Genomic DNA, 72,089 nt, shown 5'->3' with positions numbered 1-72,089 from the left:
CATATCAAATAAGAACAGTGTGCTTTGATAATATTTATGACTTTTGATTTGTAAATTGCATTGAATTCGTGAGCAATGATAGCTCCTTCAAATACAGGTAGTAAATCATTTACCATAAGAATTCATGCGGCCAAGAATGGAAACTGTTGTGAACTTCTGAAAGTTGTTTAGTATGTTCTTACAAGTGAAGCCAGCCCCTAACGTGCAAGTTCAGTCTGTATCATGAGGTCAGGTGTTTATCTCAAATGGTTTAAAGAGCCAATGGTGGCAAATCTTAGAAACCTTAACAAACACTTTGATGTGGCTGAGTTGGCCAGGCACCTCTTCTACGTTCCAAACAGAAGGCCCCGATGACAAGAGCTCCTGCTCAATCTTTCCCTTCCAAAATCTAGCAAAACAAGACGGTCATTACAACAGCCGTGCAGGGATTGATCGATATTGCAGAACATAAAATATATAGCAATCACTTCTACTGACCAAAAGCACAACTGGTTTTGGAAAAATTACAACGGCCTAAAACCGTAAACCCATTGAAACAGATCATTATACATGGGGGGAAAGGTAGATAACGTGAGGGACCAAGAGCATTAACGGCAAACCAATACTATAGAAACATATCATTCTTTTTTCCTTTTTCCTTCCTTGTTCTGTACAATCATATCTTCTTTTCATTTTAAAACTTTGTATGCCTCTTTGATTGCTGAGCATCTGATGTCAAGTTGTCACCAATGTCACAAGCTGTCCGCTCTGATTCCCCCATTCCAGCTACTGAAGCAAGATCAGGTGATATATCCCAACTGCCACTTTTTCTCCCCAAACTTGATCGTCTGGAATGCATGACGCTACGCCCTTCCATACCTTGTGGCGGAAGGATCCTGCTTAAATCCGGTGAGACATCAGTCAATCCACGATCCTCATGTAGACTGCCATCATTTCTTATTGTTGCATCATAATCATCCGCATCTCCTGCGGCCTCATCCCAGACTGGCTTCCTCCCCATCTCTACATCACCAGCAGATTTTCCCACCCCTGAACTGACAAAACTACTAGCTACCATTCTAGGTGGAATGGTGTTTTCCTTTAGAACTTTTGCCCTGAAATTGTTCTTAGATGGATGAATGCTAGAGCAAAATATCTCCATGAAGTTCTCAATCAAACCTTTGTCAAATGGGTTGGCTAGCCCATCATACCGGTATCTAAAGTTCTCATAAGTAGACTGCCAGCGCCAAAAAAAAAGCAATAAATATGAGTAAACTAGAATATGACATTAAACATGAAGAATGAAACAGTTTTTTTCGCAAATATATATCTATTATAGAAGCAGAGTGCAAAGCAAGTGCGCGCAATGGAAGGGATGCAACAAGAAATAACTGAAGGTGATAAGAGTTTACACATGAGGATATAAAACTAAAAGTGAGACACATTATTGATTTCAATGGACCTTGACAAGGAGAGTTTCTTACCTGGTTTTTACTGATGAGATATGAATGGAACACAGTAAGACCACCAACAAACCAAACTGAAATAAAGGTGTAAACTACCAGTGCAATAGAAGCAGGAGCTTTGGACATTGCTTTCCAAATTGATGTCTCCTCACTATTCATGATCTTTGTAATGCAGACCCAGCAAAATGCATGTACATATATGCAAAGAATTGTTGCGGTGAAAACAAACATGAAGAAGAACCGGTAGTTCCGCTGCACCCAAAACCAGAAAGACAAACCCCAGCTCAGAGAATGATCATCATCACATAAACAAATTTAAGTGATGGCAAAGGTCAATATTTTGCCAGTGCAAGTACTATCTCGATAGCAAACTGAAAGATAATGAGTTAAGCTACAAAAGATGCTCCAACAGTATATTGGGCAGCCTAGGCTAGGCAAATATGGACATATTTAAGAACATCATCAATGAACGCACACAAATTTTACTAATTCTGGCACACTTCCTAAAATTCAATATAACTGAAAAGAATATCCACTTGCTATTTTTGGCATTTTAAGGACCTTCTGCAACTGGTTCAGTTATGCTTTAAAAAAGAAAAAAAAAAGGGCATGCACTGCTTGGATGTCAAAGGATTTTTCCTAATATTAACACAGTCTCTTGTGATCTCGGATTTTGATCACTTTGAAGTTTGAAGCTACGTAGCAGGAAGGTTATCTTCAAATATTTAGTAACAAAACACCGGCTAACCCCACAAATAATTAGTGTCATTCCACCATACAACAATGATGCCACATATTTTCCCTTGTTGAACATGCATTTCATTAACAACTTAGTTTGTATATTTCTCTTTCTTCTGATGGGGAGCCTACATCCAAATATGGTTGAAAATGACAATTCAAACAATCGGAATTGAGTAAACACCATGCTCAATGCACGACAGAAAATTTCATGTTTTCCTAAAACAGAGTTCTGGAGATGGCACTAGCTAGTTAAGATCTAACAGGTAAAGAAATGTCACGATGAAGAATGATCATTACCAATCCAATGCACTGACCAACCCAAGGGCAGTGATGATCAAATCTTTCCACTCAGTTATTGCATATGGAACAGTGAGAGCAGCGCGGCGGCCTATAAAGCATGCAGGTATCACAGTACTTGGTCTTCAAGGTCATCCCATTGATGATAACATCCTTTGTGCGTGGCAAACGAAAAGGTGGGGTTTGGCCAGGAGTAAGTGGAGTTTGCCAGTCATAACCTTCTGGTTCTGGAGGATGAGCATTACGAGGTATTATACCAGGATCTCTTGCTGACGTTAGTAGAAGAAGGGTTAAATCCTGGAAGAACAAATACATTCATCAGTTAACATCACAGAACCATGTTGGAACTTTCTGCCAACCTAACCTCTATAATTATTATTTCAAGCAACTCCTTCCGCTACACTTTAATGATCAAATAAAAGCGTTTGTGAAAACAAGGTGGCAACCTCAAACTAGTTTGGGTTGGTTGTATGAACCTTTTTCTTAATTTGTTGCTTAGGGTCAAATTTTCACTAATATGCTGTGAGATAAATGACCTTTTTTATCACTTCAAACCCAAATGATTCTGATCCAGCTCTCTCTTTTAATTCTGCTACTTAAATTGAATCACTCTTCTGCATTGGTGCATCCAAAGAGCATTGCTGTAACCATCATCACAAACGATCCTCCAAACTTATCCTCAATGGAAACTGCATCCACTTTCCTATTATATACAAGTGTCACATTTAGTCCCTTTTTATATTTCCATGTATGCATCCTAAATTTTAATCTCATATCTGCACATTTTCAGAAAACACTGCTTATTCAGCCCTAGAACTCTTTTCAGGTTTGAAATTAAGAGATCAGTCTAACTTGTTAAGAATCCAGAGAAGAACACATGACAAAGGGAAATCCCACACCCCTTCCCACCAAAAGTAAGGAAACCCCAATGAGGACACATTGTTGACACTTTTAACATGCGCCAAAAGGTCTATTGCAACAAGAGCAGAATGGTCGTTTCCTGGATAAAGCACTCATGTTCTGTTAGGATGATCAACTAAGGTCTCAACATAATCCACATCCATATAGCAGAAATTCAGGTATTCCATTTGGGGCACGCTTGAACACATACAAGTTTTCAAACTTGCAAAAATTCATTTCTTTATCAGCCAATAGATGAGTAAATATGCTAAAGTAACAGAAGCAACAAACTAAAGCCATAGTTATATGCTGTCATTGATATATGCATGTGCCGCCTTATAACCTTTATTTATGCACTAAACTTGATTGTTACAGAATAGCCCGTATACTAGGACCTCAAAAACAGAATAGTTAATCGACTGTTTAAAGGAAAATACTAAATGAAGGCTCTGTGATTGTCAGAAGATGGGAACTGCTATCTATTTAAGCTTTGTAAAAACTCATCGTAACAATTAGCTCGGTTCATTGTTAAGCATATGGTGCTTCAGCAAGCAGAAGGACAAAAATTGAAGGAAAAAAAAAATTACAGAACTTAAGAAAGGAAGACTACTCACTAGTAATGTCAGAACGATAGCAACGACTAATATTGATATTCCCAAGTGATGAGAAAAATCATCTTTCAGCTTTCTTGCTACAAAGACACAGAAAATAGCAGCAGGAACCACAATAAGAAATATGGTTAACAGAAGAGATCTCGCATCTGGTCCAAAAATAAGCCTCCCGTGAAGCAAGAAAGTCTGCATACAAAACAACCAACTGTGGCATTATGCAATTATCAACTATTGTCAACATGAAAGAATAAGAGAAAAAACCCTCGCAATGGTATAATAATATTTTAAAAAAAATGTTGAAAAATAGTAGCAATATCTACATTATGCTTTTCCCATCTTTGAATCACGAAACAGAAAAGGCCATGATATGTTGGAAAGTGATTTTTTTCATTAACCTCACTAAATCAAAAAATTGATTCACGGCAGTAACAACAGCTGCAAGAAATCCAAATTCAGTTACTCATTAAACAAACAAACCCCTACCCATTTCACAATAAGCCAACTACTTGCAAAATAATTTACTCAAGTGAGCCATAAACAGAAGTTGCGAGCATAAATAGCTCAAATTGACAGCTAATTAAGCCTCCCCCAAAAAAAAATCCATTTTTAACTCCTTTATACCATTCTTAAACACCCCAAAATCCACTCTGTATCCTCAATCTCGAAAAATCTCACACTTTCCTCGACTAAAACCCAGAATCCAAAACTAGAAATTAGCTTACATTACTGCCTTTCCATGCCTGGTAAGTCATGAGCTGATCCTCCCCATCGTCACCAGTAACAGCAGCGTCCACCGTGGCTCCGGCAGTCGGATCAGGAGGTGGTGGGACCACATACATGTCTCTCATCCCTCTTTTCTGTTCTCTCTTTGTAAGGTCAATTCTGGATAGCTGCAACGCTTTGCAAAGTGAAAACGAAAAAGGAAAAGAAACACCAAAAAATATAAAGCAAATAAAGGCAGCTCTTAATAGCACCGCACGATAAAAAGCAGAGACTATTTGACTTTTACTTTATTTTTGTTAACAAGACAAATTGGGTTGGTGGGGTGAGGTTCAAGCTATGATATTATGGTATATGAGGTAGAAACCACCACCAACGACGGCGTGAACGGTCGCAGTCGAGCTGTTCATCTAAGTAAATGGCAGAGTACAAAAATATTATTCTATACAATCATTCAGGAAAGGTATAATTCTCAGTGTCTTCCTAATGTCAAATGTGCCCAAAGAACTCTTTTTCTTCTTTTTTTTCTTTTTTTTGTCTTGTTAATGATAATGAGGTGGAACATGTTGTATTCTTAAACCAAATAAATATCGTTAGAAAGATAATCAAATTGATTGGTGTGGTAAGTTGCGTTTGTTGTCATTAAACTTGATTCAACTATGAAGTTGGTTTAGACTGTAAGACTTTATTAAGTTCGAGGTTTAATGTTTGAGTTTCCATAAGTTTAGCAGATCCTTTCGAATGGACCTCATAATTCATTTGCTGTTCGTATATTTGTACAGCCTTTTTTACTCTTTTTTAGGTTTGTCCATATTTTACTCTTTTTTTTTCTTTTTTTTCTTTTTTTTATCTATGCCCGATACATAATTTTTATAAAACAAAGAATAAAACATGATTACTTCATAAAATTATAAATATTTTTAAATTTATTTTCTTTTTTATTTTTTAAATTTAAACTCTATTTTTTATTGTTATTCGTTTTGTTTTACATCATTTTTTAAATTGTTATTTTTAAAAAAAATCATCTTTCATATGTTTTTTTATCAAATTTGATCCATTATTTTTTTTATTACTATCTTTTTTTCTTTAACAGGTTTTTAAAATTGATATTTTTTTATAATTTTATTCTTTAAAATTAAATTAGTTAAGAATTAAATTTTATAATTTAATCAAGTTCAGAATTTCACATGTTATAAATTTTAAACTTTAAACCAAGTTTAGGAGGTTTACTCAAGTTTAAATGAGTGTATTTATCATATTATTATTTAGAGCGTGAATCTAAAAGAAAAAATATATTTTTTTTATTTTAATAATAATATAGATATAGGTAACTTTTTTAAACCTCCACCAAAAAGAAAAACTTGATATGAAAAAACTAATTAGATATGTCGAGTAACTTGTATATTAGGTTTTTTCATATCTATACCTTATTGATACCCGCACATCGGGTTTTTTCTTTCACATTTGATTATTATTATTTTTATTGTTATTTTTTTTTGCAAATTTTTTAAATTAATATTTTTTCAAGATTTTATCATTTAAAATTAAATAGTTATAAATTAAGTTTTTTGATTTAAATCAGATCCAAGATTTCATGAATTACAAGTTTGGAGATTATATTAGGTTTAAAAGGTTTGTTTAGGTTTGCTTGGTTTTTTTCACTATTTTTAGAGTTTTGCTTTGTTATTTTTTGTTGTATTTCTTTTATAGGTTTTGTCTTGGGTTCATAACCAAAGTTATTGATTTCAATGGTTAACCCAGGTTGATCTTCTTCTTTTTTGTTCTTGTTCTTAAATTGTTTTATTTTAATTTCTTCAATTAACATTTGATGTGTTGTAAATTGATCTTCATGCTTTCCTTTCTTTTCCTTTCAAGTGGTTTTTTTTTCCTTTCTATAAGTTTATATCAATCTCATATTTACAGTTATGAAGTTTGTGAATTAATACGGTTTAATTATGATTTTTTGTTGTTTTTTTTTATATTTTTTTAATTTTACCTTTAAATATCAGGATTTTTGATATTCTTAATAAGTTCAGGTTGGTTCTTTTTATTTCTTGTTGTTGTTATTTGTTTATTAATTTATTGATTCTTATTACATTTTTTTATTCATAATATTTAATTGGTAATAATATTTAAATTACCAATTAGACTACTGACTCAAATCTTGAATTTTTTTCATAGCATTTTCTCATGTTAAAAAAAAAATTAAACAACTCCTAGCAAAGCATCAACCACAAATCTATTACAAAATAAATAATCTTGAATTTCAAGCTTTTTTCTATCCAATTGCATTGAAAGTTTTAAAAAAATATTTTAATTCAAAAACATAATTAACCAATAGGTAATGGTATATTAAATGAAAATTTAAAAATCATGTCATTGTTACATAATTTGACCATTATTAGATATTGTAATCAATTTCTTATAAACATATCAAGGCCAACTAGTTAAATTACCATATAAAACACTTAAACTTGTTCGTGTGCACTTATAGCAGGTATTATTTCCTTTTATCATACAAATGAAACCAATCATGAATGAGAATTTCTTAAAAGAAATTATAATAGATAATTATCTCTTTTATTTTGTATTTATGTTGAAAAATCAATTTATATCATGTATTTTTTTTTAGTCAATTGCATTCGATATTACTAAAATATGATAAATTTTATTCTAATTCATCGCACAAATTAACTTTGTAACATAAACAACTTCTTTAGTGAAACAGGTTCAAATTCTTTAGAATTCAAGATAGTTTATTTTATTTTTATTTTATTACGTGCATTCGGTTCAAATAGATTTGACTATATATTGACAAAATACGATGCAGCTAACCAAAACAAAATAAAAGAGTATAATTTGATTTTCAATGTGGATTTAAGAGTTAAAATTATATTTTTCTTCTTACAATAATCGATTATAAATCCTATTTTTTTAATTATGAATCATTAATTGTGTTTATTAACATATTAAACAAGAATATACTCATGAGATTTTGTTTAATTTAAATACAAAATTGCAGAATTGATTTAGTTAAAAGTATAGCGCTCTGATTTCACCGAATATTATAGGTTGACTTGGGTTAAGCCCAATCAATCTAGCCAATGTAATAAACATAGGATATCACAACAAAAAAAAAATTAGTTTTTTCTTAAATCTCTATTTAAAATATAGGATATCACAAAAAAAATAAAAATAAAAATATTAGTTTTTTCTTAAATCTCTATTTAAAAAGTAAAGAATCACATTTGTCGGTCGATGTTTACAACTCTATGATAAACCTGACAGCTCAATGACCTAAATATTTAGTTATGTCATGTTCTAAATTGGATTTTAGATTAATTATCCATAAATGACTGATACAATTTAGAAGAGATCAACTCTTAATATGGTATTTAATAAGAAAATTTCAAGAGAATAGCAAGGATTAAAAAAAAAGTTATAAATTTTATCTAATTGTAAGGTGGAAAGGAAAACCAATGGAATGGAGAACAAATAATTTTTTGTGTTGTTATCCTTGTGAGATCTTTTTAGGTGTATACTAGAAATCATTAAGCTCTATACTAACTAACACAGTTAAAAACAACATACTAGAAACCAACAAGCTAGAAAAATAAAATTGAAGTTGAATAGGGTTTTTATAAATAATCTTAATTTGTATTTTTAATATTGAATAAATCGTTGGGTTTCCCAAAACATATACACACAACAAGAATGATGAATTTAATATTTTTTTTTGAAGTGTCAATAATCCTATTAAACAAACCAAGATTTGTTTAGTTCATATGAAGACTACCTAAAGATTACATGTTCTTTTTAATTTTGAGTAATTGCTTCAAGGTGGGGTTATCGCAGACCACAAGTTGTTCAAATATCCGATCTCTAACAGTAATCTATAAGAACTACCAGTGAAAAATTTCTTAAACCTTTTTGGGAGAGAGAGATTGTTATACATTTGAGTGCTAATTCTTTTATTTTATGTTTATATGCTTTTGTATTGTATTGTTGTACTGTGATATCCTGCATTGACGGGTGAGAACTTAAGGAAATACCTTATTAAGCATGCTCACCTTGTCTAGTAAAATGTATTTTAGAGTCATACGTGATTGTCAAGAATAAATATATGAGGCCTATAGGCCAAGGTGGACAATATTTTTCTATTGGGGTAGGGTGTGACATGTACTATCATGTAATCCAAAGAAAATAAGAGGCACAACATTTTATTTATATAAAAATCTAAAAACCCTATAAATGATAAAATATTAATTTACCCCTTAAATAATATTACATATATTTTTTAGGATAATTTTATAAATTTATTCAATCAAGTCTCTACTTGGATTTTTTCTAGGTCTATAATTGTAATCCCTTGTATTAATTATATTATATTCCTTGATTTTTAAAATTTATTTATAATCAAGTCACACTTGATTAATTATTCCATTTTAATTTTTGATTATTGGTTCTTATGTGTGCGACCCATTAAATTATCTAATAAGTTAGTTCAAATATAAATCACAATCCTAAATAAAATTGGATTAAATATATTAAATAATTTAATTTATTATCAATTTAATAATTGATTGATTTATATTTGAAAATTAAGTACAATATCTAGTAACTTGTCATGTTCTTTCAAATATTAAAAAAAGTCATAAATAGTTTGATTTAACTTTTTAGTGACCAACATCTTAGTGTAATTATTATCCATTCATCAAGAATATTTTGATTTAGACATTATAATCATTGATTTTTTGAATAACATTTCAATTTTTTTCAATTCTCGTTCCACCTCGGCTAAGAATTTCACAATCAATACTATTTGAGAATAGATATAATATTTTTTCTAATTCACATAGGGTAATGAATCATTTCTTGATTGCTCAAATGCCTTCATATAATTTATATTATCTGTAATATATACTCGTTTGTTACATTTGATTAAGATAACATATGGTTAGAATTAAAGCATAACACTTTCTATATAAAACAACTTAGTGATCTCAAGTCTAATGATTACATACATAACCATCACGTAACCTTTTTCATAAACATAAATGATCTACCCATATGAAAGTCTCTTGCAGGTCAGTTTAATGTACATATTATCATAACCCAATTCTGGGTTATTCCCCTAAAATTACCTTTTTTCAAAATAAAAAAATAAAAATAAAATAAAAGCTGGCAACATGGAGAATGCAGGCCAGGGGATCAAGTTATTAGAGGCTAAATTGAAGAAATCCGAGACCAGGGATGATATCGCAATAGACATGTAACTTTAGGGTTCCAATTAAAGTTCATCAGGGCCTCAATTGAAAAATTTTAAGGTCAATTAGGGGTTCAATTAAAAGCAATTGAAAGAGGAAGGACTAAAATAAATTTTGACCAAAAAAGGATTTTGGCACTATTCATCTTCTTCTTTAAATTCCTAAAATGGTTGGTCCGGTTACCTACTTTGCAGCTGCATTTAATGCACATAACGTCCACCAAATTTGTCAAAACTTACAAGAAACTGATCACCAGACATCCCTCTACATCAGGGTATGGTCGGCACCGACTCACTGGCAAATAAACGGACGTGGAACCATCCCAAAAAGGCCAACTCAGGCAGCCTGCAGCTATAAATTTAACAATTTGACAGTACATCATGCCTACTTTGAACCAATAGTTGGGATTCTTTTTATCTGAATCAAGGGCTGAAATTTTCTGAGACCAGGGATGATATCGCAATAGACATGTAACTTTAGGGTTCCAATTAAAGTTCATCAGGGCCTCAATTGAAAAATTTTAAGGTCAATTAGGGGTTCAATTAAAAGCAATTGAAAGAGGAAGGACTAAAATAAATTTTGACCAAAAAAGGATTTTGGCACTATTCATCTTCTTCTTTAAATCCCTGAAATGGTTGGTCCGGTTACCTACTTTGCAGCTGCATTTAATGCACATAACGTCCACCAAATTTGTCAAAACTTACAAGAAACTGATCACCAGACATCCCTCTACATCAGGGTATGGTCGGCACCGACTCACTGGCAAATAAACGGACGTGGAACCATCCCAAAAAGGCCAACTCAGGCAGCCTGCAGCTATAAATTTAACAATTTGACAGTACATCATGCCTACTTTGAACCAATAGTTGGGATTCTTTTTATCTGAATCAAGGGCTGAAATTTTTTTCCAGAGTAAACAAGATTGCCCTCTTCAACCACTTATAAATAGAGGTGGATTTGATGGCCTAAGAAAGGAAAAATCGAGTCCAAATTTGACAAAAAACCAGCCTCCTCAGTTTTTTTCCTTTTTCTGCAACAAGTCTCTCTCTCTCTACACTCTCTCTCCACTGTGCTCTCAGCGACTCCAAGCCACCAGCTCGTTTTCCACCACACTTATTCCTCTCTACTAAAAGCACCTCCTTTTTCCTCCACAATGGCAGCAGCCCATCAACGCTGTCATTTCCATTTTCTTTCTTCTCCAGTAATGGCAACAACAGCATTGACTCCTCCACAGATGCCGCCACTAGCTTCAAGGCAACTACCCGGACCACCTCCAACCTCACTCCAGGCCGGTGATAACAATTGCTTCTCCTCCCGCAAGGTTGCTTCCTATTCCACTCTGCCAGCTGCAACTGAAAAGTTGCATGCAGAACATGAACTTATTGTTCACGTTCTGCACATAATTAAGTTCACTTAGGCCGGACCAATTTTGGCCCAGACAAAATGTGTGGGTCGAGTTCAGCCCAAAAAAATATTTTTAGGGCCGATGTTGGCTCTCCTCTTCTAGGGCTGAGCTCGACCCAGTCAGCTGGATTGGCCCAGCCTACATGTTTTAATAATATTTATTTATATATATAATATTATATCATATATTTCTTTTTAAAAAAACAAAAAAAATTCAAAAATCCTTTTAAAAAAATTTGTGATGTTCTTAAATATTTTTCAATTAATTTTGCATAATATCGGTTTGTATATTTACACTGTAAAATATAAATTCAGTATTAAAATACCTGGTTTTTCTCTAAAATATTTCAAAAAAATTAAAAACAATTATTTTAAATCAATTTCTATTTTTAAAAATTATTATTTTAAATCAATTTCTATTTTTAAAAAGTATTTTCATACATACAGCCAAATCTTAAAATTTTTCCAAGCATATTTTTCATTAAAAAAATGATAATAAAATTTCATCTTTTTCATGTTTTAAAAAAAATGGATATCGTAACCAGTTTATGATTATCCATTGGGATTTGGCCAACATATCAAAAATCTTTTTTCAATATTTTTTAGGATCTAGATGTAGACTTTAATATTTGTGGGGTGTAAAATTACATAATAAAGTACACCCTTAGGTATTAAAGATACAAAGTGTAGAAATATGATGCTAAAATTCAGACTTTTAAACGGTTAAGACTTAATCCAATAAGGTAAAGACTTTCTCATGAAGAGATATTTGTCTTGAATCTTAGAAAAGACCAACAAATAGAACCCGATTTTTAAAAAAAAAAAAACAATCAAACAACAATGCAGCTTACATTAGGTAGGATGCACTGAGGGTGAAGCGTCTTCCCCTTACACAACCAGTCCCTTACTCAGACTCGCTCTGACTACAGGCTTCTAGTGACTATAATACTAGGGGGCGACTCCTGAACATTAATCATAATTTTATGATTAAATCCAAAACCTTTCCCAACACACCCCTCATAAGGAGGCACGATAAGAGTCTCCGTCGTAGCTAAACAATGCTTGCGCATCCCACGACACATATCATCTGACAAACACATATATATTAGTTTTAAGTATCCTTCATACCTTAATTTATAAGAACAACTACTTCTTTTTATAAAGAAATAAATATAATATACACCCATTTTAATAACTCTAATTAATATTAAGTCTTAATAGAATATTGACCATGAGTATTTAAGAATGAAGCTTTGATATAATAAAAATCTCATTATTATAATAACGTTATAATTTTATATGTGAAACATTTTTGTTCTATGGACTTTATCTTTATAATAGAAGTATTAATCAAATATTAGATTTATTAATTAGATATAATTAAATATTAAAGATAAAGAAAAATTTTATTATTAGTAAACATGTTTAATATAAATAAAACCAGTTTTACCTATAACTAGCCAATTAATTAAGAAAGTGTTTGTTTACATTTGTTTGATAACAATAAAATTTAATATTTAATTAATGAATTTACAATAAAATTAAAGTTCGTGTAACAAAAAAATATATACTTCTGTTTAAAACAAACCATAATGAATATTTGTAAGGTAACAAAATCAAGTTTTGAAATGGTAGGAACTACGTGCTTTTTGCATTTACAACACAGGTTGATATAAGAAGCATAACCAACGTACTTTTTAATATATAAAAAAGCCAAAAACCTTACCTATCATAAAATATATTCACTATAAAGACCCGTTAATTTTTACACTCTCCAAAGTACTCCCATCCTCTCCAGCTATACCTTTCTTCTCTGGACCTTGCAGATCCAAAATGTTCCCTAATTCTAGTCCAAGCCTTGGACAAAAGACAAAAGCTTTATATACACACCCCACTTAAAAGGTGTTTGTTTATATGATAGTTTCTGCTTTTAAAATTTATTATGTAAATAAAGTGTTTGGTAATATAAAAAAAACAGGTTTTTATTTAGAGACCTCATAAATTTTTCCATTAAATCGAGATTTTGCAAAAACAGCTGGGTGTTGCTTTTCTCCACCTGCTTCTATTTATTTATATGGGCACTGTTCATAACAGTGCCTATGCCATGCTAAGTGAATTAAATTTATCTAGGCATTATTCACTCAAGAAGTGAACAGTTTTCTAAGTGAATTATTATAATTCACCAGCAATGCGAGAAGTATTAACTTGGTACTGTTCATGTGAACATTTTCAGGTGAAATTGTTTTAGCACTATTCATGTGAGTAAAATTTATTAGGCTGCGTCCGACCTCGTAAAAAAAAATTAATTTTTTAAAATTATATTTTACTAAAAAACTAATGTTTAATATTATTTAATATCACTATATAAATTAAAAGAATATCGCATGATGACGTAGCATTTGTGGAAGTTGATCACAATTCTAATTTTATTTCTGATAATATTTTATCTGATTTTATTGCGCACTCAAAAAACCATGGAACCTATAGTCTTTATCGGATGAATTTTATACGTAATGGAATTAAAATTGTTTAATAGAATAATAAATAATATTTTATATAAAGTATTATTTATTTCATGATGTAATAGGAGTAATTAATTCTACAATATTTAAATTTAAAATCAACAATAGTAATATATATTTTTTAAAATTATTTTATAACCTCAAATTCAAAAGTATTCTTAACCAAATACATTAAACTACTTTTTTTTGAACCTCAATTTCAACCACAATTTTAACCAAACACCTGTGTTTTCAAACCAACCTCAACTAAAAATACTTTTTATAAAATAACTTTTTTCAAACCACGACCACAATAGCTACCGCAATATCAAACACACTCTTAACAAATCCTAAAACTATTTAACTGAAGTTTGTTTAAGATTAACATTTTAAAATTTAAAGAATTGTAATATAACGGTTCAACACATTTTATTTTACATTGCAAAATATATCTTAACCTTTTTAAATTAATGACATCTTATTTTTAGTTTATCTTACGACAATGTATATTTAAATATAATAAAGAATAAGTTTCATTCTTTTAAAATTATCTTATATAAATGCATGTTTAAATACAATGCAAATTAATACATAAAATTAATTGTTCTTTATGGTAATTTAACATGTATCATCAACTTCAACCACATCTTTAAACAAACATTTATAATTTATTATTTTTTTAGAAGTATTTTTAACTATAATTTTAACAAAACATCTATTTAAATCAAATATTCCATAGTAAAAAGTGATTTTTAAAAATTATTTTTTTAATTTTACTCATAAAAGCTATCACAAAAATATACACACTCCAAATGACATATTCACTAACATAAATGACTCTAATGTAGCCTACTTCTCTAAAAAGTTTATAATTCTTTAAATAAACTTAAAAAACAATCTAAATAAAGTAGAAAACTTGAAGATAAAGAAAAAACAATACAAATTCTAAGTAAACAAGAAAAAATAAATTTATTAATTTTAATATTTTATTTTCTAAACTAAATAGATAAAAAACACGTAAAAATAAATATCTTTCTAAATTAAATAAGAAATAATGATAAACTAAAAAAAAATCTTTCATGTATTAATTTGTGTGTGTGTGTGTGTTAATGGAGGAGGTAATTTTCCAATATATATATGTTTTCTCAATTTTTTTTTATTATAATTTATGCTTTACAAGAGTATTATTTTAAGATATAAAAAATCCCTACAATCTGGTATCAGAACTAAGTTTAATTACACGTACACTTTATTATCAACATTTACACGAGAGGAGCAAAATCTCTCCTTCAGAGCACTTTACTTTGCATCAAATTATGGTACAAAATATCATACTATAAGAGAATAAAACTAGCAGATACCATGCAACAAGTACAACGAGAAAGAGGTCCTACCGGGAGTCGAACCCAGGTCGCTGGATTCAAAGTCCAGAGTGCTACCCACTACACCATAGAACCACTTTGTCAGACTGTTTGAATTTTATTACTATATTCCAACAAGGCATATGGCATCCTCACATTTCTTCAATTATAACGGTGATGAGGCTAGTTTAGACCATTCTCTGGCTCGATTTTTATTTCTTTTAGTTTGTTTAAATCTCAAATGGTAATTAACTGATTTTTTGCTTTGCAAAGCCAAAACACAGGGTCGCACAATGGTTTAAGACTCATTTAATAAAAAAATTTAAAAATAATAAAATATATCTATCATAAAATAAAAAATGCTCGTACTTAACAAAAAAATCTCAAGTACAAAAAAAATATCATCCAAGACCCCAGTTATCAAAATATTTATAAAAAATAATAAAATATATTTCTTAAATAATTTTTAAAATTCTATTTATAATTGTTCTCAAGATGTCATTTACCTTTAACCCCTCTCATCATCACATGTGGAGGCATGTGGTAACTGGCATGCACAAAAATAACTGGTCTGCACAAAACTATTTTATGTGTGCAAAAAAAAAAAAAGAAGCATTATGAGCATGCCAGGTCAGTGTCGGCCTGTCGGGTTTTCGGGCATTTTGGGCTTAAATTGTAGTAGTTTAGATATGGCGGGACGACTCGAACGGCCCATCTCTTTGGAGCTGCACCTCTGGCCCACTGAAACCGCCGAGTAATATTTTTCAAGATGTCAACGAGTTTATATCGGCGTGCTACAGTCGCTCATTCTCTCTCCTCTCTCCACTCTCATGCCATGTCATCCTTGGCAATAAATGCATGCAGGATTTTTCAAGCCATATCATCCTTGGCAATAAATGCATGCAGGATTTTTCAATATCATAACCGTTTGAAAATGCATGGGAGGGAAGAGTTTGCATGGAAAAACATAGGTATCCAACCTGGTCTGAGGATTTACCCGGATAAGTGATCGGGTTTTAAATTTTATAGGTTAATATAAAAAAATTAAATTTTAATGTTTTATATAAAAAAATATTTTAAATTTTTTTATTCTATATTAAAAATATATTATATTATTTTTTTAAATTAAAATATTTAAATTAAATTATTTTTCTCACACTAAAAAAACATATTTTGTATGCTAACATAAAATATATATACTAGGAATTTTAAATTTTACATTGAAAACATAACTTATATCTTGTGAGCTTAGAATATATATATTAAAGATATTCAAATTTCATATTAAAAAAATATTATATTATTTTTTTAAGTTGAAATACTTAAATTAAAATTTTTTTTATCATATATTGAAAAAATATAATTTTTTTTCTTGTAAAGGTAGAATATATATACAAAAAGTTTCAAATTCTATATTAAAAAAATTATATTTTTTTAATTTATATTCTTAAAAAAATATTTTTTTTTTAATATGTATATAATACACCTTAAAAAGTGTTAACAATCAACTAATAAAAAATATATAAAAAAGAATATAATAAAAAACTCATGTTTAAAAAGAAACACCTGCTGTTATCCGAGTTTCCCTAATTAACCCGATGAGTTGATTGAATTTTGCCAGATCATTCTATCAGCTGGTTTTTTAATAAACTTGGACTGATCGAATTATCTGGATTCCAAGTTAACCTACTGACCAACCCAGATTTAATAACTACGAGTGTACGTTGAACAAGATTTGTACAGGCTAAGAAATTGGCATGGCTGCGGCTAGGATCCTACCCGTTTAGGCTGGGTCCAAATGGCCTGGACTTCCTAATTTTCCAGCTATTTGGGCCTGGCCCAAATGACAGTTTTTTCAAAAACTACTTGTTTCCAATTTTCTTGAGAAGCAATTTTTTTTTTCGAAGAGTAATTAACGTTAGCGTGCTCCCTCTGTCTTAAAAAAATTTCAACAAATAAACAAAAGCTTGACATGGCCTCTCTTTTGATTTTGGAAAATTCACAGCTCCCAAAACGTTTTGGGAATCGTCTTTGGGACATTTCGAATGATACTTAAACTTCACTCCAGTTGACAAGGGCACCATGAAAGTTGCAGAGAGAAGAAACTGAGAAGACTACGAAGCCAAGTCCAATCAGCACTTCTGAGCTATGTGTGATTTCCTCGCTGCAGGCGCATTTGCGATGACATTCAACTTTGGGAGAGAAGAAAATCTAGTGGACCGCAAAAGGTACAAATCAGCCTCAGAAGATAATTTGATTTTTTTATGGTTTTTATTATAATTTTAAAATTTAGTTTGATCTGGTGGGTAATCTGAGACCTGGTTGATCTGGAATCCAAACTAGATTGGATTTGTATATATAGGATTTAATGTTTTGTAATGGTAATTGAAGTAGCTGCCAGCCTAATGACACACCTTAATACCGAAATTATATCTGGATAATATTTGATGATAATCAATAAAGAGGTTATTGATGTGTTCTTAAAAGCGATTGTTGGTATATGAGAAATTAATTACATATTTTTTTTCTTGAGAAAGGAGGCTCATGGCATTCTTGCCTGGACTCCACTTTTGTACTGGAATACAAAAAAAGAGGTTATTGATGTGTTCTTAAAAGAGAGTGTTGGTACATGAGAAATTAATTACATATTTTATTTTCTTGAGAAAGGAGGCTTATGGCATTCTTGTCTGGACTCCACTTTTGTACTGGAATACAAGGGGAAAATGCAAAAATTATCCGTTGGTGATCTGTTGGACCTTGAGAGGTATAGGGCATATTATTACATAATAACTAAATAAATTGTAGTTTTAAGAAGTTAAAATCTATTTCACTAAAGAAAGCTACCAGATATATAGTCACTGGACTATCATTACTTGAGTAAATTCAAGTTTCGTTAGATCATGAATTATTTCATGCCAAGCGTTTTACGCCATTGATATTGACTTTAACTTGTGTTACATCCAAGTCTTGCATGTGGTATGCTTGCTAGAAGCAAAAACATGTCTCGTGGATTACATGCACAGAAACAAGTCTCCATTTATCTCTAATTACTTGATTTTATGGCCTTTTCTTCTTTCATGGAAAGTTCGGGGGCTTGGAGGCTCATAAGAAGAGACTTGTAAAGGGATGGACCAATAAACTGCACCTGCATGTGGTATGCTTTCCATGGAAAGTTCGGGGGCTTGGAGGCTCATAAGAAGAGACTTGTAAAGGGATTGACCAATAAACTGCACCTGCATGTGGTATGCTTTCTGGAAACGAAAACAAGTCTTGTGGATGAAAGGAACATTCAAAGACTGGGATTCTGATAATATCAAATGAAAATTTGTTGATGGTCTTGGGAATTCATGGGTGCTAGCTATCATCGTGGGTTGGGTCAGACCTTGTGTGGATCAATGTAGCTTAAGAAGGGGTTCTTGTTCAGTCTAATTTAATATGTTTCTTTATCTCTGTTTATGCACGCTCCACTGATCTTGAATGGACATTTTATATGTTCACCATGGATTGAGATTGGTGACTTTAATGAGACCTTGTTGCCTGCAGAAAGAAAGGGCTCCGAGCCTTTTCACAGTCGATACAGCTGGTGGCTTCAAATATGAACTTTGTAACCTGTGGCATGATGTTTGTGTCAAGGTATCTGTGTGTGTGTGCTGTGGTGCTGGTGTTCATTCGTTTATATATAATATCATGTGGAAACGACAAACTGCTTATTTGGGACAAACAGGATTGCCAAAAGGAAATGGATTTCAAGAGCTCTTGGTCATGTTACATGGCGCACCTAGCAAATGAAAGGCCATTTGATTCGATTGTTTTCACCAGCTAATATATTCTTCTATGATGTAGTCTAATAATACTTTAAAGCCCGAGCAATCATAAATTGGAATTATCGCTTAATTATTAAGAAAAAAGATCGTTAAAAAAAAAGGAAAAGGAATAATTAAGGGCACGCTTGATTTCATCTTGATTATTATTATTATAACTAGTGCCTGATTGTCCTTCAAGTTTACAACTTTATTTTTATTTTTAACATTAATATATTAAAATGATTTAAAAATATAAAAAAATATTTAATATTTTAATAACACTCTCAAATAATTTTGGACATTACTCTTTTTTTTCCTATGTCTTTGTAAACTGGTTTTTTGCTGTTGGCTATGGGCTAATTGTTGGTCCAGCTTAGAAGTTGATATAAGGCATGTTAAATCATTGCTTTCACGACTCCCAAACTATGCCAATCATTTGGTGGTGTGTAGCATGTATAATGATAATACTCAATTCAAAAGAAAGAAAGAAAAAATCTGGAAATTCTACCATCAGTTGGGGCCATGCCCAAACGGCTGGTTGGATTTCCAACTAGACTCTTTCCAACTTTGTTTTTAGTCCAAACGGCTGGAAATATTCGTACATTTTTCAACATGGCCATACTACTCATGGTTATAGATTCCTTTTCTTTTTATGTATTTCAATTTATATACATTACACTTATCTTATACTTGCTCACGTAAGTACTATAAGTTTCCTTGTTTCAATAAAAAAACTTGTTTTTAGATGAACATCCTGCTTCCCATCAAGCCCATCAACTAGAGGCCATGATGCATAGGACAATTGAACAAACAAGAAAAATGCTTATGAATTACTCGAGATCTTATAATTTTCAAAATCATTTCTTTATCTTTTGAGTTTTTTTTAATAAAAACAATGATTTTTCTCATACATGACGTCCATAAATTTTTAATAAAAACAGTGATTTTTCTCATACATGACGTCCATAAAAAAATCTTTATGGTGAAATCTTCGTAACTTTATAAAGAATCTCTCTGAATTCTCCATGAAAAAATAAAAAATCTCCATCTTTACATCTCGAAATTATTTTTTCGTGAATGTCCAAACTCCTATCAAGCCCATCAACTAGAGATCACCTCGATCACTTTACCAGCCATCCAAGATGTTACGTTGGTTGCCATTAATGTGCAACAACCATTATCATATATATACATAGGTGACTCGACATGTACTGCCACAACCCATAAGCATAAACTAGTTTTTTCGGTGAGGAATTGGAGAGGCATTGCTGCAAATGGCTACGGGTCAAATGTTAAAAGTTGTTTCTTGTTTAGGGAGAACAGCATATGCTTTTATCTTGATGCTCAGTCACATCTCCATCGTTTGTTTGCATCTTTTACCCTAGAAGATCAAAGATTCTGAATAACTCATTGCCATCAAGTGCGATTCCACATCAGAATTGTCCTTGGAAGTGAAGTTTCAAGATCTAGCTTGTAGACTCCTATAATAAAAGTGAGCCAATTGGATTTTACTACGTACGGAGTATGTTGGTCCCCTTTAGCACGTTATGATTCACATGTTAGTGTTCACAATTTGGTTAATCTTTAGGCGGAATTGCAAGATTCTGAACATAGAAACTTTTTCTCCGGCCAAAAATTTGAAATTATAGTAAGAAAAATGTGAATTAATTGGATAATCTTGCAACATATACTGTGGTTGAGCGTGGACCAAACTATTGGAGCGATTATGTTAAAAATAGCTTAAGACTTCAAAAAAAAAAAAAGATACCCTAAGGAGATGGCTTAGTAGTTCAAAATGTCATTCTTTCTACTTTGTGGATTCAAATCTTGAAACTAGTATTTTGATGAAAAATTTATTTAAATGTAAGAAATTAATGTGAAAATACATCTATAAAATCATTTAAATAACTAATCTTGATTAACATATAATTAAGTCTATTCTAATTCATCCCTTACCGTTCATTAAAAAAGAATATTATCTAATATTTTAAAATCTTGAGGAGCCTAGCAATAATAAGAATAAGGGACTCAGATGACAGCACACCTAAAAATAATTAAGGAATTGATGGCTTGTTTGTTTGATGAAAAAGTGCTTTCATGAAAAGCATCTTCATGATTTAATTTTTTATATCTGATTATATTATGGAAAACTAGTTAACAAAATTCACTTTTTGGTTTAAAAACACAAATATAACCTTTAAATGGACAAGAAATGATTTCCAGCTTACTAATTTTTAATTAAATATTAGAAAGTAATTTATTTCTCAAAAATCATTTTTCATAATATTGCTAAATAAAAAAAATAATAATTTATTTATCATGAATATATGGAAAGTGCTTTTAAGCAAACAAACGAGGATGCCCAAGTGATTTTCTGAAAATTTGAAGGAACGCCATGGCCCTCACTCAATATTCCTTGTCAACTGTACTGTGTAAGCCTTGATATATTACCTAGCACTAAGATTTCTAAAAGCATGGATCTATAGGTAACACACTTTTTTGGATAATGGGCATAAATATGATATTACAAATAGTATCAAAACCATTCCAAGGAAGCCGATCTCTTGGTTTCACCAAAAAATGTGGTTATATATGGATGGTTGGGTTTTTCTCTTTTTCTTGTTTTCTTTTACGAAATGAATTAAGGATCAGCTTGATCAAGTGAAGTTTACTAGCTAACACTTGAAGATGAGCTGTAACCAATTAGATCACATGGTGGATGACACCTCAGAAAGAGCCTTCTGGTGGGCCCCAAGAACTTTAGGGTACTATGAATGGTACCAGCATTAGGGGCCTCGAACTTGAAGATTGAGTGTGTCAGCCTTCAAGAACAGTAAACCAAATATGGGTGAATAAGGCATTAGGGCTAGAAAGGCTGTTTGGAATATGTTAAAAGCATTGTAACCAACTGGGAAAGAAACCATTTTGAGTTCTTAACACTTCCCACAGTTACATTGATATATTACATTTATTAATTCAACATGCAACTTCCTTGTCAGAAAAGAAAAGATAAGAAACCTTGCAGCTTGACTGGATCGAGTCTCTGTATAAATAGCTCATGAGCTTTGCTAAGCAATACAACATTACCTAGCTAGAGTTTCCATTGAGAAACAGTGACTTTGGTGTTGGGGGAGAGAGTTGAGAGAGACAGACTTATAATTGTCGTACTTGATTTTTTTGTAGTGGAGAGATGGCCTTGCACTTGACATGGGTGTTCGGTTTTGGTCTTTTAGGTAGAAATAATTACGAGTCCTTATTTAATTTGCTCTTCTATGCTTCCGTGTTAGTTCTTTCTTTTTTTTCCTTTTCTCCTGGCTCTCTGATGCAAGGAACGTTTAGTTTAAGAAGTACTCAATGCTCATACATGCAAAGCAGCTCCTACATGTATCTTTGCTTCTCTAAATTATTGATTGAGTAAAAGTTTTGATCAGTTATATATGAATAATTATCCATTGATATAAAAGTTTCAGCTTTTCTTTTCATTTAGCTGAAAGGCAAAATTGCAGGAGGGAGCAACAAAGAATTTTATTTTTGTGGTAAGAACGACCATTTACTATATATCTCGAGAAACTAATTTATATTTTCTTTCCTCTGCGAACGTAGGAAACATCACCTCTTGTTCGGTCTGCCTTTCTCCTCTGTAAGTCCTTGCCTGAAAATTTTAGTCTCCAGTCTTCAGATGTACTCTAATCACCTTCGTCTCTATTAATTAGTTGCTAACACGGTTAACGATGAATGATATTACAGGCCAACATTTTATCAAATTTGCAAGAAGAAGACAAGCGAAGGGTTCCAATCTATCCCTTATGTGATTGCTCTATTTAATGCTATGCTTTGGCTCTTCTATGCGATTTTCAAGAAGGATACCATCCTTCTACTCGCCATCAATTCTTTTGCCTTTTTTATGGCGATAGGTTACATTGTTGTGTAACTTTTTTTTGCCACAAAGAAGGATAAAGTACATCCCATGGACACTAACTTCCGTAACGTTTAAAGCCCTTTCCGAAGTACACTTCAGATTTACTAATATTTTGAGCTCAATTTGGTGCAGATTCTGACTTTCAAACTTCTCCTGCTGTTCAATGTTTTTGGGTTCGGTCTCGTCTGTCTACTAACTCTCTTCCTAACACAAGGCCACAAACGTGTCCAAGTTCTTGGATGGATTTGCATGATATTTTCTTTATGCGTTTTTGTTGCACCTCTTTTCATTGTATTGACTTCGAGCATGCAAAACACAAATTTCTGGCCAATCTTGATCTTTTTCTAATACCTCATTGAATTTCGCAGAGAAAAGTTATAAAAACAAAGAGCGTGGAGTTCATGCCTTTCTCTGTCATTTTTCTTAACTTTGAGTGCACTCATGTGGTTCTCCTATGGCTATCTAAAGAAAGATCAATTTGTTGCTGTGAGTGATCAAATATTTATACATGCATGAAATATAAAATTGACTTCTCATTTAATGATTTTGTTTTAACTTTGCTTCTCTTTCCCATCAACAGATTCCAAACATACTAGGCTTTATCTTCGGTCTTCTCCAGATGCCACTTTATATGATCTATAGGAACCCCGAGAAAGTAATATCTGAACATGTTTTGGACTTGAAAAGTTGGGCCCAACAATCTGTTCCGAGATAACTATAGTGATTCCAAAGCTGAATGATGGTGGAAACGGATTTGTTAATGATCAAAATGCAAAGGGACAGGCCATGAAAATCATGAAAGCCATAGATGTCGTAAACAAACTTTAGCAGCTTTACTGGGGTGTTATTATAATTTGCATGTAACTGTATATGTATGTGGTCGTGCCTTCATTTGTAATTAGTTTCCATTTAGGTAATTTGTCCTTGTGTAATTAAGGCTTCATGCCATTGATGTCTTCCCTGGTGTCATTTTTTTTGACCCTATTTAAAACATAAAAACAAAATAAAAATATAAAAGAAATTGAAAAGATAAAAATAAAGAGCGAAATGGCAAACAACTAGAGAAATACACTGAAATAAACATTGAGAGTTTGAGCCCTTCTCCAAAATAACCACAAGGTAAAAGATAAGGAGATATTAGATAAAATATAGCATATAAAAAATATAAAAAATAAAAAAATTACAAAAAAATGAATTATAATAGATAAAAAGATAGAAGATATTAAAGTCTTTACAGACTTGAGTTGTCATACCTGAGTTTAGAGTATTTAAATTTATACAATATACTCATATTTATTTTTATTTTACTCAAGTCTAACACTCATCATATAATTATTTTTATATCTCACGCAAGTTTTTCAATATTTTATATTAATTCAATATATATTATTTTAAGTAAAATATAACTTAAAATACTATCTCTTTAAATATACTATGAATTTTTTGAGTTAAAGATACACAATTTCTTAATTTTTAATATTTATATTTTCAAATTCTATCTTTTTAAAATATTATTATATTTTCTTTTTAAAATATCAACCCTTATATATAGAGTTGATAATGAGCCACAATAATAAAGTTTAAATATTCTAGATTACAGAACTAAAATTTAACAACAATAACAAGCAAATTCAATCATATATACTAGGGTTGATTAGATAAACTTGGGCACATTCTTGTTATAATAAACTGTGATATATAATATTGTTGTTATTTGAAAAGAAAATGGATCGTGTATATATATATACTTCACACTTTGTTATCATAAATAAATATTAAATTATACATTTGTTTTTGCCACTTCGTCTTGTATCATACGCATGAACAATGCTTTTCCAATCATACCTGAAAGCACTAGCTAGTCTACTTGATATTAAATCCATGCGTGTCGATTCCATTGCCATAAACTAAACTGGAATAATGGATGAGCCCCAGGCCACAACATATCTAGGAGTTTGGCAGAGAATCTCGCATTTGATTGTGGGCTCCCTCGCATGGCTGGCCTGTCTCTTTCTTTTCCAAATCAAGAACATAAATGAACCTCGATGCTTTCCATTAGCAAAAACATATGGTGGAATCAGTGATCTCATCACAGTCAAGAGATAATCACCACTTCGAAAAGCTCAAATCAATGACCATTTATCACTACTGGTCAGTTGCTTCAAGAGGGCACAGTCAATCTCTGTCAAGTATCATACACGCAGTATTGTCTTCTTTCCAATGCTTTCGTTGGCACAGTTTGAGTCTATTTTGCATCCAAAACTTCTAGAGTAGTGCTTGTGCCATGGAGCAAGCAAGCATGCAGGCCGCCGGCCTATATTAGACTGCCTTTATTCTTTTATACCAAATCTTGGGAAACAACAAGAAAGGCAAGGGGGCTGATGCTCTTCGCCTTTAACTTGTAAAACTAGATAGACCAAGTTTTCCAAGAGATTCCATCGGCATGAAAAAAAAAAATCGAATCCCATGAACCCCAACTTTACAAGACAGCATGCCATGGCCTCCTTTAAGCTTAACTTCTTTTCTTATTTCCAGTCCAGTAGATTTTGGAACGGAAACAATAGCAGGGAGTAATGGCGACTGGTTTGTCCCAGAAGCCCAAAGATACTGCAGAGTCTCGGCCTAAACCCAACGAATGGGTCGAAGGCCTGGCAGACTAACCGTGTCCTCGATGACAGCACTCTTCCCCGAGCAACTTAGCTCCAATAACTCAAGGGGTTTGCCCAACTCGATGGAAACGGATGTGATCTCGTGCGCCCTATCCAGTTCACGCTGGCCGAGGTGTCCTTGATCAGAGTTCAATCTCCATCAAGTAAAATATAAATCCATTAAAAATCATTTTGCATTTACAGTTTAATTTTTTTTTTATATTATTTTATAAAACAAAACACTTTTGGGTTATTTGGAAATATAATAAGGGTTGTTGTGGTTTCTTCTTTTTTTTTGAAAATATATCAAAATAATTTTTTTATTTTTTGTGGTTTTTTTTTTTTAATATATTAAAATAATTTTTTTATTTTTTTAAAAAATATTTTTAATATCAGAATATTAAAATAATTTAAAAATATAAAAAATGAAAAATGAAATTTTTAAAAAATAATTAAATTTTTAAATTAAATTTTTAAAAAATAATTAAATTTTTAAATAATGTGATTTTAATATATTTTTAAATATTATTTTTAAAAACAATCATGATAAGACTCTCAAATAACTCCAAAGATGAAGACATTACTGGCAGCATGTGACTTTTAAAATTGGTTTAAAGTTCATCATCAACGCCACATCGCTCCAACAATCCATAATCAAGACAGCTTTGGTAGTGACTTGTTGTCCCAGTTAAGTAGTTTAAGATTGCAAGTAACAGGTACTTGGCTTGTTTTATTTTTGTATAGAAACTAATTTGAGCTTATATATATATATATATATATATAGCTCCAAGATAAAACACGAAAAAATTAGTAAATACATCACTGCTAGTAGTTATTATTTCTAATCATAAAAAAAGGCCAAATCCTTATATCCATTGTCATAAAATGTGTTATATAAATGGAAAATTCTTTACCGATCCTGAACATACAATTCAACAGTAGTTGAAAGTCATGATCTTCCATTCACAAAAAAAAAAGGGTTGAATAATCACGAAATTTAAAAAATAAATAAAAATTTGGATTGGCAAAAACATTTTTTTCCCCCTATGAATGTCAATAAATTAAAACCTATGAATGTCAATAAATTAAAACAAGTAAATAAAAAAATAAGAAAAGAATAAAAGAAGCAATAATTTGATCTACTTGAACTCCAATTATCTTTTATTAGTTAGTGTTTTGATTCTAATAATAATTAATTATTAAAATATTTTTCACTAAAAAATATATCAAAATATTAGATATATTTTTTAAATTCATTTCACTTCAAAACTATCCAAAATCATAAAAAAATAAATAAAAACAAAAACAACATAAATATATCTTCGTTTGAAATACAAAGCATAGCATGAACAACTTATAGAATTGCAAAAACATTTTTTTCCCCGGTGAATGTCAATAAATTAAAACAAGTAAATAAAAAAATAAGAAAAGAATAAAAGAAGCAATAATTTGATCTACTTGAACTCCAATTATCTTTTATTAGTTAGTGTTTTGATTCTAATAATAATTAATTATTAAAATATTTTTCACTCAAAAATATATCAAAATATGAGATATATTTTTTAAATTCATTTCACTTCAACACTATCCAAAATCATAAAAAAAAAAAATTAAGAACAAAAACAACATAAGTATATCTTGGTTTGAAATACAAAACATAGCTACAACAACTTATAGAATCCCTAAATTGTATATTCAGGACTTTTAAAATCAAAATCCTAATATCTATGTTGTGAGGTTTTCTTTTATGGCTTTCATCCATTAACTAAGTGGATTTTAAATAAAAGATGATTGAATACTACATGTTAGCCTAACTACTTGGATTTGGTGTTTTGAAGCAAAGATTTATCGAATAAGAGGCTGCAGGTTAGCCTAACTACTAGGATTTGGTGTTGGTGTTTTGAAGTAAAGATCTTATCGAATAAGAGGCTGCAGGTTAGCCTAACTACTAGGATTTGGTGTTTTGAAGCAAGGAATATATATATATATATATATATGGATGGTAACTTTATTCTCAATATTGAACAACAACTAGGATGCTGAAGACAATGTTGCAAATACTTTCCCAGGCTGAGGACGCTTGTCTGGATTAACAACGAAGCAGGTTGCAGGGCAATGTCACTGCCAGAACTTTATGTTCTATGTCCTATTACCAACAACCACTTTCCAACTAAAATTACAAACAATGGCATGATTGTATGAACTTAAGTTTATTGATTCAGTAGCGGAAAAACAATAGGCCTTTTTATTATTTCGGTAAAGCTTGCGCTCAATCAATCAATAATGAAGGATCCTTGTGTCGAAGGAGGAGGGACCTGATTTACACCAGGTGCCATTGTGCAACTATTTACAAGCAGACGTTACAAATATTACCCTACAAAACACAAATCCAAGCTTGTTAAAATACAAGTACATAAACCATCTAGGTGGTAGTTAAGTGGTAAAAACTTGAGACTAAGGGGTTTGCTCCCTCTGTAATCTCAGGTTCGAATCCTTAGTTGCTCATATGATGGCCACTGGAGGCTTACATGGTCGTTAACTTCAGGGCCCGTGGGATTAGTCGTGGTGCGCGCAAGCTGCCCGGACACCCACGTTAATCTAAAAAAATACAAGTACATATCAGAATATAGACACATATTACACGGGCTGTTTTTGGTTTTTAGCGTGTTTTTTATATATAAAAAAAACGATTGAATAATACAGATGAAAAACAAATTGGTGAAATAGCATAGCATTAGAAAACACAAATTTTATAACTTACCATTATTCAAAATAAAAACATCCAATAAAGAATGTTAAATATGAATTAGAGAGGAGAAAGGAGAAAGTAGTGAGACAAATGAAGAAGAAAAAAAAACTCTGAAAACGCATCAAAATTCTAATTACATATTATTGATATAATTGAAAAGATCTTGACAAGACAAATTTAATAATACCAATAAAAATTATTAATGATAACTCAAGTGAGCACACTTGTTTTCAAAAACAAGTGAGTTATCCTTTCTCTTTAAACAGCAATTATGATTCACTAAAATCATTATTAGTAACTTTATTTAATATTATTATTTTCATGAGATTTTTTTTATTATATTGGAGGTGTCGTAATTAAGACTTCGATAAGTTTTTAACATCTTTTTTCTTATTTTTTCCTTTTCATTGAATATTTTTTATGTCGTTATTTTGAACGATCACATTTCTTTATGTTATTTAACTTTTTTTTTAATTTCAATTGTGTTATTCCACCGAAATTTATAATTAAATATGCTAATTTTTTTAAAAAAAAAATCCATATTACAACATATACATGCATTATGATGCACTAGCACTTATTTACGATTCACTGGAACCCGTTGATTATAATCTTCAAACGAGATGGGATTACTAGCTAAGCTAGATATTGCTCGAGGAGGGGGTGGTCAGCTGATCCTAACGAACTAATAAAATCCTCAGGAGTATGATATCATATAAACCAAGCAATGGAAGATTACATTATAAATTTCCTACTAACAAGAATATTAAGATTAAATCTTATTTTGAAGATCTCTAAACAAAACATGTTTAAATATTTAAATATTACCAATTTAAAAAATTTAAAGAACCATGCATTTATTTTTCAATTTGAAACTATCTTCTTTTTTTTCTTAACTTCTGTATTTTAATTAACGCTGAATATTAGGAAAATCAAATACAAATTTGTTATACAAGTCTGTAAGAGGACTTTTCACATCCATTGGGCACTTAGCTCTGGCTATCCAGTCTAGCTAGAAAACTCAATCAGTTGGGGCTTATGTAAAAAAGGTGTTAAAGTTACGTTTTACTAAATCTTTATTAATGTAACATTTAATTTTTTCAAATAACTTTAACTTTTTGTCCAATAAATTAATTATCATATTAGATTGCAATTAAGAGTTTAATAGGACGCTTGTTATATAAATACAGGCTTTTCGGTTCCTAGACTTATACATTAATATACAAACTTTTATATGTAAAAATATATTATTAAATTTGAGTGTGTCACGGTTTAGAAGTGCCAAAATCTTTTAAAAAAATCATTTTATAAGTGTTTTTCATCAATGGTAAGAGATATATTTATTATCTATTTATTTATTTTAGAAACATGTTTAAATCTATCAAGTTTAATAGTTGGTATAAAAGTCTATAATAATACCTCTACCCTGATAAAATTTTCTTTAAGGATGACTGAAATTTTTTATCTTGCTTGATATCTATGTTGATATATATGTCTATGAGTTTCTGCGCTAAAATAAATTAATTAATATATTTAATTATATTTATCATCGATTTTTTTAGTTGTCAATTGATTTTTTTTATTCTAACATATTTTATTTACCCTAAAAATTTTACCTCGGTTCTGAATTGAATTAATAATTAACTTGACTTTATAAATGAATTAAAAGTTTAATTTTTGATAAATGAGTTTCAATAATTTCCTTAAATATGATACCCATTAGCGAAGGAAATAATTGTCATGAGCATGCCCACTAGCGTAGTGATACATTGAAACTTATTTGTGCTAAAAATAAACATTTTGAATTTTTTGCTTCATGGGTTATTTTGATGCTTTATATGGATTGGATTACAAGGTATTTACGCTTGGATATTCCATACTTTGTTATAAAAAACAAGTCTCATATCAAGATAAGAATCTCTTTAATGCTTAAATTAATAAATTGCAAGAGATAAATGGTATATATAGAAGGGGAATGGTGTACATAGGAGAGGGATAATGTATAATAACGAGAAAGAATATAGAATAGCATGTTGTAATGGTTTTTTGTTCTTGTATGAACTTGTTTCTTGTGTGTTAACTTAGTGACAAAAAATACTTATATACCTTAGTCACATAGAAATCACCTTATATGGTATGGAGTTTCCATATGAGTAATCATGAAGAATAATTATTTTTTCTTATAGATAACTTATAAAAAAAATTATTTGCTGTTGTGTCTTACTATTTAATTGTTGGACGAGGTTGGCATTTGTGAGTGATTAATGAGAAAAGTTAGCACAATACTGATAAGGTATGCATCATACTTACAAGTGTTGGTAGTTATTGAACAGAATACTAGGCGTTATACTGACCTTTGAGAGGCTATAATAGTCCATTGTATTATGTGTCAATCATTGAGCTTCATAAAAATTTACATGGATTTGGGATTTGGTTTAAAGGGTTGGATTGAGGTCTAAAAATAATTTATTGTTGAAGACCTAAAAGATATATAGAGCTATCTATATGGCTTGACCTAAGTGATAGGTTATCCTAAATAGGTAGTCATCCTTGTTGTTTAGATATAACCTAAACAACAAGCAATTCATTTTATAGCTTGAATGAACAGTCATACTTGTCGTAAATCGCAAGCATTTATGTTTGTTTAGGCTAAGACCCAAACAAACAATACACTATTTTTTTTTTGTGGCATATCATTGATGAAAAGGAAGTTATCCTTAACAAAAATTGCATAGAAAAATTAAAACATTATATTGAATAATGCAATATTGTATGGGTTAGATTGAAAGCCTTGGTTGGTTTTCCTCTTGTAAATTTGATAAAAACTTGGCTTATGATATATTTTAATCATTCCCCATGATTTAGCAAAATATACAGAGGATGGTAAATACGTGGGATTAATTAGAGAGGAAAACTTGTAGAGCTATACATATAAAGCAGAAAGATAGGTCAAACAAGAGATGATATTACCTATAATTAGCAGCAAAAAAAAAATTAAAGTTAACAAAATCAATAATATAAGTACTTTGTATGATGAATCAAAATGAATTTAATAATTTGAAACAATTTTTTGAAGATAGTATACATAGAAAAGAATAATTCAAAACATATTATATAAAGAAGCTTAATGATTTGCATGATTCAAGAAATGGATGACATCTCTATGTAAAGTTGCTTTGTGATATACTTAACATGAGAAAATGAAGGAGAGTAAGTATATAGTAATAAATAAATAAATTAGGGTAAATTAATGATAGACTCATAATTCCTAATGGTGTGATTTAGATTCAATAATTACAGTTGTGAAAATTATTAATGAGTCCTAAAATTCAAAATGCTTAAAAATAAGACTGGTGTGTTAGATAATTGGTTAGTCTCTTAATTCAATCAATCTAATATTTTCTCATTGGTTAAGGTGTTTGATAGCTTAATATGAAAACGTTAGATGGTTGGTAGTAACAACTAATTCCTAGTAAGTCATTGTGGCTAATAGCTATGGGAGAAACAAGTAGTGCCTAGTAAATCAAGCTAGTTGGTATCTGTTAAAGGTCCTTTTTAATGAGCGTGATGACTCTTTAGTAGTAAAGTTAGTAATTTTATAGAGAGAGAAAGTGCAATTATATTTTAAAAAGATAAAATTTAAAAATAAGAATGCTAAAAATGTCAAGAATGAAAAGATTGTGAGCATTTTGTTTGAAGGATTCATAGTGTATTTATAGCCCAAAATCTTTTTATAAAAAAAAGGGCTACAATGTAATTTTATCTTTGTAATACTTTGAGTTATATTTTACTCAAAATAACACCTATTGGAACAATATAGAATATTAAGGGATCTGTGTAGGGTCTTGGAAAGATTCTCTAATGAGTGTTGAGCTCAGACAAGGTGCTCGAACCCATTAAAGATGAAAGATGGGTCCTAAGACACTGTATAAACCTAAACACTTTAGGCTTAAATGCGAAATCCTGAACCCAAAAGGTGTTGGGTAGCATGCTTAACAAGGTTGGATGTGCACCAAAAAAGGGTAAACACTGAGCCCATCCCTTTTATGGAGTTGGGCTTGGGCTACCATGCTAGAGCCCATGCTCATTAGGTATTGGACTCAAACTATCATGCCCGAGACCTTTCTTTTAGGGCCCTAACTATATATTTGGCTCAAACCTGGTAGCCCAATCTCAAAAGGTGTTTTATAGGCCTTTTTTAAGGGGAATATGTCCATTTTAAAGGGGGGTTTTTGTCAATTTTATTTGGATCCATCAAATGTAATTATTTTTCATAATTTTCATATATATCTTTTTTTATCCTCTCTTCCTCTTTATTTTTAGGGTTTTCCTCCTTTAATAGATAGATACCTAACGTAATGGAAAGCTTTTGAAGAAGCAGGTCACCGTCTGCTTTATAAAAAAGTTAATCGTTCAAATCCATGAATACAAGAAAACACTCGATTCCACGAGTTCTAAGAATGAAGTTCTCAAAGAGAGAGTTTATTATGCGAATTAAAAAGTGTCTTACAATGAGAATAAACAGCCTTTATATAAGCTGCACTTCCTAGTTCAACTAGGACAAAACTGTTTCGGAAAGAATTAACTGAAATAGGAAAAGAATACTAGAGTCCTAAAGGTAAATAAATTCTAATATTAAAGCATAAATTAAAAGTCCTACAATAGATTGGAGAAAGCCACCTACAGCTCCTGATTTGCCTCTTCGAGGTTGACTCTGTAATATGCTATTGTTGTTGGTTTTGTTGCAGTTAGTTCTCCCTTCTACAATCTGTTATTCAAGTTGCAACCGGTTCTACATCAGTCTCCCCTACATGAAAAGAACTCAATCTTGAGTGAGTTATGTGTGAAGACGCCACATCAAGGGGGTGATATTCATACAAATCTACAACATTGAAAGTAGGAGAAATGGCTATATCGATAAGAAGGTTGGCAATATATGCATTGTCATTGATTTTGCGTAGAATCTAGAAAGGCCATATTTCTTATCTTTCAACTTATTGTATATACCTACAGGCAAGTTGTCCTTTGTGCAAGTAAACCATTATGAGATTGCCTACTTGAAATATGTTAACCCTTCTCTTCTTATCAACTGCAACTTTATATTTGGCATTGGATGTCTCTAGATTTTTGCCGCACTTGGTCTTGAATAGTTGTTATCCATTTGGCCATATTGTCTGTTACAATACTTAAACTAGGCAGTTTAGGCAGAGGAACCAAGTCTAAAGTATGGCGGGGTGGACAACAATAAATAATATGGAATGGTGTCTTCCTTGTAGATTGGTTGAGCATGCTATTATAGGCAAATTCTGCTTGTGCAAGAGTAATATCCCACTGTTTTGGTTTTGTACCAGAAAGACAACGAATTAAGTTTCTAAGAATGTGGTTTACTACTTCTATTTGGCCATCATACTAAGGATGACTGGTGCTGCTAAAGTTCAAGGATGTGTCAAATTGACGCCATAAAGTCCACCAAAAATGACTTAAGAATTTGGTGTCTTTATCGAAAGTGATGGATTTGGGAACCCCATGTAGACGAACAATCTCTTTGAAAACTAAAATTGCGACATGAACTGCATCCGTGATCTTTTTGTAAGCAATAAAGTGGGCCATTTTAGAATACCTATCAACTACCACAAATATAGAATCAAATCCGTGTTGGGTGCGTGGGAGGCTTAAGACAAAGTCCATGGAAAGATCCTCCTACGGTGCTGCTAGAATGGGTAGAGGTATGTATAAACCTATATTTTAAGACTGACCCTTAGCAGCTTGACAAATAGGGCATCTCATAACATGATTGTCAATATCACATTTTAATTATGGCCAATAATACCTCTTTTCAACAAGAGATATGGTTTTATCTCATCCCAAGTGTTTGCTTAGGCCTCTACTATATAATTTGTGGACTATCTGAGCTTGTAGTGAGCTCTTGGGAAACACAGTTAGTTGCCATAAAAGAGATATCCCTCATAAATATATAACCTATCTACAGAGGTCCTTACTTAACACTTTGCCCAAATATCCTTAAAATCTTCATCGACTGCATATAATTTTTTAAGGCAGTCAAATCCTATTACTTCAGTTTGTAGTGTGATAAGCAGTAGTGCTCTCCGGCTTAGGGCATTAGCTACCCGATTCAAGCGACTTGCCTTATGTTTTAAGGAGAAGCTGAAGTGTTGTATGAAAGAAATCCAGTGGGCATGCATCGAGTTAACATGGTTCTAGCTATTGAAAAATTTTAATGTTTGATGTTCGCTGAATAATACAAATTCCTGTTGTACAGATAGTGCTCCTAGACCTTTAAGGTGTGAAAGACAGCATATAATTCCAGCTCATAGAAAGACTATTTCTTGCGAGCTTCACTGAGTTTTTCACTGTAAAATGTGACTGGTTTGCCGTCTTGAGATAGCACAGCACCAATGCCAATAATAGAAGCATCGCACTCTACCTGGAACAGTTTATCAAAATCTGGTAGTGCTAAGATTGGGGAGGATGATAGTTTATCTTTAATTAGCATGAAATCTGTTTTGTTTCATCTCCCTAACGGAATTTTCTCTTCTTCATACATTCAATAATTGGCCCAACAATTCAACTAACTCCCTTATGAATCACCTGTAAAACGTTGTCAGGCCATGAAAACTGCAAACCTCACTTACAGTTTGTGGGGTTGGTCACTCTCTAATGACATGAATTTTTTCTTCATCCACCTTGATTCCATCCGCATTTGCTATGAATCCTAAAAATAATAAGTTGTTGGTCATAATGCTACACTTCTTCAGAATGACATACAACTTATTTTGTTACAGGATTTTAAGTATTTCCCTCAAGTATGCAACATGGTCAGATTTGGTTTGGCTATATATTAATATATCATCAAAGTACACCACCATAAATTTTCCTATAATAGCTTTAATACCTGGTTTATGAAACGTGTGAAGGGACTGGGTGCATTGGTTAGTCCAAATGGCATTACTAACCATTTGTATAATCCCTCTTTTGTTTTAAAAGTAGTCTTCCACTCGTCTCGTATAATCCCTCTTTTTTTTAAAAAGTAGTCTTCCACTCGTCTTCTAGTCTAATCCGAATTTGATGGTACTCACTATGCAAGTTAATTTTTTTGAAGACTTTGGATCCAGACAACATATCTAGCATGTCTTCTAAATGAGAGATAGGGAATCTATATTTAATAGTGATTTTATTGATTGCTCAGCAGTCGATGCATATGTGCCAACTGTCATCCTTCTTCGAGACTAACAATGCTGGAATCACACAAGGGCTCATGCTCTTTTGTACTAAACCCTTTTTGATTAGTTCTTCAACTTGTTCCTGAAGCACTGGACTTTCTTTAGGGTTCATCCGGTAATGTGGATGATTAGGCAAACTGGCTCCTGGTATAAAATCAATCTGATGTTGTATGTCCTATACAAAAGTTAACCTATTATGCAGCTCTGCGGGTATGATTTCCTAAAATTCTTCTAGTAAAGGTATCAGTGCTGATGGGATGTCATTAGATTCCCTGTAGACTTCTCCTCCCATTACTATCGTGAAAATCTCGTGGGTTTTTTCAGTTTCTTCTGTGAATTTTTCTCCATCCATTAGCAGTATTGAATTGTTCTTCGACTTCGGTTCGCTACTGTCAAGCCCTTCTTTTATGGGTCCTAGCACGACTTTTAGGTCGCCCTTTATAAAGATATACATGTTATCACAGCCCCTGTAAGTAGCATCTACATCATACTGCCAAGGTCATCCCAAAATTATGGCAGACATCCATTTCTATTACGTCACATGTAACCTCATCTATGTACTTTTTCCCAATTGAGAATTTAATGTGACAGATTTCAGTTATCATCACTTTATTTCCTTGCTTGATCTAGCCAATTTTATACGAGGAAAGGTGATTCCTAGTTTGCAACCCCAGTTTGGTAACCATGACCTTTGATACTATATTCTCGCTACTGCCACTATCAATAATAATATCACAAACCCGTTTGTTTACAGTGCATCTGGTTCGGAATATTTTGTGTTGTTGGGATGACTCTTTTTGTTTTGGCATTAACAAGAGCCGCTGGACCATCAGAGAATGTGACAAGAGCTCTCCTTCGTCACTAGCTGTTATTTCTTCTTCTTCATATGCATAGACTACTTCATTCTCTTCTGCCTTGCATCTACAGTCTTCTTCTGGTTCCACTAAGTTTACAGTGCCCTATCTTGGACACTAATTGGAATGGTGCTCTAGTTATCTGCACCTATAGCATTTATCAGACCTCGAATAAGCATAAGGATTACGGGGTGCTATTTCTGGTGGTGCAATAGAGACTGGTTTTGTAGGCGTTCCACTGTTGCCTACAGCGTTAGAAAATGATGGTTATGCCATTGGAGTTTTTCCTTTGTTTACTACAACCCAATTATTGTCCATAAAATTTCTTGCCCCGATTGTTGTTTTTGGTTTATCTAATTAGGTTTCCACCTTAATTGCTAATGTTACAGCGTTATTTAAGGTATATACAGTTTGCATTGCCACCCAGTCTTATATAGCCCAACCCAGCCCCCCAACAAATCTAGCCACTTGTTGTGCCTTTGTCTCCAGTAGATTATTTTGTGATGATAGGCTATGGAATTCTTTTAGGTAAGTCTCGATAGTTCTACTTTCTTGCCTGCAATTTTGATATTGTTTAAACAAAATTTGTTCATAATCTAGGGGTAGATATCAAAATCGTAGCAATCATTCCATCTTAGCCCATGTCTGAACCATCCCCTTTACTTGTCGTAGCCGTGCAATTTGTAGTTGCTCCCACCATGCAAAAGCCCCTCCTAGGAGCTTGTATGCGACCAACTTGACCTCTTTGTCTTTAGGGATGCCCATATAGTTGAAAAATCATTCAACTAATACCAGCCAATCAAGGAATCCTTCAATCTGAAGTTGGCCATTAAAGTTAGGCAAGTCCATCTTCATGCGAAATGTTTGTCAGTCTGACTCTCTTTGGCCTCCCTTTTGATTACCCTGAAGCATGGTTTCAACATCATCTTCATCCTCGTTCAGGTTATCCTCATAGGTTGGTTGCTTTCGTGGTATCCCTGGATGGCGTTCAAACAGAATGTCAGTTCTATCTCGGTAGGGGTGACGACCTGGAGGATTATTGCCCCTTGGATGATTTCTTATTGTTAGCCTAGCAGGAGCTGACTGGATCTCTCATAATGCTTGTTGTATTTCATGCAGGAAATTCCTAAATTCTACTCCTGTAATCAAATTATCCTTACGTTCACCGCCGTCAAGGATTTCACTTTTATTTTGTGCATTCGCCATCTAATCAGGATTAAGTCTGTTCTGATACCAACTGACGTAGCGAAAAGCTTTTAAAGAAACTAATCACTGTCTACTTTATAAAAAAGTTAATCGTTCAAATCCACAAACACAAAAAAACACTTGATTCCATGAGCTCTAAGAATAAAGTTCTCATAGAGAGAGTTTATTATGCAAATTAAAAAGTGTCTTACAATGAGAATAAACAGCCTTTCTATAAGCTGCACATCCTAGTTCAACTAGGACAAAATTGTTTCGGAAAGAATTAACTGAAATAGATAAAGAATACTAGAGTCCTAAAGGTAAACAAATTTTAATATTAAAGCATAAATTAAAAGTCCTAAAATAGATTGGAGAAATCCAGCTGCAGCTCTTGATTTGCCTCTTCGGGGTTAACTCTACAATAAATTATTGTTGCTGGTTTGGTTACAGTTAGTTCTACCTTCTGCTATCTATTATTTCAACTGCAACTAGTTCTACATCAATACTAGTAACAAACAAATGATTCATAGCCCACACATTAAAAAAAAAAATAAAGGAAAATGGTTTCATTATACCCTTTTTTTAATAACATTATTTACTAGAATAATTGTTTTTCTCTTTCTTTTGTCTTTTATTCTAATTTATATTTTTTTAATTTTAATTTTATCTTTTAATATTATATTTATTAAAAATTGAGCTTCATATTCTTTTTCAATTTATTTTTATAAGGTCATCTCAAACTTGTAATCCGAACTACAAGATTGATGAGTTGACTTAAATCTTTGTTTTTCTTCTAATTTTGTCTTTCAATACTATATTGATTAAGAATTGAAATTTATAATTTGTTTTAATTTATTTTCTATTGTGTTATCTCAATCTCATCATCTAAATCATGAGTTTGATAAATTAATGCAAATTAATTTAAGTTATTTTTTAAGTCTTTTTTAATAGATTTTTTTAGTTTTATTTTTCAACATTAGATTTATTGAAAATTAAATTTTATAATTTATTTTGATTTGCTTTCAATAAGATTGTTATGTTCTTATGACTTAATATATATATTGACATGTTAACTTGAATTAATCTAAATTTATTCAATATATTATTGTCTTAATATTTATTAAAAAATATCATTATAAATATTTATTTCAAATTAAATTATATTTTTTTATTATATAACCCCAGCCAATAATCGGTTTCGAAACACGACTCGTATGAACAACATTTAAAATAATACAAAACGACGCGTCTTGTGAAAAAAAAACAGCGTCGTTTTTTACCATTTACAGATTTGATCTTGCCTTCATCTTCTTCTATGTGTTTCAGTTCACCAACAAAATAACAAACAAAACACCTACTCCCCCTCCTCCTCCACCTTCTTCACTACTAATCCAAGCCCGTCTCCTTTTTATCTTTTCCCACAAAAAAGGCAGACTTTTAATTATTTTGTCATAAAAATTTAAAGAAAAGAAAAAGGTTTCGTCTGCGTTCATTTCTGTAATCTCTCTCTCTCTCTCTTTATATTTTTAGATCTGTTAATTTTTGGTTGATGTGTGTGAATTTTAGGTGTTTTTTGTGATTGGGGAAACCGAGAGTGGAATATTAAACACGTGGTGGTAATTGGTTGGAGGAGGAGAAGGAAACAGGTCAAAAGTCAAATAGAAATGCCGGAGGAGGATTTGGTGGATATAAAGTTCAGGCTTTATGACGGGTCGGATATCGGACCGTTCCGGTACTCATCAACGTCTACTGTTGATATGCTTAAGCAGCGGATTGTTTCTGATTGGCCCAGAGGTTTTTTTGTTTTCACTTTCTCGCTATTTCTTTCGAAAAAGAAATTGCTTGTTTTAATATTTATATATCTGATTTTTTTGTAGTTGAATTTACCTGATTTGGGAAGATTTATTTTATACTAAAATTGGGTTAATTTGCTTTAGTTGGAAACTTTTAGGACCATGTTTTGTACCCAGTGATTGAAATTAAAAGCGGGTGCTAATTTTCTTGGGTTTTTTTGGTAAGTCGTTGAAAAGTGAGGATTCAAATAGTTTGATGTAAATGGTAGTTTTTACTTCACGATTAAAAAACGGGTAATCTATCTGTTGATGTTGTGAAAAGTTGGTGGTTTAGAGATGTTATTTATGTTGTGAGATTGTTGGTGTTTGAAGTTGTGGCTGCCGTAATGGTATATTGATTCGACTTTGTAGAGTAGGTTTTGTTTATGGGGTTTGTTTTTATGGCTGTTGTTGGAAATAAATCGTGGGAAGCTAGCCTGCATTTGTTAGTATTTGGTTATGATTTGTATTAGTGCTTGATTAAGGTGAGACTAAGTGGCGTGGACGGTAACATATGATTGTTTTGCTATCTAAAACTGTTACAGTTGAAGAATATGTTGGGTAGTTTGAAGTTTTTGGATTCAATCTGGGGTATGTGACCTAATATAGTAAGGGCGGTGGGAGCATGTGCAGAATCAAGAAAGGTAATAGAATCCGCCTATAATATGCCAAGTCTTTAGGTATGGATGATTGTGTTCTTTATGTTAACACTGGTCAGCCATGTCTTCTTTTCCAGGCAAATGCTGAATTCCAAATTTAGAAATTTTGACAGCTAAGCTAAGAAAGCTAAAGATCTCTTCTTGTTTGAAAAACCTGTCTACTTTCAGGGCAGGAATAAATGGGTTTTTCTTCGTGCTGTTTTGGTTATGTTTTTATCTGAATGATTTCTTTTTTATTTTTAGGCAAAACAATAACTCCCAAGGCAGTGAATGAAATCAAGCTGATAAGCTCTGGTAAAGTCTTGGATAACAACAAGACCGTGGGTCAATGTAGAACACCTTTTGGAGAAGCGGCCGGGGGAGTTATCATAATGCATGTTGTTGTACAGCCATCTCTAGCAAAAACCAAAACAGGTATTTTCTATTTTAAATCATCTGTCCTGCATAACAACCTTTTCCTTTGTTTTCTGAACTGATTTTTTTTATTGTCTTGATGGTTATATATGGACCTTGTGGAATTGAAATGACATGATTGAACATCTGATTTGGATTCTGACAGAAGCAGTGATTTTAACTATAGCAATTTCCTGTTTTTGGTAAAAAATTTCATGTTTTGTACTCTGATGTGCACATGTTGATAACCATTTTTATGCTTAGCTGGATTTTTCCTAGCCTTTAGTTACTTGATTTCAAACTCGCTGTCAAAGATATTCTATTTATACCAATGAGGAAGATATAGAAATTCGACATGGTGCCTGGACTTGACTTCATAGATCCTAAGTGACTCACGTGTGCTTTCTCCTTGCATTTCTAGCGTGTCTCCATATTTATCCTTGGAGGTCATCTGTATGAAGGATGAAGGCCCAGATTTATAACCATCCAGACTCTACTATAATGGGCTGAAGTCAAAGCCAGTTCATTAACCTGAGTTCCACTACTCTATTTCCTTCTGAGTCGTCAATCTAATAAATGGTGATACAATGCCCCATGGAACTACTGTTAATTTTAACTAGATGTTCCTAGTTTCTTGTTATGGTAGTCTAAATTGGAATATGCCAACAAGGAAAATTGTACATTCTCTGTAGGGGGGTATCATTTTCCTGAATAACTTGTTTCTTGCTCCAGTGGTCAGAATAGTTTGGTTTCAAGTTCCATGAAGTTATGAACAAAGAAAAAGAGCCCTTCATCAAATAATTCAATCAGTTGGTCTATTCTAGAGGACATATTCAAAGTTTTCTCTGCTCTTGGAATATGTAGTGATCCCATGCTTCTCTATATACTCGTGTTTAGGTTTCGATGTGCCTATTTGGGGGGGGCTGCATTTTACTCTTTTTGGATGCCTATGTGCTCATCTTCTTATAGTGTGTACGAGAGGATGGCAACGGTTGCTTTTTAAAGTGTTTTTCTTTAGGAAATGCATTAAAATAATATGGCAATGGTTCTTTAAAAATTATTTTTAACATTAGCACATTAAAATAATATGAAAACACCCAAAAAATATTAATTTAAAACAAAGAAAAAAATAAAATAAAAATTCAATTTTTTTAAAAGTATTTTTGAAATGCAAAAATAAACAGAGTCTAATCCAGCTTAAGCATTTCTCTGCCTTGGATATTGACTTGTGCCTACTCTCATGTTGCAGAACTCCATTGAAACTTAAAATTTCCCGTGGGGTAGTATCCTCTCAATTTAAATTTAGCAACTCAGAGACCTTACAGCCCAGGCCATTTTTGAACATCTGTGTGCCGTAGTATACATTATTTTTAATTATACATTATTTCCTTGTTTGCAGTCCTCTTTTTACGCTTAGGCTATTTTATGGAGACTCGTGGAATCATTGCATTAGTTCTCTTCAAGCTTGTTGCTCAAAAGCTTCATATTTTAACAATTACTCGATATCTTTCTTTGTGCAGAAAAGAAGATTGATAAATCTCCGAAGAAAATCGTGTGCTCGTGTTCCATAATGTGAAGGCAAAGTACGTAGAAATCTCGGGAATTGCACCCATGGTACCAACACTTTAGGTACAGCAATTGTTTTCTTTGAAAATCTGTGTCGCAGTATTCACGTGTAATTGTAAAAGTGTCCAGTTGTGATGTGTTTCTTTCCGGTTTTTTTCTTGGTTTGTTCTTTAAAGACGAAGATTTGTACCAGTAATAGAAAGCTGTATACAACCATTGATGTAAAGACATGATCCGTAATCATATATCAAAGAGAAATACTTCTGTGTTAATGATGATGCAAGTCAAAAATTTGTGGGTGGATTTATAGTGCTTACTACCCATAGCAGTTTTTGCCCAGCAAGTCTGACGATTTTGCTAAAGTTAAAACTGCACTCATCCTAGATCACTGCAGCATCAAATGTAGGCAAATGTTATTATAAAGAGAATAATACACTCGATTAACCAGGTTACAGAAATACGGATTCTCAATGGGTGGACCTGACCAGGAACGATAATCTACAAAGAGGGCAATCATGCGATAGAAAAATGGCGGAAACAAGGAAAGGAAGATACATCAACAATCAGAGAGGGATAAAGGGACAAAAGCTCTAGATATGCCGGTGAACTTTGTCAGCTGCTGCTATTGTCTATTGAATATCTTCATCGGTATGTGTCAGGGCTTGTAAACCCTGCTTCGAATTGTGAAGGTGCAAAGCATACACCTTCCCTCAGTATTCCTTGAAAAAGGCAAACTTCGCTGTGTCACCTTTCTTTGCATCACTGAAGTTGTAAACAGGCCCCTCCGTGAAGAAAAACCCAAACATTCCGTCGCTACACGACGTCAATATATTTAAACTCTTTTTTTTTTTTTCTTCTCTTTTTTTTATTTATTATATTTTTTTGTTATGAATAATAAAATAAAATAACATTCAAAAAAAATTTTAGTGAATCCAAAATTAGGTTTCAACACATTCCACGTATATATACACCACAAATCGCATGCCCAGTTTTCTTGCCAGCATCAATAATGCCATGAACAATTTCACTGGTGATCTTATCCCAAGTATTCATGACTTCCTGGTTCCTGCAACCGCTTCAGAGCGTGTATCCCTTCGGTCATAGCCAATGGATTCCCACTCAAGGTCCCAGCCTGATACATTGGCCCCGCAGGTGCAACCATCTCCATAATCTCCCCTCTCCCACCATATGCACCAACAGGCAGACCACCACCTATGATCTTCCCTGGTGTTGTTAAATCAGGAGTTATGCCAAAATACTCCTGGGCTCCGCCATAGGACAAACGGATCTAGTCATAACTTCATCGAAAATTAGAAGAGCATTATTTTCTTTGGTTATCTTGCTAAGGGCATTGATAAATTCAGGTTTAGGGGGGATGAAACCAGCATTTCCCACAACAGGTTCAAGGATTACTGCACAGATCTCCCCTTTGTTATTCTCCAAAAGTTTTTCCATGGGAGCAATGTCGTAAGAGGGGGCTGTTAAGAGTTTCATAGGTTGCTGCTCTGGGGACACCAGGGGAGTCAGGGAGCCCAAGGGTTGCAACACCATTACCTGCCTTGATAAGGAATGGATCGGCATGGCCATGGTAGCAGCCCTTAAACTTGATAATCTTCTCCCGTCCAGTGTAGGCGCGGGCCAGGCGAAGCACAGCAATACATGCTTCTGTGCCTTAGTTAACAAACCGAACCATTTCTATGTTTAGAAACTGCTTCAGTCGCCATCTCTGCCAAAACATTCTCTAGAAGACATGGGACACCAAAGCTGGTCCCTTTCTTCATTGTTTCAGCCAAGGCTGCAAGTACCTGCAAGCAAATGTCTGTCCGCAAGATTGAAAAATAAAACCAAAGGGTGCACTGTATTCCAGAGCCAATATCTAGTAGACTTCCATGAGAAACAACAGACAATGAAATGGTCCGTCTGCTATGAGTAAGTCTTTTCCATTGATTCAGGCAAGAGAATGAAAATCTTTTCTGGATAATTAAATAATGGCAATCTCCATTTCCATTCATTCCTAGATTTCCAACAGAAGAAGTGTCAGCTAACCCATGCTCTACTTTTAGAAATGGGCCACTTCTCTAATAAAAATGGAACATTAACAATCATTGAGTACCAAGATTCTCACAGAAAGACAATTTCATAAATACTTGAAATGCAAATGGTGGAGAAGAAGAATAGAACCCCCATCATCTGCATGACCATTATAGCAGGCCCCCAGGAACCAACATAATCAATGTAGTCATTTCCATCAATATCCTTCATGTGAGAACCCTTGACAGAATCAAACACAATAGGTTGTCCACCAACAGATTTAAAAGCACGTACTGGTGAATTCACACCCCCTGTCATCATTTCCTGCCCCAAAAACAATGACATCAGCCAGCAATCAAAGAACTCCAAAACACGTTTCAAAGTAAGATAACTTTCAGCTACAGCTCTACAAAATCAACAATTTGCTCTCTCAAATCAAACTCAAACCAGCAATAAACCAATTTCAACAACTTAACCAAATCCAAATCTAAGAAGACTCTTCATATGTTCAAAAAAGCACAAACTTGGGACCTTAAGAAGTCAAAATAGGAAACTGGAGACCTCAAATTAACAAAACAATCAAACCCATTATTAATAAAGGAAAAAAAATAAAAGGGCAGTGATTTTTCTTTACCTTGGCAGCATTAAATGCTTCTTCAGATTTTTTAAGAGTGAAACTCTTCTTCTTTTTCTCTTCTTCAACAGAGACAACCATTTTAATGCTGCAAAAGGACAACCTTGATGAAGAAGGATTTCTTGTCTGATATAGCTTTCTTGTTGCGGAACATGAAAGTCCTAAACCAACAGTATTACCTGTAATTATCGAAGCCATTATTTTTTTTTACACTGGTTTTTCGTGTTTAATTTTTTGGGGTATTAACAGTCTGTGTCTGGTCAAAGATGATTATAAAAGACTTCGCAAGAGCAAACCGGTGGATCTTTCACTTGTTGGAGCGTGGGAGATGCTATTTTAATTTTTAAAGAGTTAAATTGATAAAATAATATTTTAAATAGTATTAATATAATTATTTTTTATTATAAATACTTTAATGAAAAAATTCATTTGAAAAGTTAATTATATTAAAGTGAAATAAATAAGTTTTTTATTTTTTTAATAATTTTAATATTATTTTTTTACATGATTATATTTAATTGGTTTTTTTTGTTGACTTTATTTTATTAGTTTTGATTTTTTTGAAAAACATGTAAGAATAATATTTGTAAAAAAGAAAATCATTTTAATTTAGTCTTCTTTAGTCTTCTTTAGTGCTAGTTTTTTTTTTTTAATTTAGTCTTCTTTAGTGCTAGTTTACCCATAAGTAATGTTAATTAAAGTCAAACAAAAGTATTTTTGTGGGAGTTATAGATAAATTATTTATTTATTTTTAATATTTTTTATGAATTTATATTTTTTTATATAAGTGTGTGTATTTTTATTTTTTTTATTTGAATATCAATTGAATACTCTTGAAGATTATAGTATAAGTTGTAGATCCTTACAGATACTGAAGATTAATGGAGCAGATACTGTAGTATTAAGAGACAATCTACAAGATAATGTAGTTATTATATTTTCTATATGTTATGTCTATTTTTTATTTTAGATTATCATGTAATTATTATTTATTTTTTTCATGATCAAGGATAGAATCAAATCTAGTAGCTGTCATGTTAGGAACTGATTCTAGCCTATATATACTTATACTATGATATCACTACATTTATAATTGTGAGATTATATTTTTTAAAATTTTTACATGGTATCAGAGCATGGATATCATTAATTGAGCATTAGTCTCTACTTTTATGGAAGAATTTTCTACAAGTACTATGGAAGAAAGTTTTAGCTCGAAGGTAACTTTTTTTTTCAATAATAATACTAATGACACTAATACTGCTCAACGATTGAGTTCAATATTACTAAATAAATTCAATTATCTTTCTTGGTCAAGAATCATCACTACTACTCTCAATGGAAGATTAAAATTGGGATTCATCAATTGTTCAATTTCGTCTCTAAATATGGACTCTCTCGAATACGAAATATGATTATCTAAAGATTAGTTGGTGATGTCTTGGATTCTTAATTCTATTGAAAGAAATTTGGCTGAAATTTTCAACTACTTTGAATCTGCACATGATTTTTGGACTGTCATTCGCGACATGTATGGTAACCAAAACAATACAGCATAGATTTTTCAGATTCATTGTGAAATTGCAAATCTTCATCAAGACAACAAACTATTTGTTCAACTATTAGGAAATTTGAAAAGTTTATATAATGAACTAGAGATTTATCACCCTCACATCTGTGATGCTGCAGTCATATACAGAAGAACAGAGAAAGACAGAATTTTCCAGCTCTTGACAAGTCTCAATTCTGACTTTGAAGATTTATGGAGCTACATCATAATAAATTCAGAGCTGCCATCTCTGCAATAAATTATAGCAATGTTCAGCGTGATGAAATTCACATGAAAGTGATAAATCATGAAACTCAGTTTAAAACAGTAGTTACCCATGGTTATCATGTCAAGACAATGCCCCATAGTGAGAACTCCAATTCTGGTATGCATGAGCATGCTTTCTTATTAAAACAAACGGGTGATGGCAAATAATTCAACAGAAAATGTTTAAAGTTGAAATGCAACTACTATCATAATACTGGACACCTCACCAACTGGTGGTGGCAACTGCATCCAAAACTTAAATCTAGATTTTCTAATAAGCAAATAGGACTTCAGAAAAGAACAAACTATAAAGCATATTTGGTAAATTCAACTTTATCAACTGATAACTTCATTGCCAACCCCGTCGCTTTGATACAGGATTTTACCAATTATCTGCAGGACAAACATAACCATGGGAAGATGCAGTATAAAAACACTAGAACTGTTGAACAGGAACAACATCAATATAACTCAACTACATTGATCAGTCACCTCATGGATTTTCTAGCAGAGACAAATATAAACACCACTCAAGGTATTCTAATTGCTTTTATGATTGCATTAGAACTTCATAATATGCATGATCTTTGGATTGTTGATTCTGGAACTACTGATTATATGTCAAACAAGTTGATAAATTTCTCTAACCTTGAAAGATTTGTTTCTTCTGCCTTTGTTTTAGTAGCAAATAGGAAGGGGTCTTCTGTAAAAAGTAAGGGAAAAACTAAGATTGTCTTTGAAATCATGTTTGATATTCTATATGTTCCTTCTTTTCCTTTTCAATTACTCTCGGTCAGTAAGATAACTTCTACTTTCACTTATGATGTAATTTTCACTCATCATAAGATTATATTTCAAAACCGATTAACTAAGAAAATGATTGGAGAAGGTTTTTTCCTGCATGGTCTTTACTATTTTTTTCAGCATAATTGTGTTCCCAAAAGCCTTTAGACTAGTTTCAAAACATCATATGAGCCACTCCTATGACATCGTTGTTTAAGATATCCATTAGATTATATACTTAGCAAAATAAATTCAGTTTCCATCTTAAAACCTTTTTAATATGAGATATGTTATTTTTCCAAGTCATTTAAATTGCTATTTAATAATTCTGCTACACATGTATCTCATACGTTTAAACTTATACACTCAAATGTACGAGGACTTTTCAACACATCTATTGATGGTTATAAATATTTTATAACCTTTATTGATGATTTTTCTAAAGTCACATAGGTGTATTTATTAAAGGCTAAGAGTGATGTTTTTTCCTGCTTTCAGGATTTTAATATGTTAATTAAAAATCAATTCTCTAATCATCTTAAAACATTTTGATCAAATAATAGCTCAAAATACATGTCCAAAGACACGACGCATTATTTACATTATAATGCCATATTACATCAAACTAGTTATGTTGGAACACCGTAACACAATGGAGCCTCTGAATGAAAAAATCATGATTTTCTTGGAAAAAAACTCATGCTATAATATTACAAATATATATTCCAATGGGGTTTTGGTCATACGGTGTTCTTACGACTGTCTATTTCATAAATCGCTTCCCCAACTGCGTGCTGAATTTTAAATCTTCTCTTGAAGTTTTGCAGGTTACAAGTCCTAAATTGGCACATCAAAAGTTATTTGGATGCCCATGCACTTACCCTCATCAAAATGGGACAAGCTTAATTACATAACTGTCAAATGCATCTTCTTGGGGTATTCTCTAACACAAAAGGGATACAGATATTATGATCCCTTACAAAAGAAAATGTATGTTTCAAGATATGTTTGAATTTCTGAAGATATGCCTTATTATCTTGTCACAAGTCAAAAAGATGATGATTTTAATTTGTTTCTGCCACCTAGTTCCAGTTATTATGATCAAAATATATGTTCTCTGTCCTAACAGGTTCCTAAAGTTCCAGATATTAGAGTTCAACTCATTGTTAATCAATCTCTTTCCACCACTGTTGCAGATCTTCTGGATGTATATCCAACACCTGATGTTCTTTAGCCTAGTATAGAAGCCCCTGTTATTCAATATGATGAAGTTCCTAGAAGAATGTCTCACAGAGCATGTCAGCCTCCTCCCAGATTATAAAAGTATGTAACATATACTGTCAAGCATCCAGTCTCTAAAGTTCTGTCATATAATAAATTATCCTCATACCATTGAGCCTTCCTCACCTCCATCTCTAAAAATCATAAACCTAAGTCATTTTAATAAGCTCAATCCCAAGCTGTATAGTAGCAGGTTATGACAAAAGAATTTAGTGCACTTGTTGATAATCAGACATAAAGTATCATGCCTCTTCTTATAGGTAAACACATTGTGGTTGCCATTGGATTTTCAAGACAAAATTCAACTCAGATGAAATAATTAAAAGGCATAAAGCCTAGTTTGTAGCTCAAGGGATCTCATAGAAATTTGGAATCAACTACAAGGAAACCTTTGCTCTAGTTATGAAAATAACTATTGTACGTGTCTTGTTATCTGCAATAGTTAATCAAGGTTGGTCATTATATTAAATAAATGTGCGCTATACATTCCTGTAGGAAGAACTTGAAAAGGAAGTATTCATGGAGCTACCCTTAGGACATTCATAAAGTCACTCTCCTAACCTGGTCTGTAAACTTCACAAATCCATCTATAGATTGAAACAGAGCCCATTAGCATGGCATGCCAAATTAAGTATTGCTTTACAGACATTTGGTTTCATAAGACATAATGCTAACTCTTCATTGTTTATTCAATAAAATTATACAGACAAGTTGATTGTGCTTATATATGTAGATGACTTAATTATCACTGGAAGTAATGAAACCTCTATTACAAAATTAAAGGTTGACTTGCAGCAGCAATTCTCTATTAAAAATCTTGGGAAGCTGAAGTATTTCTTGAGGATATAAATGGCTATTTCCAGCAAGGGTGTGTTTCTTAACCAACGGAAGTATATCTTAGACATGCTACAAGATGATGAAATATGATATACCAAGCCAACTATTACTCCTCTTAACAGAAAGTTGCGGTTGCATTCATCAAGCAAACCTCTCCCAACATTCACTATTTATCAAAGGATTGTTGAAAAATTAATTTACTTGACAATTACTAGACTAGATATTACATTTGATGTTAGCTTATTGAGCCAATATATGCATGATCCTACAGCTTAACATCTTGACATGATGAAGCGTATTCTACGATACTTAAAATGAACTATTGGTCGAGGCATTATTATGGCACGCAATGAACATACAAATATTATAGGATATACATATTTTAATTTGGCAAGAAATGCATTAGAAAAATATTTTACCACTGGATATTGCATGTTTCTTAGAGGCATTTTAGTGTCTTGGAAGAGCAAAAAACAACAGGTGGTCACACGCTTAAGTGTTGAAGCTGAATATCATGCAATGCCATCTGTTTCATTTGAATTAATTTGGCTCAAGAATTTACTTGCAAATCTCAGTTTTGTCTCATACACATGATTTTATTTTATGACAATCAAGTTGTCATGCATATTGCCTTTAATCCAGTCTTTCTTGAACGCACAAAACATCTCAAAGTAGATTGCCATTAAATTCATTAGCAAGTTCAAGCTAAACTTGTTCAGACATTCTATGTTTGCACCCATGATCAACTTGTTGATGTATTTATCAAAATCCTGTCATCTGATTAGTTTCAACATTTGCTCAGCAAGATTGGATTAGTTACTCCAATAGATCTAGTTTGAGAGAGAGTCTTGAAGATTAGAGTATAAATTATAAATCCTTACAGATATTGCAGATATTGAAAATTAATGGAGCATATACTACAACATCAAAAAACAATATACAAAATCCTATATTTATTATATTTTTTATATGTTATGTCTATTTTCTATTTTATATAATCATGTAATTATTATGTATTTTCTTTATAATCAAGGATAGAATCAAATCTAGTTGCCATTGTATTAGGAAGTGATTCTAGCCTATATGTATTGTACTCTATTATCAATAAATTTATAATTGAGGTATTATACTTTTTTAAATTTCTACAAATGCTACTGATTTTTATAGTCAAGAATGTCCAGATAATATAATTAAAAAAAAAAAGGTGATACACTCTAATAAAAAAACACACACCAAAAACGTCAAAATCTCTATTCATAGGCATTTAAATGTTTTTATATGCATGGATAGTTCACATGTGAACTCATCAAAATATAAAAATTGCATAGTAGTTTAATAGTGTGTTTGTATTTAAATTAGTGTTTTGCATGTGCTTTATTAAATCAATTTAAAATTTTAAAAAATAATTTAAAGTAAAAATAATTTTAAAAACGTTTTTTAAACAAACTTTACATTTACATGGGAAGCAGCAAGTTTTGGTTAACAGAGAGAGTACGAGACCATTCTGAGATTTGTGACGTGCAAAACACTAGACAACACAGATCAGTGCTTGAGTAGCCAAAATCATTTACCCACCCACGTCCTCCTCATCCACCATAACAACACAAACATTCTCTGATCACAGCTTCAAATTCTCGCATCCATGATCAAATATTAACTACAATATACGAATATAAACCATATACCGGGAGGTCACCCCAGAAAAAATCAGAATCACATCTAATTGCTTCGTCCCAATTCAGTCTGCAAGTCCCTGTACCGTATTCTAATTTCTAAACCTCTCAATCCGCCCCGAAAAAATCCATCCAAAACACACAAGGGCCTCTGGGCAGTAAGTGTTTGACAAAAATCCAGCAGTGTGCGCTATAAAATATGCCAATGTTGCTTGTTATTGTTAGCTACGTGCTAGTTTTTGGTCTTGTATATTCTTCAATGGCATGATATGGAGGAGACTGACAAAGGGTACGAGAACGTATTGGCATATTCAAAGGTGAGAATGCCACCAGCTACCAAAGGCTTTCCATCGTTTACAAGGCAGTCGTTGTAGCGAAGCCGCTTGAATATCTTGGGGTCGACGAGGCGAGCGGAGCTGAACCAGCCACAGTTGAGGTGAACCCTGCAGATGTCACATCCAGTGGCACACATGTTCATGATCTGAACAGTGTAAGTAGGTATGCCACTAGAGAGAGGAGCTGTGGGTCCCTGACTAATCACAATATCAGCGCTTGTACACTTTTCTCCGATCCTGTTAGGTTCTTCCTTTGCCACCGCTGTGTGAAGCAGATACAAACAAGGTAAAAGGCAAACTTTTTATTAAATTCCATGACAGTGAAAGCTATGCTTTTTAAAAATATATATAAAAAAAATGTAGCAACACGCTTGGCAGCCTCATTAAAACGTGATGTGAACTCAACCACGTACTGACCCACCAAAAGGGAATCGTGAAAAGACAAAAAATACTTTTTGGAGGCGAATCACAGGAATTATGTGAGAGAGGAACAGAGAAAATTAACTCATGATCCATCCTTTATTCAAAGTTCAATGGTGCCCTTCCCCGTGCACAAAGATTGAAAACTCAACCAGACCTTTTGGCCCAAAACAATTTGCTAAGGCACTGCTCACAAATTTTTGAGCAGGAAGGCTAAAAAGGGTTGACAGAAACATAAAAGGGATTCTAAATCCCATCAAGAAGATACTTAGTGTTACTATTTACTACTACTACGACAGCCCAATTGTTGAAGAAGGGTGTCCGTAGTGTAGGGGACCACAATTTGCCAGCGGTGCACGTTAACATGCAACATAGCTAGAAAACACGGACGTGCACCTCTGACAAGTATATCGTACGCTCATCTGAATAATGTGCCGACGGTCTTCCCTGCTGGCGAAATAAAAGGGTATGTGTTATCAGGGAGTGTCATGAACCACAAAAGACTCACGTATACCGCCCCCCACGTCATAACACTTTGTTTTGGCCCCCATTTATTTTATTTCGAAGATATAAAAAACCAAAATCCCATATTAAAAAGAAATTGCAAAATCCACCTGATATTTATTTTCTTTTTTAAGAAGCAAGACCTAAAATAATTTTGCAAAATTTATGAGTCCTTACAGCGAACAAGCAGCTTGCGATGCAGGGAAGAGGCACTGTAATTCCCTTCCTCGTGAAGAAACATGTGGCTCAAGCCCATGAATCCACCTTCATCTTTACCCGAACCTGGAAATTAATATTAAAAAATAGCAAAACAGAATAAAAAATAATAATAATAATTAGAGGAATGAAAACAGATGATGAGATGGATCAGGTATCTTGGATTTTATAACAAAAACAAAAGGTTATTAAAACCAAAACCCACCACTTCAATGATAAATAAATAAATAATCACTTTTATCCATCAAGATAAATAAAAATCCAGAGACAAACCTGAGAGAAATGAAGACTTGGATATCAGTATAGCCAGCAAGAGGACCATCACCAAAACGACGCCAATTATCTTCGAAACCACCTTCCTCATCGTCGAAGAAGAAAAACTCATTGACACCCTCTCAAACTCAAAAGCTTCCCTTCTTGAAACTGTCAAAAGGAAAGGCGTCTCCAAGAAGTCAAAGACGAAGAGACTGACTAATGATAGAACACCTCGAAAATGAGTAAGAACAAAACGACGGAGTCTGACTCGGGGAGAGCTTTGGCTTTTGATAAGATGTTCACTCACTCGCTCTCTCACTCTCTCACACTCTCTCTCAAAAATCTGCAAAAATATAACGATGGAGGTATTATGTAGTTGTAGATATATCACATCAAGGAACGACCGTCAGATTATAAGAGAAACAAATGGTTCAGATTTGACTTTCAAAACACAGAAAAGAAACAGCTACAACTACTTCCCCTGCCTCTGAAATTAAACATCTTAGGTACACGAGGGGAGAACGATTTTTTAAATGTTTCGAAGGCTGTTCAAAAGCATTTTTTATTTAAAAATTTAAAAAAAATAATTGCTAAATTTCGTTTAATATTAACATGTTAAAATCATTAAAAAAACCAATTTAATGCCTATTAACATGTTAAAATCATTAAAAAATACCAATTTAATGCTTTTTAAATTAAATATATTTTTAAAACGGGCTCAAATACAATTAAAAACTCACTTCCAAGCATGCACTGGAAGCCTGAACTACGGAGATATGGAACAGACCTGTAAACAAAAGAAAGCGAGCATGAAAAATGAAAAACAAAATAGGCAGAGTTTTCAACAGAGGAAGTTGTTGAGGAAAGATAAAGATTAAAAAAAAAAAAGGTGCTCAGAGTTTTCAACAGAGGAAGTTGTTGAGGGAAGATAAAGATTTAAAAAAAAAAAAAAGGTGCCGCTGCAGACTGCGGAATTTACTACGCTATAACGGTGTAGACAAAAAGCAGAGACAGAGAGAAGAGGATGATCTTGAAGCCAGAAATGTCAAAAAACACCAGTATCTTCCTCTGAACACTGCATTTATAACTCGTACCCTTCAAGCTAAAAAAACCGTATTCAAATAGATACGTACATCCATACAAAGTGAGTGTATGTGTGGGTGTATCGTGTATGGTATACGTCCGGAAGTTGGAGAGGAGTTCACGGATTCTTCCTTCCGTATTCACCTGAGAGAGAGAGAGATGCAGAACAATCAACACCGAAACGCGTGCGTTTTGTTTGGATACAGATTGAGAGAGAGATTAGGGAAAGACCAGATACTTGGGTTTTCTAAACTGGGCAGTTGACGTTATTACTCTCGCGCTTGAGACTTGAGACCTGGGTTTTGTATTTTTGCGGGTATTCTTTGATGGTGACTAGGTGCAGCTAGTGAGATAAAATGCTCGGAGGGGGTTCCACCATAATAGCTTTCTTTCTTGTCATGCACCGAACCCGATGGTTCTAGGCCTTGCCCCTCTGAGCTCGTGACCTCTACTTTCTTTCTTTCCTTTTATTCGAAAAGCATGGCAATCAAGAGGCAAAAATGAATGCAAGAAATAGTTCTTCGAGGAGAAGAATTTTTTTTAAGATCATGATAAAGATAGGAGAGGGAGGAGGTACATGGAAAATGATTGAGCATTCCGTATACAATGGAGGAGGTGCCATAGAAATATATGGTTGAATTATACATGTAAAAGAAGATTATTAAATAAAACAAAGAGTAATCACTGAAGCCCCTCCCACATTTTTTTTTCATTTACCAGTACCGTGTAATGGTCATTTTATCTTTCTCATTGAAAAATAAATACATGTATTTGAATTAGGATTATTTTAGTATTTTTATAATATACATTAATTATTATTAATTTCTTTGGAAGTATTTTTATATATTTAATGTTTTAATAAACAGTAAAATAAAATAAATACTCTCAAAAATAAAAAAATAAATGGTCTTAGGTAGGGATATTTAAGTATTTTTATTTTTTCATACACGGTATAATAACATATGTATCTTTAGATGTAAGACATTAAATTTATTGTAGGTAGAGACATTTGAATCTTTTAGCCTTGATTTTTTTAGTTAATTGAAAGTTTATTTAAGTGTATTTACATGATTTATTATTAAAATAATAATTTTATATTTAAAAAGTTATTAGCTTGTTGGAGCTACCATACACTTTGGGCTACATGTATAGTGATTTCTCGTGGTCAATAATGAATTTTTACCATCTCATTTTATTTTCTGTTTTCTTTTTTTTATCATAGGCGACATGTGCTCTTCGAATTTGACCAGTGTATTGCTAATGACTCTTTTTTTTCTTTTTATTTCTTTCTATTATTCTAGTAAATACACTATAACCTTTATTATTATTGTTATTTCATATCTCTTTCTTGTCATGCACCGAACCCGATGGTACTAGGCTTTGCCCCTCTGAGCTCGTGACTTCTACTTTCCTTGTTTCTTTTTATTCGAAAAGCATGGCAATGAAGAGGCAAAAATGAGTGCAAGAAATGGTTCTTCAAGGGGAAGAATTTTTTTTAAGATCATGATAAAGATAGGAGAGGGAGGAGGTACATGGAAAATGATTGAGCATTCCGTATATAATGGAGGAGGTGCCATAGAAATATATGGTTGAATTATACATGTAAAAGAAGATTATTAAAACACAACTGAATAAAATAAAGACTAATCATTGAAGCCCCTCCTACAGTTTTTTTCATTTACCAGTACAGTGTAGTGGTCATTTTATCTTTCTCATTGAAAAATAAATACATGTAATTGGATTAGGATTATTTTAGTATTTTTATAATGCATATTAATTATTATTAATTTGTTTGGGAGTATTTTTATATATTTAATATTTTAATAAACAGTAAAATAAAATAAACTCTCAAAAGTAAAAAAAATAAATGATCTTAGATAGAGATATTTAAGTATTTTTATTTTTTCATACATGTTATAATTACATATGCATCTTTATACATTAAATTTATTGTAGGTAGAGACATTTGAATCTTTTAACCTTGATTTCTCTGGTTAATTAAAATTTTATTAGAGGTTATTAACATGTTTTATTATTAAAATAATAATTTTATATTTAAAAAGTTATTGGCTTGTTGGAGCTATAATACACTTTGGGCTACATATATGGTGGTTTCTCATGGTCAATAATGAATTTTTACTATCTCATTTTATTTTCTCTATCTTCTTTTTTTATTATAGGCGACATGTGTTTTTCGAATTTAACTGGTATATTGCTAGTGATTCTTTTTTTTATTTTATTTCTTTCTACTATTCTAGTAAATACACTATAACTTTTATTATTATTGTTATTTTGTATCCATACCTTTTAGTTTTAATTATTTTTTTTTAATATTTTTTTGTTGAAATTTTATTTATTTTCAAATAAAACTTCAACAAAAGATTATAAATTTTTTAAAAATTATAATGTAGGTAAGAAGATTTAAATAAATATAGATGAAATTTTCTTTCAGGATCCACCTCAACATTGATGAATTGAAGAACATTTAAAATATTATAAGTGAAAGAGGGTTGATAGTTAAAACAATAACCTTCATTATTATTGTTATTTCATATTCATACCTTTTAGTTTTAATTATTATTTTTTAATATTTTTTGTTGAAATTTTATTTATTTTCAAATAAAACTTCAACACAAGATTATAAAAAAAAAATTTAATTATAATATAGGTAAGAAGATTTAAATAAATACAGATAAAATTTTCTTTCAAGATCCACCTCGACATGGATGAATTGAAGAACAAAGGGTTTGAAATCATTGCATTCAATGTGTCTTGGTGATTAAATCTTAATTTTAATATTGATATTATAGGTTTCGATTTTACAGGTAATTTAGTTAAAAAAACACATTAATGGAATCCTCTCTCAAACCTCATTAATCGAATAATAGTATTTTAGACTCATTTTCTAAGCGGAACTAGTTAGTATGCCTAAACGATGCGACGTGATAGTTTTCTAAATTTTATTTTATTTAATTTATATGGAAATTAAAATAAGCCAGTGACTTCATCAATGATGCAAACAGGCAGCAACATACCGACATGCATGCAATAGATATGATAATTTTCCACTGTTATGATTACCCAAACTCAAGTAAGAGGGAGACGCATGCGGGATTTATATACGGAATTTACAAAAATGTGCCTACAGCTCAAGGTATGGGATCTCTATACAATCACAAATGGAGCTCTTCTTCTCCCCGTTTTCCTCCGCACAAATAGTAGGAAATGTGCCCGAAATGAGAGAACAGGATGCCAGGAGAGAGTGCAAAGACAAGGGATTAGTGAAGAAAAAACATGAACCCAGCTCCTATGTTAGCGAATCTCGAAAGCTACGTCAGCTTAAGGTCATGATGAAAACCAGACACTAAAGAGGAAGACTACAATATGCACAAGATAACCAGTGGAGGAGATTGATACGAAGTGCTCTCAAGCATAGTCCTTTGAGATGAGATTTCATCTTTTCTCCAACAGCCTGACCTTGTCGAGCAACTCCTGAATAGTATTTGATGCATCCTGCAAGGATACACCTCAAGAGTCATCCAACTATGACAAATAAGAGAAGAAAAAAAACAAATTAAAAAGCACAGGCAACAAATTCTCCCCAGTGGTGACAAGAGGGAGGGATAATGCAAAAAACCTTTAGCTTCTTTCTCAAACTCTCCTCCTCCTGGTCTCGTCGGTCCCTCTCCTCTGAGAATATATCAATCAGACTTTCCTGTTCCTTGTTCAATTCTTCAAGTTTTTGCTGTGCTTCCTGCAACTGAAGAAGCAGAAAGGGAATTAACGTTTCAGGAGATTTCAAATTCAACAAGCCATGTGGCAAACAATAGCACCTAAAGCATACAACTGGAATCCTATATTCCTGATATCCCATCCAACACATTAACTAATGGCAAGTGGAGATGTTGTATACCTGTATCTCAAGTGATTTACACTTCTCACACTGAAAACCACTCATGTACTTCCCTTGAGTCTCTCCTTCCAGTTTCTGTAATCTGCAAACCAAGGAAGGAGATAAATAAAATAGAAGGAAGCATAGTTCTTAAAAGATCAGAGGGAGAAAAAATCAACCTTTCTTTTAGCTCACGATTCTCTTGTTTCAAATGAGCAAGGGCATGATCCCTCTTATCAACATAACCCACCTGTCAATTAAACAGCCTGGATATCATTTCTGTAACTCCAACAAAAAATGCAGAGGCACAGAACACAAAGAAAGGATGGCAAACCTAAATCAATCTCAACATTTACTAAAAATAAGGAAATAAAATTGCTTGACAACATGAAGCACTTGACAGTTGACCAAGCCTTTCTGTTAATTATAATCAGATGTGACCTAAGATTTAAGGAGTAGAAAAATCTTCGACAGCTATCATTAACATGGTCTGCTTCTTTGCAATAGTTCTTCAAGCAGCTCAATGTAGATCTTTTAATGACCGGGGAGTCTCTGATCGACTTCAGACAAGGAACTTGTCAAAGGAGCTTTCTATCTCTAAAACTACCATCTGGGTTATTACCAGGGATAAGATCCCACATCACAAAAGAGACATAAAAAGGATAGCATTGGAAAACATCACCAGCTAAAAGTACACCAGAAAATAGAGATAAAAAGGACAGCATCTGGAAACATCATCAACTAAAAGCACCTTTCCACAAGTGTGGCCTGTAAATTGGCATAGAACTTATAAAAAAAATGATGCAAGAGAAGCAACCTTTGGTTGGGATCTTGTGTCTATTTGTGCCCCTCCAGAATCTTCAAAGTATGAGGACGAACATGTTTTAGGCAACCCATTTTTGTCAAAAGACTTGTTAGTAGGAGTGGTCTCTTGAGTGCTCCCATTTGCTTCTCTCATAAGAAGAGCAACACGCTCATCATCTTCACTACTCTCATCTTGAGCAGGAGGTGAAGGTCCCGAAGATACAGTGTTTTTTCCCAATTTGGTTGGGGTCTTTGTTCTAATATTCCCTTTATTGAAGGCATTTCCATTAACATACCCACGGTTAGAATGTGAGGGGAATATCTTACTGCTCAAACAAGTATACTTCTTTCTAGATTGAGAAGATGTGGGTGGTAGATCATCAGGAGAATTCTCTTCATTTGGAAAGACAACTTCGTGTGAGATCAGTAAGGGGGTAATAAGAAAGCTTTCAAAACTAGTATGCAATAGAAGAAGGCAATGCCTGATGCAAGACACCATATACTTGGAAACATTAAAACATCCCAAAATATACCTCTATCTGACTCATTTATCAGTTTCTTATTTCGCCTTGGAGCATAACCAATTTTGTGGCAGTAAGTGCACCTAAGAAAGTTGTGCACAGCTATTAGTAGGATTTAAACCTCACATATCCTGAAGAGCAATTGATACCAATCAGTTAGAAACATGAACAACAAACCAGTAATGCTTTTGCATTTGTACTAATCGAGCTTCAAGTCTTGCAAGAACTGTTGTGCGTTCAAATCCTTGCTTATCATGAGCTGGCTCAATAAAATTAGCTTCCAACACACCTGTCAGCAGAGATAGAATCATTAATGTTTACAAAGTATTAGAAATGGATAGTTGGGGGAATGGAATGCAAATATTTACCAATAACTCCACGTCCATCACTTCCAGCTGCATTCCAAAGCCTCCAAAATGGCTATAAAACAGACAGTGCTTTGTTAAGAACAATTGCAATCAATTAACTTTGTTTGGCGTACTCAAATTACAGCAACCCGATGCTTTGGGAATCAAATGTTTGTTGATAATTCAGATGGATTCTTTTAAATACATCTGCATATTAACATATTAAATACTTTCCATCTGCATGCTTTAAAGGACATGATAATTTGAAAAGAGAGAGTATTTAAAATGCATCGTCAACAAATTTATGAGTGCAACATTAAAAAATTGGGGTTGGCATTTTTTGCTGGATGCAAAAATATAAAAATGTCAAATCCAATGATACATGCAATTCATTTTCCCTCAATTATTCATTACCCCAAAGTATTTACGCCCACTTTCCAACTTTTACATGATTTTTCAGACCAAATTGCAGTATAAGTGCATACACTTTGTTAATTCCTCTAGCTTTTGCCATGGAACATTAATGAATCTGCTCATGGTTCAAACACATGTCTGTTCACAGTTCATTCACAAAATGAGAAATGGGGCACGTTGCTCAAACACATGTCTGTTCACAGTTCATTCATGAGAAATGGGGCATGTTGGGAACTTTTTGCTGACCATATTTCTAACCATACTCATCCATTCTGGAGAAGACACAAGCGCACAAAAGTTCGAACAAAGAAAAAGGGCCAAGAACCAAATATAAATGGACATAATAATTATAAAAAAAAAACACATCATCATGCATTCAGTATCACAGCATCACTGAGTTTTACAACAAAAAAGAAAAGAAAATCAATGATAATTTCTCTGAAAGCAAAACAAACCTTGATTAGTCGATTTTTGTGGTAAACATTGAACCCTTGAACATCGATGTGATGCTTTGCATCCTTCACAAAGCCAATGGTGACGACAGCAGTCATCTGCTGACAATAGATGCGAGCAATCAGTAACAGAATAAGCAAAGAAGAGAATTATCCAACCAAGTTAAGTTGTATTACATTTGTGTCTTTCGGAACACTGTCAGCACTAGGTTGTGGCCGGTACGTTATCTCTTGAGATAGCATCATATCATTCACTATATTGTGGTGCTCAACATCTTTTCCACGGAGAATGATTCGAAAGCTGGGAGGCAGTCTGAGATAGAGAATTGATGTATAATTCTGGAGGTTGACATGGAAGTAGATAAGCATCAACCAATCAGTTGCTAAACGAGAGATCAAGGATGTTTAAAACAGCCAAAGAAATAAGCCTGTCTAATTGAACAGGACAAATTAGTCAAACCATATTAATTTCCACAAATTTAAGCAGGTCACAAATGGAGTTATTCGGATTAATCCCCACTTTATATCAACCTGTTCCCTACATTCTTACAATTTCTTTTTCTTTTTTTTCTAAATAGTAAAGTAGATGCAAAAACATCTATGCCGTGTTAAACTTGTGAACTAAAAATGCCACTATAGGAATTTCCAAACAAAATGGTTTCAGCCAAAAAGAGTCTTTTTCAAGCATTTAACAATTTCATGTCGAGTTTCTCAAGATTTTGATAATATATCTTGATTACATTAAAAGGTAAAGAAATTGAAATTTCTTGCTACTTGAATTTCATAATCATTATGCTTTATGAAATTCCCCAAGTTAAACAATGAAGATCCAACGTGTTGCACTCAACAAAAACTAGTTCTATTAAAGTAGAAAGTGTAGAAAAGGTACAAAATAATGAATCATAGAAATAATGGTGTGGAGAGATTAGCTAAATCATTCTATTAAAGTTGAAAATGTGGATTACAGAATCAAAATTTGATCAGCTAGATAAAGCACAGATAATCAACCAGATATGAATTGTTAAGGAAATCAAAATTCTGATTAGAGAACAAAAATTAATCATTTGAATAAGAGCAACAGTATAGAGGGATTAGCTACCCTTAATGAATGCCTATAAGTAAGGAAGTGTCTGGAGTTGGGAAACTCTTTTGCCATTTGTATATGCTTCTCATCTCGATTGACGCCTCTTAGTTGGATATCCTGTCAGATTATACACCACATAAAAATACTCTCCAAAAGATCAGTTTCAAAATCTTATTTGGAATTAGATTAGACATTGAAGACATACATGAGGATCAGAGTCAAAATCAAGTTCCAACATGCCCTGGTCATCCTCCCAAAGATTGTATATAATTATACGTGTCCCATGATCTGACATAAGCTTAAACTATAAAGTATAAAAACACGAAGTTGATCTGACATAAGCTTAAACTATAAAGTACAAAAACACGAAGTTAACAAAAAAGAAGAAGAAGTTTACAGCATAAAAAATGATATGCATGAACTAGATAGACAATACAATGATAATTCTGAAAACTAGACCATCAAAGAGAAATAATGGAGACCAAACACAGAAGACAAGAGAAGAGCATGTACACAGGTGTATTATTATTTTTCTTTGTTTTACACTTCATCAACAGTAAATACCTGGCGAAGAAGGTCTGCCTCACTGGAAAATGGAGACCAATGAACTATTGTCTCCACATTTCTATTCCAATCACCAGTAGAAGACCGAAACATCCTGCTCCATTCCCGTCCCTTTCTTTCATAGTCAAGCTTCATAAAAATTCACAAAACAACAAAGTTTAGATGTGTATGACTTCATTGAAGGTTTTTAATTATTAATCTCCAGGAAACCATGATTCACCCTCCATAGTTAACACATAAAACTATCAGAAACATAAATGGTGAAAAATTGGAGTTAAAACAGTGACTAAGGTGTATTGATAACATGTAATCAAGACTGAACAGTTGCGTGTTGCTACCAAAATAGTAACAGAGGAGCTGAGAACCCAAATTTGGGCATTCCTCTTAACAAGATCCTTCTGTCTAAATTTCAATCATATGCTAGTATAACCTAATGCCAGCAACTCCAAATGGCCACTGTATGCAATACAGATAAGTTCGCTATGCATCATGCATGCCACACCGCATAGCACACAGATAAAAAAAAAGGAGCAAAACCACCAACATAGTGAAGGCCCAAAGTTCATGCTAAAAAGGAAAAAAGAAAAAATGCCCAATGATAACCAAAACCTAAAACCACTGTAAGAAAATGAGAGGTTTTCCTAAATGCAACTCTAAACACAATTAGGAACGGTGTAAAGAGGAGAGATCCTAGAAAACCAAAATCTTACTCCAAAGGAAGAAATTGTATAGTTTTTACTAGACTGTACGACACTTGATCTAAAATAGCTAACTCAACTAGAAAAAAAATTTAACACCAAATACAGTAACTGATCAATTTTGAGAACTATACAGAATAGCAAGCAATATTGTGAAGTTTAAGTCATTGGAAACTGTGGCACCAAGAGAGGATAGCAAAGATATTAATCATCCTAAAGATATCCAGAGTTTGCTGCTACATAATACAGATAAGATGGCATGTTTAGTCTGTGTGTCTGTGTGTTCAATGAATTAGAACGATCAATTAATTACCATGGGCACCACAATATCTTCTTTCCCTGTGTTCCTCAAAAAAGTGTATGATAGCAATCCAATGCTCTGTGTAGGACTAAAACCAAACAGAAAAAACTGTCAATATTCACCATCCACAAGGAAAAAAACAAAATGTCAACAACATGATTATAAGAAAAAAAAGAGCTCAAACAATTTGCCATCTTTTCCCTGACAACGTGAAAACACAATCACATCTGCTCCAAGCCTCATGGTACTTGTCTTAAACCCATTGCCATCTGAATAACAAAATATACATCGATTTAAGAAACTACAACCAGAAAAATAAAATGGATGCATCTTTCCCAAGAGACAATGATTTACATTGTCCAATGGTGTTAGCCACTTTGCTTTTTGCAGAATAACCCAAAGACATGCATTGTCGCAGTTTATCTGGATCCATTCCACCACCGTTATCTGTAACACAGAAAAAGCACCACAAAAGATACCACATATTAAGAATATAATAGCATAATCAAGAAAAAAAACTCTCATGGGAAGAAAACATGACATGAAGCAGAGAATATAATATGAAGCTGAAAATATCTCAGGCATCTAAGATTAAAAAAAAAGAAGAAGCACAACTGACACATCACATAATGACAAATAAAACATCTTCAAAGCATCCTGTTTATGACTAGAAAAATTAAGATTGAGAAAAACAAGCCCATTCCATAACAAATGAAGCAAAACAACTTGCATACACTTCGAAATTTGCCCAATATCACCAGTGATCCATTAAACTTCAAGTCAGAACTAAACCCAACAAGGATAAACACCAGCTAAGCAGAAATAAGCACATACCTTCAATCAAAAGCATTCTGCTCTGATCCTTCTTACTTTCAACCATATCTATGTTAACAAACCGGGCTCCATTGTCAAACTAACACGAAAACAAATAAACCATGAAAACTCAAAAGCTGCAAGTTTCACAACACGAAAGTAACCAGCACAAAAAACTAACCTCATCCAACGCATTGTCCAAAAGTTCAGCGAAAGCTGCAAAACGGAGAAGTACAAACAATTTTTTTTATGAAATCACAGTAAACCAAAACAAAATGATCAGTCCCCCATATGTAATCATCAATGTAGAAAAGAAAGGAATCAACTTTACCTCCGAGCGCCCATTTATGACTAGTTGCATTAGAATGCAGAAATTTTGGATGAACCCGAACATGATCCATTCCACCTGCAAGTTATATATATATATAAAAGATAAGCCTTTACAATGCACATTGCAATTAACAATAAATAAAAAACTGACTCAAATAATCAAATTAACAATAATAAGTGCAAATGTATCTTGCAGAATAAAATAAAAAAATTACCAAAAGATGAATCCCAATTAGCTCGAGGAGCACCCTCATAATCACCAGCTTTCCAGAACTGCTTACTACTTTGACCAGTCAAACTCACTCTCCTACTCTCCGTCGACTCCACCGCCATGATCTCCGCTTCAGAGGGCGTCTCCGAATCCGGCGGCGGCGTAATTGGAGCAAGAAATCCCAACGGCAACACAACCCCTAAATCCTCAAAATTCCTCCTCTTCTTCCTCCTCTTCTTCTTCTCAGTACCTCCATTAACACCACTAGGACCCCTCGGTCTCTTAGAGATGACACTATTTGCATCCATCTCGGATTCCGACTCACTCCCGCTACCACTGCTACTTTCACTGCTGCTACTGAGTTCGATTACCGCGGGAGGAACGCCGGAAACGGCGGCGTTTCGTCGATTGGGTAACGGCTCAACAATCTCACGCTTTACATTGCCACCCATGATGCCTAAAAACCAAAAGGTATGAGAAAAAATGAAGGAGATCTTTCTCGCCTTTGACTTTGGCTTTGCATGTGGCTTTTGAGAAAAAAGGAGTTTGGAGTTTTTTTTACTTGTTTGGAGAGTGGATGAAACGGCGTTGTCCGTTAAATGCAACGAGCGTGTGGCCTGTCTGTCTGTCTGTCTGTCTAGTTACTTTTACAGGGCAGGGCCTTGATATGTCAGCCTCGCGTGATGATCCTTTTTCCTTTCGGTCCAATCGAAAATTAATATGTCCACCAAACACACTTCTGTAAGATAGCATTTAATAACTCTTAATACATTTATTTAACTTGATCAGCATCATTAATTGATCGATTAATGTGGTCTGCCGTCACTTCAGCATTTCAAGGAATGTTGTCGGCACGATCTCAATTAAAATTAAATATCTTTATAAATATATTTATATGTTAAATATATTATAATTTAGATATTTATATTAAATTTCTTAAATATTTCTTGAGATGTTTACCTTAAAAAAATTTATACAAACATATTTCTCTAGTAACATACGAGATTATCACTTTAGATAATACAAATCTAACACAACATAAATATAATAGAAAATTTTAAAAATATTTAAGTTTGTAAAATAATATTTATTAGTTTTATCATATACGCATCATAGGAGCGCACCAAGTTTTCTGCAAAACAATGGTTCTAAGGATTTTTTTATCCTTGTCAAATAACTTAATAATTAAGTAACAAGAACATTAAAATATATTATAATGGCCTCAACTCTCAAGAAAAATATTTTTTTTTCATTAGAAGTGAAGTTATTTTATATAAAAAATGAGTTGTTTTTTTTTTAATATACAGAGAAGCAGCTGGAGGCCAAATAAACAGTTGGAAAAATTGTTATTATTGTTGTTTTATAAATTTGTAAATCTTTATTGAATAAAAAATTACCTGTATGGAATATTATCATGTAAAAATAAATATGCATAATTTTTTTTCTAAAAAAAAGATTGAGCTATTTATATAATAAGTATTGAATTGAGAGATATGACCTCAGTAGAAGTTTAAAAAAATTATTTGTTTAGAGTTACTTGAAGTTGTTGCTGTTGATGATTGAATCATTTATTCTCCAAGCATAATTGCCTGTCATATGGTAATTATTTATTCTTGAAGTGTAATTGTTTGTCATTTAGTGTAAGTTATCTTTCGGTAATTATCTGACGTGAGTTTAACAACAACACCTTTAAAGGATATAACAAACTAAATGAAATGAACTCAACTTTCTTTTTATAAAGAAAAACAATTCTAAGTTCAATAGTAAAAATAATGAAAAGAAAAACAACTCTTATAAAAACCAATAATAAAAAAACTCAAAAAAAAATTTAATTATTATTTTTTAATAAACTTAAAAACCAAAACATTAATTATTTATAATTTATTATGAATGCTTATTAATTATAATAAATATTCATTAATATATTAATACTCATAATTCATCCATAAATACGCGAGTTTTTCTCATATTAATATTTTAAAAAGAATAATAAAAATTTAAAAATTTAATAACCAAAAAAAATCACACTTGTTTTCAGAATAGAGTGACATAAAAAATAAATAAAAACAAAATATCATAAATTGAACAATTTATTTTTACTCTCACACAATTAATTTAATTTAATTAAAAAATAAAATTTTACTGATTTTTTCAGTGTCTGTTGAACTTGCACGAGTTCACAATTTTTTTTATTAATTAATTTTATATTTCACCATTATATATTAGATTTATTAAAAATTAAGTTTTATAATTATTTTTATTAACTTATGGTAGTCTCATAAATCAGATTCCAGACTTGGTATGCTAACTTGAAATGTCTTGGGTTTTTTTTTATTATTTTATATTAAATTAATTAAAAATTGAATTTTATTATTTTTTTCTTCTTCTTATCCTTGTCTATTTTTTATCTTTTAATTAAATAATATTAGTTTATTTTATCTACGTAAATTTATAATTCACATCATTGATTTTTATTAATATTTTTAAAGTACTATATCTTTTTTATGCTTAAAAAAATTAGTTGTATCCCCAGACCACGTAAAAACCTTTTTGCGAGCAAAAGATTATATACACGTGTGCCAGTTAATCACTTCAAGGGAAGTTATTTATTATTATTATTTCTAGTGGAATACAGATGGATTCAGGTAAAAATGAAAAAGTTTATTTAGCCTAGCCTAACTGCTCGAGCCCATTTATGTTAACCGGAGGAAGCAACTCACCCTCAGAGGCCCAAAGCTTGTTATCTATGAATGTCACTCAATCATTCAGGCCTGACCCAGGCCTCGAGACACCCCCATTTATCAAAACGAAAATATAGAATTTTTTTTTCCCAGGGATCCACGCTTTTGGAACTGTGTTCTAACTGAGTGTTAGGTAAAATTTAATTTTTAAAAAAATATTTTTTTTATTATATTAATTTGATGATATTAAAAATAATTTTTAAAAATAAAAATATATTCTTTTAATATATTTTTAAATACAAAACACTTTAAAAAACCACTAATATACTTTCAAAGAACCCCTAAATCTTTCTACTATTTTCTGCTTTTCTTTTATTGAAATTGTTGGTCAAATGAGGAGTTAAAAATTGTGAAGCCTGTGGATTTGAGGCTCCTTGATGCGACAATGACAGAAGAACAGGTGAAAGGTTGGAAAAGCGGTTATACACTGTGTTTTCAAAAAATTAAAAAATTAATTTATTAAAAATTATTTTTTTGTATATTTTGAATTGTATTAATGTATTAATTTAAAAAATAAAAAATATTATTTTAATATATTTTAAAACAAAAATAGTAATTATATTTTCAAACAGGCTAGACTGTTTCTTGGAGCTTTCATGCCGCTGAGATTAATAAAATTAAGAAGTTGCTGGCATCTATACATCTATATATACCATACCTCGATTTTTGACATGCAATCGTCACTATATAAATAAAAAAATATATATTCCTTCAGCCTACTCCGACTTGCTGAGCCCAAACCTTGTTGGTTTTCATTCAATCATATATATATATATATATATAAAGAGTGCTCCAATGTCATGAATACGTATAGCAGCACACCAGGGTCTAGATGAGCTCCATAATCAAAGGACTCAAGTTTCTTCTTTCTTAATTTAAAAATTATTTATCGATTTGAAGTAAATGTTCTTGCTTCCTTAGGAGAGCAAGGAAGCTGATGATTATATATGCAGATATTTCCATCGTTATAGGTCATTGCTAGACTATATGCTGCATCATGTTTGAATCTTGCAAGTGTTTATGTTATTAATTAATTAAATTAAATATCCTTGCGTGTATTTCTTTTCTTTTTTCTTTTTCCCTTGAGTTGAGGTGCATTTTCCCTCTTGTATTCCTTTGAATAAGCAACAAATATAGGTTATATTTTATGCATTGGGAACAAAACTCTAAAATGCATAGAATCCGGCAAACCAAAAATATGATTTGTAATTTATGTATGACTTATAAAATAAAATGAGTTCTTATCAAACCTGTAATCATGAAATCATGCCGGAACTAATTTTTCACCATCAAATTTAACAGTTTTTTAATAAAAACTTTTACTAGTATTTACATTAACATTATATTAATTTTGTTAATTTTAATGATGAAATTATGTTAATCCTACAAGTTTTGTTTGTTAATTCTTTCTTTTTTTTATATATTATTATTTTTATTAAATATATAATTGTTTTCTTGTATATTTTGGAATTAATGGATTTCATTGGTTAGTTTTTTCATAAATTGTTATTTTGTTATATATTTTTTTATGTGACAGGGTTGGGTTAATAGGTAGAGGGTAATTTTGTGAAGAAAAAAAACCCTTTTTTTAATAAATCATATGCAAATCAAATGTCAAAATCTATTGCTTTAGATTAAAAAAACAACAAAAAGACCCAACAATTTAATTATACGCTTCAATAAAATACGATTTTGAGCCGCATTTATCCATATAGTGGGTGCAAGTCAAGGTATCGACGGTGGCCGTTGATGGCTGCATGGGTTCTCCACTAATCATCAGGTTTCCACTTGTCAACTTTGTACAAAATCAAAGACAAATCTCTCACGTTAGTAGGAGAGTCGCCGCAGGATTGTCTGCCAATGGAAATGACACTCTAATAATAGTTTTTGATTTGAGGGAATTTTAACTCATTAATACCGTGTCAATTGACTAATTAATAATAATCCAGCCTCCAAATTATATATTAACCACGCAAATCCACCATTATTTTTTAATTGTTTTTTGGTAATCTCCTGGCTGCCACAGTCTTCCAAGATTGTTTTCGCTGACGTTCAGCATGGTTTTGACATCCTTTCTCGTATCTCATCTGTAGAAGCAAAAATCTCAACGCTAATAAAAACCATTTGGTATTTATTATTTCGTAATATTTAGGAATTGTTCATAGTCATCGCTAGTTAGTAATGTCCTGACCATTTGATTCTAATATATTTGCACTGTAACACCTACTAATAACATAAGGACAATTGCCTATAACAATTTATTCTGGTTTTTAAACCGGTCTAGTCATTCTTACTCTATTTTTATTTTTTATAAAATAAAAAATTATTATTTTTGTAAAAAAAATATATAATCAACGAATTCTAAATGTGTTTTTCTAAGTCAACTAAATTATTAAATTAATTTTAAAAAAATTACTCTATTTTTTCCTAAACTTGGTTTCATTCCGGTTTAAACCCAGTTCTAAAACTACACAATTAACATGTATATACGGTTATCATTTTTATTATTATTATTATTAAGGAAGCTTCAATGGATTTAATTTGGTGTCTATATATATATATATATATATTAAAAGATGATGCACCCGCACACGAGGTTCTAGCCCAGCAGTGGGAGGGGCTTGTCCCCTTCCTTCGCATCTGGGTTCGAGCCTTATCGTGCATGTCTGTCATCCCCGCGGTGCTTTACCTGCTCATTGGGCTTACAAGATGTTTAGTGGGTCGTAGGGATTAGTCGTGGTGCGCGTAAGCTGGCCCGGACACCCCACATAAATAAATAAAAAAAAAAGATGATGCACCCAGTTAAAACTTCTAATATAAAAAATTTGAGGGTCAAGACGTTTCATTCTCACATATAGTTAATAAAAAACTATGTATTAATTTATTAAGATATCCAAGGAGTTCAGAATCATACAATAAAAAAATAATTTAAAAAACAGCTCTCTCATACACCTAATAAACCCCACCCTCTCTCGATACCTCCTTGGAAAAACCCAGAATCTAAACGATGGCTGTTTTGTTCTGTTCTGATCATAGAACCATAATACGTTGTTAAGATGTGTTAACTGTAATATCATTACCATTTACTGCAGAATTCTCTTAATTTTCTCACTCCCCCCCGGTTAGTCCCACGGTATTATTATATATGTGTGTGTATTTAGTTCTTGAATTTTAGAGTGTAGGTTACGTTTTAAAATATATTTTGTTTATAAATATATTAAAATAATATATTTTTTAAATTTTATTTTTAATATTAATACTTCAAAACTTTCAAAAAATACTACAAAAATTAATTTTAAATAAAAAAATTATATAAAAATAGTTCCGACTGCAATTTCAATCACACCCGTCATGTAATATGTTCCAAATTTCATTAAATATAGAACTAAAAACTCCAAGATCCCAAACCAGAACCCTGATCAATGGGTAAGAGGGATCCATCTATATTTTGCTTTTACTAAAAGAATTAGCTTTCTACTTTAGTATTTAATTAATGCTAGCAATTCTTTTTATGACCTATTGAAAAAAAAATTGCATTGTTAATGCAAATACTTTTTATTGCATTAAAAACTAAGTTGAAATCCCACTTTACATGGACCACAAATTATAGGACTCCTTGAGATTTAGAAGCTAGCTAGTTTGCGAAGAATTAGAGGAGCTTGAAATATAAAGAAGAAAAACATGGGAAAGATCATATGCTAAGATTGGATGCATGGTGTTATTCCTACTTCACAGCTTATTATTCCATTTTATAACCTAATTTTATTATTTATAGACAAAATATTTTTAAATTATATTTTCTTATAAATGATGATGTTAAGTGTTAGCTTTATATTCACATCTGAAAAATATAGTTGAAAGTAGAAATTCTTCCTTTTTCTATTTAGTATAATCAAAATTTACCTTTTTTCTTCTCTCCATCGCCTATCAACAACTTTCATTAATTTTTAAAAAAAATTTTTGTTCATATTACACTTTTCAACCTGTAGATATTATCCATAAATAGAATATTCATTTCAAAAATTAATACAGTACTTAACAATTTAATTACTTGAATTCCTATCTGCTTTTTTTTTAAATTTATTTACTTGAATTTCTACTTGCTTCTTTTGATTTGAATTTATTTCTAACATTAATAATTCAAAAATAACATTCTAATAACATTTTGACTGTGTAAAAAAAAAAAACTCTATAGTCTTACTAAAAGCAAGGGAAAATGTCCTTTGTCTATATAAATTTAATAAACATGAAATGAGAATGAAAGCCTATAGAGTGAGAATAACAATATCTATTAAGAGAAACCAACTAATACATGTGTTATTATTTTTTGTTAAATTATCTATTTAAAAGTGTAATTATGATTGCTTTTCAAAGTATTTTTCATATTAAAATGCATCAAAATGATATATTTTTTTATTTTTTTAAAAAATTATTTTTGAGATCAATACATCAAAACAATCTAAAATATATAAAAAAAATTAATTTTTTTAAAAATATGGTTTATAAAAAATTTAAAAAAATATTTTATTTATAAAATAACCTCAAGCCTTAAAGATTTTTGCTTTGCTAGATAGTATTATAATCTTGATTGTGTAAAATGAAAAAAAAAAACTCCATAGTCTTAATTGTTTTTTGCTTTGTTAGATAATATTACAAGCTTGCTTAACATTCATTTGAAATCAAATTATTGTTGGTATCTACTGGTGGATATATGATTTGCAGCATCTGTCTAGCTAAACACGTCCATTTTACCAACAACTCTAGATACGTACCTTACTTTGGGTATTGTAGCTAAACACGTCCATTTTATTAACAACTTTAGATACATCCTTATTTCGAGAGTGTTGGGTATTGTATTGCTGTTTTTTTTTTTAAAAAAGATAAAATGATTTTGTTTTAAATTTTTTTGATATATTGATATCTAAAATAAATATTAAAAAATAAAAATATATT

At 32.1% G+C, this 72,089-nt stretch overlaps 5 protein-coding genes, 1 long non-coding RNA gene, 1 other non-coding gene and 2 pseudogenes across 9 annotated transcripts in view; 3 read left to right on the top strand and 6 right to left on the bottom strand.

Annotated features, from left to right (window-relative positions):
* Nucleotides 1-121, top strand: part of LOC105138529 (mitochondrial import inner membrane translocase subunit TIM8) — a 1,265-nt gene extending 1,144 nt beyond the window's left edge. The window contains exon 2 of the mRNA XM_011044630.1: nucleotides 1-121. This exon is cut by the window's left edge and continues 282 nt beyond it. The gene's annotated coding sequence lies outside the window, so the exon portion shown is untranslated.
* Nucleotides 122-448: 327 nt separating this feature from the next.
* Nucleotides 449-5,192, bottom strand: LOC105138528 (probable protein S-acyltransferase 7; annotated as a pseudogene).
* A 10,079-nt stretch (nucleotides 5,193-15,271) lies between these two features.
* Nucleotides 15,272-15,343, bottom strand: TRNAQ-UUG (transfer RNA glutamine (anticodon UUG)). The gene has a single exon. It is a non-coding gene; the product is annotated as a tRNA-Gln (tRNA).
* Nucleotides 15,344-22,131: 6,788 nt separating this feature from the next.
* LOC105138527 (bidirectional sugar transporter SWEET10) lies at nucleotides 22,132-23,925 on the top strand. Its single transcript, XM_011044629.1, is given in 8 exon segments — nucleotides 22,132-22,283; nucleotides 22,654-22,690; nucleotides 22,798-23,008; nucleotides 23,102-23,263; nucleotides 23,338-23,378; nucleotides 23,380-23,455; nucleotides 23,550-23,646; nucleotides 23,649-23,925. Coding segments are annotated over 8 exon segments (816 nt in total). The 5' UTR covers nucleotides 22,132-22,240; the 3' UTR covers nucleotides 23,798-23,925.
* A 15,016-nt stretch (nucleotides 23,926-38,941) lies between these two features.
* LOC105138525 (membrane-anchored ubiquitin-fold protein 3-like) lies at nucleotides 38,942-42,368 on the top strand. 2 transcript variants are annotated; one of them, XM_011044628.1, is made up of 4 exons: nucleotides 38,942-39,122; nucleotides 39,213-39,440; nucleotides 40,381-40,551; nucleotides 42,051-42,368. In XM_011044628.1, exons 2-4 carry the CDS (start codon nucleotides 39,311-39,313, stop codon nucleotides 42,104-42,106), a joined length of 357 nt encoding a protein of 118 aa, XP_011042930.1. In that variant the 5' UTR covers nucleotides 38,942-39,122; nucleotides 39,213-39,310; the 3' UTR covers nucleotides 42,107-42,368. The 2 variants fall into 2 exon arrangements, with proteins under 2 accessions (XP_011042930.1, XP_011042929.1); XM_011044627.1 differs by having other exon boundaries at nucleotides 38,942-39,143.
* On the bottom strand, nucleotides 42,256-45,032 carry LOC105138526 (glutamate-1-semialdehyde 2,1-aminomutase 2, chloroplastic-like; annotated as a pseudogene).
* A 6,061-nt stretch (nucleotides 45,033-51,093) lies between these two features.
* Nucleotides 51,094-53,204, bottom strand: LOC105138524 (uncharacterized). The gene is made up of 3 exons (XM_011044626.1): nucleotides 52,900-53,204; nucleotides 52,588-52,692; nucleotides 51,094-51,748 (listed from the first exon to the last, which is right to left on the bottom strand). Exons 1-3 carry the CDS (start codon nucleotides 53,009-53,011, stop codon nucleotides 51,408-51,410), a joined length of 558 nt encoding a protein of 185 aa, XP_011042928.1. The 5' UTR covers nucleotides 53,012-53,204; the 3' UTR covers nucleotides 51,094-51,407.
* A 3-nt stretch (nucleotides 53,205-53,207) lies between these two features.
* LOC105138523 (uncharacterized) lies at nucleotides 53,208-54,398 on the bottom strand. The gene is made up of 3 exons (XR_844795.1): nucleotides 54,203-54,398; nucleotides 53,622-53,668; nucleotides 53,208-53,224 (listed from the first exon to the last, which is right to left on the bottom strand). It is a non-coding gene; the product is annotated as an uncharacterized LOC105138523 (long non-coding RNA).
* A 2,619-nt stretch (nucleotides 54,399-57,017) lies between these two features.
* Nucleotides 57,018-64,976, bottom strand: LOC105138522 (uncharacterized). Of its 2 annotated transcripts, none has more exons than XM_011044624.1 (20): nucleotides 64,400-64,976; nucleotides 64,186-64,260; nucleotides 64,036-64,070; nucleotides 63,876-63,954; nucleotides 63,396-63,488; nucleotides 63,226-63,310; nucleotides 63,054-63,129; nucleotides 62,043-62,171; nucleotides 61,684-61,782; nucleotides 61,494-61,595; nucleotides 60,572-60,733; nucleotides 60,398-60,496; nucleotides 59,550-59,601; nucleotides 59,359-59,470; nucleotides 59,194-59,264; nucleotides 58,674-59,071; nucleotides 58,036-58,106; nucleotides 57,878-57,959; nucleotides 57,602-57,724; nucleotides 57,018-57,477 (listed from the first exon to the last, which is right to left on the bottom strand). In XM_011044624.1, exons 1-20 carry the CDS (start codon nucleotides 64,845-64,847, stop codon nucleotides 57,418-57,420), a joined length of 2,451 nt encoding a protein of 816 aa, XP_011042926.1. In that variant the 5' UTR covers nucleotides 64,848-64,976; the 3' UTR covers nucleotides 57,018-57,417. The 2 variants fall into 2 exon arrangements, with proteins under 2 accessions (XP_011042926.1, XP_011042927.1); XM_011044625.1 differs by having other exon boundaries at nucleotides 60,398-60,493; nucleotides 64,400-64,975.
* Between the last annotated feature and the right edge of the window lie 7,113 nt (nucleotides 64,977-72,089).

The sequence above is a fragment of the Populus euphratica genome, unplaced genomic scaffold (genome assembly GCF_000495115.2).
Source record: "Populus euphratica unplaced genomic scaffold, PopEup_1.0 scaffold79.1, whole genome shotgun sequence".
NCBI lineage: Eukaryota > Viridiplantae > Streptophyta > Magnoliopsida > Malpighiales > Salicaceae > Populus > Populus euphratica.
The sequence above is the reverse complement of the archived record's forward strand: the minus strand, read 5'-3'. Positions and strand labels throughout refer to the sequence as shown.

Bases quoted from the DNA above. Each gene is read 5' to 3' on its own strand.
- LOC105138525 (XM_011044628.1), top strand. From the start codon at position 39,311: ATGCCGGAGGAGGATTTGGTGGATATAAAGTTCAGGCTTTATGACGGG. The intron at 39,441-40,380 runs GTTTTTTTGTTT...TTTTATTTTTAG, and splicing joins TGTTTCTGATTGGCCCAGAG to GCAAAACAATAACTCCCAAG. The intron at 40,552-42,050 runs GTATTTTCTATT...TTCTTTGTGCAG, and splicing joins TCTAGCAAAAACCAAAACAG to AAAAGAAGATTGATAAATCT.
- LOC105138524 (XM_011044626.1), bottom strand. From the start codon at position 53,011: ATGAGTTTTTCTTCTTCGACGATGAGGAAGGTGGTTTCGAAGATAATT. The intron at 52,693-52,899 runs GTTTGTCTCTGG...ATTAATTTCCAG, and splicing joins CAAGTCTTCATTTCTCTCAG to GTTCGGGTAAAGATGAAGGT. The intron at 51,749-52,587 runs GTAAGGACTCAT...TGCTTCACACAG, and splicing joins TCGCAAGCTGCTTGTTCGCT to CGGTGGCAAAGGAAGAACCT.
- LOC105138522 (XM_011044624.1), bottom strand. From the start codon at position 64,847: ATGGGTGGCAATGTAAAGCGTGAGATTGTTGAGCCGTTACCCAATCGA. The intron at 61,596-61,683 runs GTATGTCTTCAA...ATAATCTGACAG, and splicing joins ATTTTGACTCTGATCCTCAT to GATATCCAACTAAGAGGCGT. The intron at 60,734-61,493 runs GTAGCTAATCCC...GTCAACCTCCAG, and splicing joins CTTATAGGCATTCATTAAGG to AATTATACATCAATTCTCTA.